At 33.3% G+C, this 72,089-nt stretch overlaps 2 protein-coding genes and 1 long non-coding RNA gene across 3 annotated transcripts; 2 read left to right on the top strand and 1 right to left on the bottom strand.

The window, feature by feature from the left end:
• Positions 1–13,021: 13,021 nt before the first annotated feature.
• On the bottom strand, positions 13,022–15,792 carry LOC109805183 (transcription factor MYB36). The gene is made up of 3 exons (XM_020367183.3): positions 15,312–15,792; positions 14,666–14,795; positions 13,022–14,402 (listed from the first exon to the last, which is right to left on the bottom strand). Exons 1-3 carry the CDS (start codon positions 15,445–15,447, stop codon positions 13,586–13,588), a joined length of 1,083 nt encoding a protein of 360 aa, XP_020222772.1. The 5' UTR covers positions 15,448–15,792; the 3' UTR covers positions 13,022–13,585.
• A 12,849-nt stretch (positions 15,793–28,641) lies between these two features.
• Positions 28,642–30,464, top strand: LOC145952141 (uncharacterized). Its single transcript, XM_083064371.1, has 5 exons — positions 28,642–28,764; positions 29,011–29,471; positions 29,670–29,740; positions 29,852–29,934; positions 30,033–30,464. Exons 1-5 carry the CDS (start codon positions 28,642–28,644, stop codon positions 30,462–30,464), a joined length of 1,170 nt encoding a protein of 389 aa, XP_082920497.1.
• Positions 30,465–59,827: 29,363 nt separating this feature from the next.
• Positions 59,828–61,075, top strand: LOC145951760 (uncharacterized). Its single transcript, XR_014429677.1, has 2 exons — positions 59,828–60,556; positions 60,669–61,075. It is a non-coding gene; the product is annotated as an uncharacterized LOC145951760 (long non-coding RNA).
• The last annotated feature ends 11,014 nt before the right edge of the window (positions 61,076–72,089 follow it).

The following is a 72,089-nucleotide window of genomic DNA, read 5'->3' as shown; positions in this document are numbered from 1 at the left end:
AAAAAGAAACAATTAGAAAAATCATTTTATGTTAGTAAATAATTTGCTTAAAAATAGAAGAAAAAAAATTATCTAAGACCATAAAAAGAAAAACAAAATATTTGTATTTAAAAAAAATTTACAATAAAAAATATAAAAAAGATAATAAAATATTTGTTCAAATAAAAATTAAATAATAATATTGTATGTTAATAAAATAATGATTTTAATATATATATATATATATATATATATATTTTATAAGGAAAAGAGATTTATTAAAAAGGAGTACAAGGGGTCACTAGTAGAAAAAATACTTTTAAAATCGGTCATTTTTTACTTTTAAAATCGATTCTCTGACCGATTTTAAAAGAGCCGATTTTAAAAAGTGAGACTTTTAACATCGGTCGTTGACCTATTTTAAAAGTGAGACTTTTAAAATCGATCAACAGTGACCGATGTTAAAAGTAAGATGACCGATGTTAAAAGTCTTACTTTTAACATCGGTCACATATGAGCCGATTTTAAAAGTTAGACTCCAAACCCATAGGACACCACCTTTTTTGCCTCGTAGTTACGATTAGGCAATGTGTTACCCTCTGGAAGCATTTCTTTCAGTAGCTCTAACAATTCTGTGAAGCTTTTATCACTCCATCCATTTCTTGCCTTCAAATTGAACAATCTTAATATCGCTGAAAGTCTTGTGAATTTTGTACAGTTTGGATACAACGGCTTCTCCAAATCGTTGCACATAGTTTCATACATATGTGCACACTTGAATGATTCTGGACCCACATCACGAAGTATCTCCTCTAACCGATCATCCATATCTATCTCTTGTGTAAATGTTTGAGTTTGAGTTTCGACTGATACACTTTGAATGTCAACATTTTCACCATGCCATATCCAACGTGTATAATTCTTAAGAAATCCATCACACAAAAGATGTTCTCTTATAACGTCAAGTTCTAGGAGAGTTGCATTACAACAAATAACACAAGGACAAAAAAACCTTCCATCATATCATCATTAGCATTTCGTATTACATATTCAATAAAATATTCTACTCCAGTCTCATACTCATCACTTATATGTGATGCATGTATCCAACTTTTATCCATAACTTCTGTTTTTCATAAAAAAAAAACATAGACCATGAATGTTAATCTCGCTATTTTAATCATTTGTATTAAATTTCAAATAGGAAACTAAGGTTCACTCAATATGTGCATAAATATAATATCATGTTAATTTATAAAAATCAAATAAAGCACCTAATTTTTCTAAACACTAAATTACTAGGTAGACATTAATTATATCACAAATTATTAATAAAATACAAATATATAACACATACATACAAGGAGTCTAATTTTCTAAGTTGGGTACCTAATTTGTCTATATAAAGCAATGGTGAGTCAAAAAAGAAATTATAAAGGTGCCCACTTTGGAACGGGTCGTTCCTAAACTGGAACAGGTCGTTCCGGAATCCAAAAAATGCCTAAAACTTTAGTCTAGAACGGCCCTAGAATGGCCCGTTCTACTTGCAAAACGGGCTGTTTTATTTGCAGAATGGGTCGTTCCAGATTCAAAATTCGCCTAGCAACAACGAAATAAGAGACATGAGAAGAGAATATTACCTTGATATTGTATTATTCCAAGAAAATGAGAAGCTGCACACTTTAGATGAGAGCCCGAGAGAGTAAAGAGAAGAATATATGAACTTGAAGCCAAAGATTAGAGAATGGAGCTAGGGGGAGAATGGGAGCGTAGATTGTAGATTAAGTCTCTGCTGCTACTTTTAAAATCGGCTCTTCAATAGCAGATTTTAAAAGTGCTACTTTTAAAATCGGCTATTTAAGAACTGATTTTAAAAACTACATACAAAATTGATTCTTAAATAGCCGATTTTAAAAGTACCGATTTTAAAAGTAGCACTTTTAAAATTGGCTCTTCAAGAGCCGATTTTAAAAGTAGCATCAGAGACTTTTAAAATCGGTCATAAGGTAGCCAATTTTAAAAGTAATGCCATTATTTACAAAATTTCCACCGCGTCGCTTTTAAAATTGGCTACCTTATGACCGATTTTAAAATTTCAATTTTAAAAGTCATTTTTGTACCTTATGACCCATATACAAATACAATAGGCCAAAGAATACTTGTAGCAACTAAAAAACATGGTGCCTATTTTACAGCTACAATAACAGAAGATACGACATCTAATAAACAATTACTAAGTGATTTACCACAAATATATATGAGAAAATTTAAATTTAAAAAAATTCAGAGGGGGCCATCCCTAGCTACATGAGTAACTCCATCCCTATTTGAGCTACTATTAATTGGTATAATTTTGTTTTATAAAAATAGATTGAATGTTATTTAATATATCTTTTTTCATGTAAGTTCATTTTATTATGTATAGGGATGGCAAAAATACTCGCACCCGCGAGTATCTGTGGGTAAAATCCGTTACGGATAATAAATGGATAGGCTAATTGGGTACTCATGGATAATGGGGACGAATAATTTTTTACCCGTTTATAAACGGGGTGGGGGCGGGTATGATGATATCCATACCCTCGGGTACCCGTTTAATAATATTTCTTAAATATCCTAATTATCCTTGTACCACATAATCCTAAAACTACACTCTCTCATCTTATTTTCTTTCCATAGCCGCACAACCCACACATTAGTCATCACAATAAGATTTATGTATTTTAAGTTGTTTACTTTCGTCTGGAATTATGAGATTGAATTATTGTAGCTTTCTGACATGAGACTTTCACTTGTGAGATTGATGTATTTTAAGTTATTGATTATCTTGCATTTTTATTATTATTTCAACAAAATTAACGTTAAATACAAGTTCAAAATTAATATTGAATTTTTATTTTTAATATTTCAATGACATTAAATATAAACTTAAAATTATTTCTAATATAATTTTTTAATTTCTTAAAAAAATTATAAATATCCATGGATATACGTGGGTATTTAAGAAATTCATGGATACCCGCTTAATGGATACCCGCACGGATATGGGATGAGTATGGGACTAATTTTCATCCCGCAGGGCGAGGACGAGTTTACTATTACCCACCCCCATGAGGCCCCATTGCCATCCCTAATTATGTAATCTATTTTGAGTTTAAAAGTAATCATGTAAATATATCTAATTATTGAGTCAAGACCAATAAACAAGTGTGTTAAGTTTTTTTTATGTAAGATCTAATTGATTTAATATATATAATGAGTGTATATTAAGTTACGATTTCGAGATCTAAAAGGACAAGATCTCATCTAAGTTTTATAGTTGTCATTTTTACTCCATCTAAAAAAACAGTTGTGGTAGAGAAAAGCCCTAGTAGGAAAGATATTTTTTATCTACACAAGTAAATACATCATCAACATTATAATAATAAATATTCACTACAAAGATGTATGTTAATAATAAATAATTTATAGTAATCGAAAAACATTAATATATTTTTGTTTAAATTCTAATATTGTTTTGGCATATAATTCTATCCCTCGAAACACAAAACACATTGAATTCATGGCCATGACCTATGAATTCATACCCTTTTCTTTATAATATTACACAGTTAATTATTCACATAGATACAAAAATGTGAATGATTTCTACCTTTCGCCATCGTGGAGATTAAAAAAACTCCATGAGGTATCCATATTATACAATATTAATTATAGTCGTTATGAAGGTGGGGAGGAATGAATCATAGTTGGAAGGTATTGCATATTTTATTTGGAAATGGTACCTCTTTGACATACTCATAAGAGTGGGCCAAGGTCGGTGTCTTGTTGTTGGAAAAGAAACAGTGATCAACATTAGAAATTGCCAGCAGTCATTCTAAAATAACTTAAGAAATGCATTTGGCCAATGAAACACGTTTGTCAGGTCTAAAGGCATACCCAAAATACAAGAATTTACATCCACCTAGCTAGTGTCATAATCAGATGCAAACATACATAGTCACCCCAAATTCAATAAATTAAGTTAACCATGTAATTGATTTTATTTTTTATCCTATTACAAATTTCTTATCATTCATTAGTTATCATTCGTTAAATTAAAGACTAATTTTACTCACATTACTATAATTATTACTAATATGACATGATTTCATATATAATAATAATTTAGTGAAGGATTTGCGAGGAGATAAAGGTTGATCGCAAAATGTTCCTATTTAGCGAGGAAATTTAGTGAGGGATATAAATCCAAGCTATTTCCTCGCTAATCCGCAAAATTCTTGTAGTGTTTGCAAGGGATTAGCGAAAAAAAATTTCCCTCCCTAATTTGCGAAGGATTTGCGAGGAATTTGCGAGGGCTATACTTATAACTCATTAGCGAGGAATTTGTGACAAGAAAACTCCCTCGCTAGATGAAAAATTTATTTTTTTTATTTTAGCTCATAATTTGGAGAGGGATTTGCAAGGCATTTGCGAGGGATTAAGTTTGTCGCTAAAGAAGCACTAACTTTAGCGAAGGATTTGCGAGGAGACAAAGGTTGGTCGCAAAATAGTAAGGGAATTTAGCTAGGGATATAAATCCAAGCTATTTGCTCGCTAATTACCGAAGGATTAGAGAGGAATTATATCCCTCGCTAAATTCCCTAGCTAATCCGCGAAATTCTTGTAGTGATTGAATTAGAGACTAATTTTATTTTAAGTTGTATATTAATATATTGAATTAGAGACTAATCTCATTTTAAGTTCTATGATTGTTGCAAATCTGACAAAATTTTACATATAATAAAATTATTAAAAGACACAGTTTTCACTAAATAAATTAGTTTGATTTTAAGCCGTCAATAATAGTTCTTTGCATAGTGATTTGGATTTCTTAAAGGGCAGTGTTAATGTGAACTTGCTCTGGGCAGAAGTGGTGTATGAAGTTGAGTCTACAATAAAATTTTAAGCCGTATCAGATGTTTTTTTTAATTACATTGTGAATGATGAATATATCACTACGTTTAAGATTTATTGAAAACTTAAATTCATATTATTTTAAATTTTTTAATGTTGCAACGCATATATTTCTTTTTATTACATTTTAAAAAAAAATGCTTTGTTAGTATTATTATTAAAAGAAAATTCATTTAAATACTTCTTTTTGCAGATGTAACAACAACAAAAAAAAAATAGTTAAGATTATTCTTTATAAGTTATACAGGCATTAGGAAAACAATTAAATGTCCTTAAAGCACTCAATGTCATAAAGCTTGATTTTATTCAAATTCCAAAACTTCTTTAATGAGTTTTAATTCATCAAATAAAATTCCACCATCTAGATAATAAAAATTATCATGTTTTAGATTAGTTTCAACTTTTGCAACATAATTTCAAGTCCTTAAAAGATAATGATCCAAGTTTTTCAATACTATACAAAAATTAAATATCAATTTCAATTTATTTTTTTTCCCTTTTAGATGGCCAAAAGATCTTCTAGGCAACATGTTCAAATTCAAACAATTAAATAAGTACACAAAAAAAATTAAATTATAATTTATGAATCAAACAAAAAGTCTTTGATGAGTATTCTCTTTGTTCTCTATTATAAGAAGAAATAAATACCCATTTTTTTATTTTTAAATATAAGTAAATTTTAACTATTTTTGTCTCATTTAATGATACTCTTCCTAAAATATCCCTTATTTCATACATAACTTTTCAGTTGTACTACTTCTTTTAAAATTTATAATAAGGGCAATTTAAGAAGAATATTAAAGTATTAGTAAAATTTAATATAGATAACTAATTTTCTTAATATGCATAATTTTTTTTTAATTTTTTTTTATAATAGAGAACAGAGGGATTAAATGATAATGAGATAAAATAATAGTATCTTGTTACTTATTTTTAAACATTAAACTCTCAATTTATTATAATAATAAAAACTAATAATAACAGACGTTACAAAGAAATTTGTGGCAACTAACAAATGAAAGTTTACAAATTGATTGAGATTCTAGAGTAAGATGAAAGAGGTTATTATTAAAAAAAAAAAAAGAATCAAGGGGATTTAGAGATAAAAAGGTTTAAGGTGATCTTAGTTATTAACAACGGCAGAGATTTATATTAAGAGAAAATAATTTTTTTAATAATATTATATATATATATATATATATATATATATATCACACTTTCTTCTTTATATTTAATCTTACTGATTTATTTTGCTAAAATTATAGGTAAAATTTCCTAAAATCTTAAATAGTTTTTTTCGTTGAGAAATTAAAACATCAACTACTAATTGATTAATTGTTAGAAACTAACTTATTATTATAATATTTTTATATACTTTAATGTTATGTAAAAAAATTATGTTTATATTTATATAGACTAAAAAAAATTACTACCCCTATGAAAAAAAAAAAAAAAAAAAAAGGACTCCTGAAAGGTCGTCCATCTTGACCTGCTCAAGGCCACCACTGGGTCTCTTAAAGAAAATAAAAAAGATCATCCTCAACTTACAAAATAAAATAAAATAAAATAAAAGAGCATAAGAGAACTCGTCGTGTGGCTGTTGTCATCACTGAGCAAATTAATTTATTATTTTGGGTCTTAATTATCATTATATTTTCATGCGCAAGCAAATAAGTCACAAATCACAATGGTCAAGTTTTGACGTCTTTGGTTTTATGTTGTAGGATTGTTCTCTCCCGTTTGTTCTGCCTTTGGGATATTCCCTTTTACTTTACAGAACACATTATTCATACATCAACACCTAACTTTTTCTTAATACTATATATGGATTAAGTTTTGAGTTTTTTGTTTTGCTCCTTCTGGCGGCTTTCAATTTCTGCTGCTACTATAGTAACATGGTTTATCACTATTAACCATTCACATTAAATTATTGATGTCTATAGTGAACTTGCATGTGCACGCGTGTTAATAAGAAGAAACCCCTTTTCATTTTAGCTTTTCTTATGCATGCATGACTCATGATCCAGTTCAAGAAATTTTTTCCTTATTTCAATTGTCGTTAATTGCAAATGGTTCTTCATGTGCACTTATTTTCTGGATTAAGAGTGTCTTTATATTTGCCAAGTGATAAAAGTAGGTTATATATATATGGGTCCCGAATATATTATATTATATACATATTTGGTGCAATTATATAGTAAGAGTGGAATCATGCTATAGCAGCCAAAGTTTGAACCTGTTGAAAAAAAAAAAAAAAAGATATGCATATGTATTCAGTGTCAAATAATGTCAAGTGTCAACCAACCCTAACAAATATTGACCATAGCTTACCAGAATATCCACATAGTCAACTAAAATTCATTTATAATATTATAACAACTGTAATCAATCATACACACATATATATGTGTGTAGTCGACAACATATTATCTTATAATAACAATGACTAAGTTGATCTTTTGAACATGCAAGTCAAAAATGGGAGGTCTATATACTACACATTTGTAGGTTTGGAAACTCGAATGTGATAATGTAAACCTAAATAATCTATCTAATTCGTTTGGTTTTTCTCTGTTTTTCACACTTAATCTTGAAGTTGAAAACTAGATCACGTGAAAATCATCAGAAGTATGACGAGTTTTAAGTATATATATTTAGGGTAAAAGATATTTTAGGTTTATCAATTTTTAGTTAAAATTGATTAGTTTTAGTTCCTAGAAAGTAAAAACAATTATTTTTGTCTTGTAGTTGATGAATGTCTTAATTCACTCTACTATCTTAAGATCCATAAAAGGGACAAAATGTACTAATTTTAAGAACAAGTATATGATGACAATATAAAAAAATTTATAATTTCTCATTTAATCACTAATTAGTATGAATGGTAAGTTGATTGATTTTTATAATTACATTAAAAGTTATAGATGTTATGGTTTTTTATTAGTCGATAAAATTTCATTTACATTGTCGATGTTAGTATTAAACCGTTATATAAAAGTATTTATAATATAACTAAAACTACCATTTTTTTTAATATGGGAGAGATTAAGATCACTTTTGGTGGAAATGTGAATTAGAATACACTTTTTTTAATAATAATATTAAATAAAGTATCTATTATCGAAAGTGATGATTAATCTCTGAAGTCATAAGTACATACAAGATATGTATTATTCCTTTTAATATAATTTATTTCATATATAAAATCAGGATTCAAACACTGAACTTTTTGATTAAAAAATATAAGTTATTATTACTTGTGTCAACTAATATTAATACTTAAAATACACTTTATCCATATCCTTATATAATTCTCTTTTTTTCTTTTGTGAAATATATAAATCTCTTGTTTTGTGTAGATGAAACAAACTTCTTTAAATAAATAAATAAACAAGTTTATGATGATTTCGTAGATCATGACAAAAATAATGTCGTGAAATATGTAATAACAAATCATCAGCTTACATATAAGTCGTAACACATTGGATCCCATTCTAAATAAAAAAAAATTATAGAGTTTGAAGACCGTAAGAGGACTTTGGCCCATTAATTTTAAATAATTTAGGCAAATAACTATCATAGATTGACATACATATTGGGTGGAACTGAGATTTAATCAAACTTGTCGTTAGGATGCATGCCAACTTCATTGACCAAAACTGACAACCACATAGTAGAAGTTCAAAATGATATTGGAATATAATATATAGTTGATGAACATTTTTCATAATGGTTATGGCTGTTAGTTTTGACCATAATGTTAAAGGTTAAAGATGTGGCAATTAACATCAATACTTTAAGCAATGCAAAGCTGTCTTTCGTTAATTTTTGATATTGATGTAAACCAACCGTTGGAAGATAAATGTCCGCATAACTAATTTGGATTAATCTGAGTAACGAGAGATTTTAGTAGTTTAAGTAAGTAATTATGATTTAAATCTCAACTTTTACATATACAAAACTCTAATTAATTAAGAGGGATATCCACCTATTTAGTATAATTTCTAAAAGAGATTACTTCTCATATTGAAAATATTCATTAATAATTTTAAAAAATTACTAAAAAAATCATGTTTGAAGTAAATTTCATTCTTCAAATATTTAATACAATAACATATCTAAAACTTGAATTCAAAATAACTGATTAAGTAACTCGGTAATCTTTTTCTCCCTAATATTGATATTTAAAATGGTACAAATGATTATAACTACTTTGTTAACGTTCTGAATGATTACTATATAGACATGTAAATTTGGATTTAGTGGGGAAAAATATACGAGCCACAAAATTGAATCATAATATACGTACATTTTTTTTATTATCGAAGCATAGTAATAAATAAACTACGAGTTACGTTTACCTTATTTGAAATGCTTATAATGTGTGTTTCTCGAAATTAGGGCCTATGTTTCTGTTTGGTCATGAAAAGATATATATTCAAAGCCATTTGAAAATGAGATGATATTTGGAAAATGTGATTATATTTTTTAATTAGAAAAAACATTTTAATATAATTATTCTCATTTTTTAATAAATAAGAGATTAAATATGTATAAAATAATAATAATGGAAAATTCATATTTCTCTAACAAAGTATTATATATATATATATATATATATATTCCTGCAGACAAGAAGTTTATAATTATTTTTGTTATACAAAAACAACAATAACCATACTTTTTTTCTTATATTCATTGATTACATATATATATTTATTATATCCACACTTACTATTCACACTTTACTTAAGTATAAAATTAATAAAAAAAATATTAATTTAAAAATTACTTCAAGATGAATTAAAAAATTATTCTCAAATATGTATATACATTTTAATTATATTTAAAAAGTAAAGGATATGTTATTTTAACATGTAAGTTTTTATACCTGTTTCTTATATCTATCTCATTTAAAAGTTAGACTAATTTTTGTTTCCCTCTTTTCTTTTCCTCTTTAATTTTTCAAAATGAATGATGTAAAGATGGTAAATAAGTTTTAAAATGAATGTCAATATGATAATTAAAATATATATATAGAGAGAGAAAAAGATGAGGGAAAATATATATCCATCTTACATTTGGTGAATTGGGTTCGAGAGAAAAAAAAAATGAATACAATAAAAAAATTAAGAAAAAAAAGTATAATAAAATTTTGATAAAAGAAAATATGGGTATAACTTTATAATAAATTAAAAGTTATTGAGAAAAATTCAAATTCTATGTAAATTAGATAGATAAGATTAAAATAAAGTATACAAAGTAAGAGATATTATTGATAATTGGGTGATTTATTTAGCCTCAAGTGTGTGAATCAACAATTATCTTTATTTTCCCTTATTACTAGTTTTGTAATTCTTGTTAATTCTTTAGGAATTTTGGATCAATTCTCTTGAATGGACCCCTTTTTTGTAGGAAAATAAAGCTGAAGAGGTTTGAAAAATCCAACACTTGAGGATCATATTTGAGCAAAAGAGTGACTCTTTCGAAATCTTGCTGAACAAGACTGAAGGAAGGAAAACATTAAGCCACAAACCCATTTTCTAGCTCAATGAGCCTACTTTAGCTCAAAGACACTAGACCACAAAAGCTTTCTCTCCTTAAGCGATACCTAGGTGCTAAGCAAGAGACCTATAAGAGACCCTTGAAAATAACATAGACATTTTCTCACTCAGTGAGACATTGTGGTCATTAAGCGAAAATTAGTAAATACCTAGACATTTGAGACAAAGAGAATGTTCTCTATTAGGACAATATTGGGGTTTTGAGAAGGCCCCATGAAAGCTCCATTTTACCACTTCCATCATTTCGTCACCATTTTGTGTGGTTCCAATGGCTATTTGTAGCTAAACTCCTACTCATTGGAATTGGATATAACTAGTTGAACTTGATGTTAACTTTGCTTCATTACTTTATAATTTTGTTTCATTCATTAGTGTTTTCACTCTTCTCTTAAAGCTCTTTGATGCAATATATCTTGAGTTGATTTATTGCTTTGGTTATTGTTGGAAAATGTTTATTTAGCTATGTATGAGTTAAAACATACATTGAGAGTCATGTTAAGAAATGAATGAGTCTCAATGGGCATTTGTGAACTACCCTTGTTTAAAGCTTGTAATTCAATCAAGTCAGCCAAAAGATTGAAGATTTGAATGAAATACATGGTTTCATGTTCTTAAAGGATTAGAGCTTGAAGATTTTCTGTGGTAATATTAATGTTGAGAAGAAACATCAAGGAAAACCTTTTATGAACTAATACATGATGTTAATCTAGTGAAATCCAATCCCAATGGTTCTCTTCATTTGATTCTACGTATTTATTCTCTCACATATTTGATAAAAATTTCAAAAGACAAACTAAATTCCTTTGCTTATTTTATTGCTTTAGAGTACGTTTATGCAAAAATCAACATCAAACAATTACAATTTCATTTTTTTGAGTTCTTGTATAGTATATTAAGTTACAATTGTCATATATTACACAAGTTTCTTTGCGAGACAAGCTTAATTTGAATTTAATACATGTAATTTGGTTAACGTCCCAACCCATTAACAATCACCTTGTAACTTACAAATTGATTTTGTAAATTTGAAACTTAAACTCATAAAATGATATTAAAGTCTATCATAAATTTATTAAATCAGATACTTATTATATTATTTATGTACCAAACTTGTTAGTATTGGATAGGAAGAGTGTAAAAAAAAAAAAAAAAAAAAGCCTATTTCTACCTTAACTAGAGATATAACGATATATAATAGATAAGTATGAATATTTTTTTTACCTTACAGAAGTTGAGTTAAAATATTCTACGAAAAATTATTAAGTAGGTTTGTACTTGGACCACCGATCATTTTACACAGGATGACGTTATTAAATGCTTGCTTAGAATAAGAAAGCTGGACCATGACTTTTCGTTGTTTTGACAAAACCCCCGTTTCTAAAAGTTTCAACTAATTAATATATAGGGCCTAGATACAAGCTTTATCCCTACCTAGCTAGAGTGAAAGGGAAAAGAAGTAGCACATCAAGTAAAACAAAGGGAAATCTTAAATCAACTTTAAAGTCCGCTTTCCAATAATCAATGTTTCAGTTTCATATTATATATATTTTATATGATGTATGCATGTTAGGTTACTGTTGAAGAGGAACTTATATCTATTATAAGTATTACTGTGATCCTGACGAGTGATGATAGATAGATTCACTAAGCATTGGATGCACAAAACTCATCTATACTGGAGTATTGCTCATAAACGGAATGGAATTATTTGGTCAGCAACGTGTAGTTAACTATTTTTTTGTCCAAAACTTCCACTATGTGAATCTTATATATGTTGGCCCTCTGATTTATCTGAGTCAAGTTGAGTAGAAGAATCATTTTAGGTAGCAAATTAAATTCTCTAAATTTTTTACAAATTTGCATTCATAGGAACCCAAACTTGAAATTTCTTATTAAGATACAACACCTAGCCAGAACCAACTGATTTATATGTAAAGAGTTTATTTAAATTCAAACTAGAAACATTTTTAAAAAAAATTATTAAAAATAAAAAGTTCTTATTAATGTTTTTAAATTAATTTGTATTCAAACAGACAACTGTAATAAGTTATCAAAACATGATGAAACAACTAACTATTGTCTTCAATCCAGAAATCATATTTCAAAAGAATATTAGCAGCTAAAGTCACGTAATTCAAAAATCATTTTTTTTCTTATTGATAATTATGAAACTATATGAGAGGCCCTAGCTAGAGTAGCTTCTTAGGGAGTAAGCAAAATGCACCCTATTTAAACATGTCATTTTATGCAATTAATGTTCAGTTCCATCTACAAGACAACACGCTTGGATCACCATAAATACTAGATATATTTTATGTATATTTTGGGCATGTAGGAGTGACTCCACAGTCCACAGTCCACACCACAGATGACAATTGGCAATATAATTCTGAAGAGAAATTAATTCCGTGTCCCTCTCCTTTTTAGGAAATTAATTATTCGTCAACTTTAGACAATTTTTTTTAGCAAATAAAAGAGAAATAAGAGAGAAATGTGAAATAAATGAAAAATGTACTGTAATGTGGAAAAATAAAAATGAAAACCAAATTATAAAAATAGAAATACACACACACCAACCACATTCATTGCTGAACGCAGACTATATGATATGGCACTGTACCTAGTAACCTTTCCTGCTATAAGATTGCATAGAATTTGACCGGTCTTCTATGTATACAGTATACACATGATAAATCATAAATCTGTGAAGGATAACACATATCAGTTAGAACACGAAAGGTATTAAATGATAGCCAAATTAATACACAGGATAATAGTCAGAGAAACTACACTGCTACGGATCAACATTCAACACTAGCTATTATGAGACAAAGACTAATTAATTAAGCAGAAATATAGCTACACATAGCTAGTTAAATATATACACATATATCTAACTAGTTTTATTTTCTATAATAATCAATTACAACCCCTTGTAACAATTTTTTTTTTCGTAATCATGTTGACAGAATATCTCAAAGTTGATATCAACGATTAATCTGCATTTGTGAAATGTGACTTCTGTCGGCACAAATAACTAGTAGCAGCGGTTAATAATAATAAAAATAACAATGTACAAAATCATGTCATTGCTCCCCGGGGTAGCTAAACTCTTCCAAACCTTGACAATTTGAAGCAAGAGAATTATGATGATAAATGGAAGTGCTAGTTTCACCCCAATTTGTGGTAGATTCTATTATCTTATTATGGTCGATCATGCCCTCTCCGTACAAGAACTCCAACCCTTGTGGAAAATTTGAAGAAGGCACTAGTTCTTCAATTGATGGAGTGAAATTACTACCATGTCCTTGCAACAAGGTGTTAACTCCAGAACCCTGTGCACTAAAGTATTGACATTGATCACCACTTTGTGCAAATTGAACCTCATTATTGCTAATGTTAACAGTGGTGGTAGTGCAAACAGAAGAAGAAGAAGAACCAACATGGAGTTGTTGATCTTGAAAACTTTGTTGCCCATCTGAGAGTTCAAGATTCAAGCCATCAAGGGCAGGATGGTAATAATCACCTGAAAATCTGCCTCCGAGTTTGATGAGGAGTTTTCTGATAGAATCTTGGTCGTTGAAACATGGACCATGGTCTGTATATGGCAAGGGTAATGGTAATGTTAAGGGTAGTGGCAGCACAGGCATATTAATATTCTGGGGCCAACATTGTTGTGTAGTACTATTATTTTCATGAACCAAGGATAAGGATGAAGAATCACCATCAGTACTACTCCGTCTATTAACATCACTTTCTTGCTTGATAATACTGTTGTAGTTGCCTCTATTACGTGGCTCTCTTCGGTGCTTCCCCAGAAGCTTCTTTTTAAGCCTCGTGTTCCAGTAGTTCTTTATGTCATTATCTGTTCTTCCTGGTAATTGAGCTGCAATCACCGACCACCTGCGATCACAACATGTGTTGTTCATTAACTAGCGTGTTTAGAAATCCTTTGAGAAATAAGAAATTAACCACTTCTGAAGGATGTGAAAGTTATATAACATGTATGGTTTAAAATACACTATGATTTATTTCTTATAATAAGAAGAAGAGAGAGTAAATATCTCCTTGGTAAATGTGAAAACTTATGTTTGAGCTATGTATTGTAACTAGAAAATTTAGCTAGCTAGAGTGCACTTAAAACATATAGATGAGTGTGTACAAACCTGCTTCCAATGCTGACGTAAAGGCTGCAAATAATGTTGTCTTCTTCTTCAGAAAAACCACCGTGCTTGAGATTAGGGCGAAGATAGTTTAGCCACCTAAGGCGGCAACTCTTGCCACATCGCTTCAAGCCTGATTCACAAAATCAATATAACTGTAAGACACCACAAGAAAAAAGGGCTTCAATCAAAATTAGTATTTCATGTTGATCATAATGGTTGTTAAATCAAAGACAATTACCGGAACCAAATGCTATTTTTGACATAAAAATAGTACTATATATAATAATACCCTTGATACTGTATTTTAAGTTTTATCAAAAGGGAAAATTTGAAGTCCAGCTGCAGAATTTTGAAGTCTAAACGAGTTTCTTTAAGTGTTGATACTTATAGTCTATATAGTCTGTTTAGATATAAGTTAGAAGTGTTTTTAACGGTATTTTCGGGGAAGATAAAAAGTTTCTCTACTATTAAAATCGCTTCTCATAGCGGGTTTGGAAAATCGTTATAACTTTTAGCTTATACAAGCTACATCAGAAACGTGAAACCAAACACGTTATCAGTGAATAAAATGAAGAGATAATAAGTGTGAATGAAACAATTTATAAATAGGGTTAGAATAATGAAAGTAGTGTGTGAATATATATACCAATCTTTTGAGGCAAAGCAATCCAGTTACCACCGGTGCCATGTTTTTCTATGTAAGATTTGAGCTTAGCATCTTCTTCTGGAGACCATGGTCCTTTCTTCACGTTTGCTTTGTCGCAGCAAGGAGCCCTGCCCATGTTGCCTTGGTCTTGTGCTTTGAGCTTTTTGATTGATTGGGGTAACCTCCACTCTTTAATTACAACCCCGGCCAAGTCAGAATTATAAGAGAGAGAGAGAAAGAGAGAGAATGAGAATTATTAATATAAAAACTTTGAGGGGATAAACATGATTCCAAGAGCATCCATTGTACTATTTTTATATAGGGTGTGTGGCAGAAAAGAAAGGTATGTGTATTTATTTGTATAGAAAATTCCTGAAATTTAGTATTGCCAGAATAGGAGAATAAGGTTTGTTCTTCTTGTCTTTCTTAGACCGGAATCAATTTATGTTGTATATACTATGGGCTACCATTTTTAATTTCCCTTCCAACTTTTTGAACTCCACTCCCTTGTGACCTTCACTGCCTCACTGTCCAGCCATATATACATGCATCTGACATGGATCAGTCTCTTGTTACACTCTTTCTTTAATTATTCTTTTCCTACAAAATTAATTATAGATGCAATGCAATTATTTGTATACCTCTTTTATATATGAATATTTTCTTTTTGGTACATAAAAGTTTAAATGGAGATAAAATATGATTTCATGTAAGATTAGAATCGATCACTAAATTCTTTAAGGATTTTTTTAGGATTACATATTGTCTACTCTATCTTTAACATAAATTTGCATGAAAAGATATAAGGAATTCAGATTTGATCTCAAGTTTTAATTAGTAAGAGTAAAGAGACTTATGTTATTCTCACTTGAATATATGTATATATAAGTATATATATTATTAATTTGCTCACCCACTTAAACCTTGATATTGCAAATTAATAGCTCTATTTTTAGTTATAGTGTAAAATATCTCTGAAAATGTAATATATGTAGGATTTTATATTTTGTGTGTTGTTTGAGTCATGAATGTTGCACATTATTTAATTGTGATGTAGCTTTTTGTCAATGCTTTGAAATTTGCCTGAGAAGGTTGTCTTATTAATGTAGTGTTAATATGTTCCAACTTCTAAGTTGACTGGCCTTTTGATCACTTTAGGGCAAAGATAGTCTGAAATACACGCGAAGGGCGTAACGTAGTCCTCACAGCCTTAACTGATAGACCGTTCACAAATCCAAGTTTAGACTTCTTTTCAAACCAGGGTTTTTAAAAATGTATGATAGAGAAAAATGCTTCTAATTAAGGACAATCTTTTTAATAAGCTTTAATGCAGACTAATGAAGAGAAAAAAACTGAGAGTAGTGAGAAAGATGATGTGTAAAAGTAGAAGACTTTAAGAAATTCATAATTACACCAAGAAGGAAGACAAAGATAACAGTGGCCTTTTTCTTTATAAATAATTTTATCTATTAACGATAGTGGCCTTTGAAACAATTAATTTTATGAGATTTATTTAGGCCAGATTTAAAAAAAAATGACACGTTTCTTAATTTTTTTTTCCCTAATGTATACGTATTTCAATAAATTTTAGGTTTAAATATAATTTTTATTCTCTTAAATTTAGAATAATTTTTTAATCACTTAAATATAATTTTTTTTAATTATCTTTATTTATTTTAGAAAAACTTATTTTATTATCTCAGATCATCTGTAATTAACATTACTAAAATAAAATATTAAGTCAATTGTATAGTAACAATTGTGTTTAATATAATGATTTTACTAATAAAATCTTAGTGTAAGTACATTTTAAATGATAGACTAGGAAACTGTTTTTCAAATTTAGGGGATAAAACAGACTTATCTAAAATTTGAAGGTCTAAAAATATTAATATTTGAAGTTTATTATCAGATTTATGTGCATTAGTTTACATAAACATGTAATTGATGTGAAATATTCTCTATCAACTTTGTTAATGACTAATATTTATTAGAAATCTAGCTAATTGAATAGTGACCACACCTCTAATCTCCTCTCATTCATAATCTTTTCACCTGCACGCAAGACTTAGATTGAGACACCTTATTTGAGTTGTGTTTTAGTCTGATTAATGACTTATTAACACAAAATTTATGTTTATAAATTGTAAAAAAAAAAAAAAAAAAAAAAGAGTAATTATATAAAGATAATTTTATTTTATGGGGTCAGTAACTTGCCAACCAAACATCAGCTAAGCAAGGAAATTTTATAACCAGATGATGTTGATATCTAATTGTGCTTAATCTAAAATTGAAAGGTTAACAAAGTTTCTAGAAGCTAAAGAAACATGGCAATAGCAAGCATTGAATTTATGTGGAAAACTTGTTGGGTTTTTTTCTACCATAGATTTTTGGTTGGTGAACAAATGACTAAAAAGATAGAATAAGAGTGCCGTGAGAACCGAGGCAGTAGGCTGACTATAGTGGGGGCAAACACAACCCCTGTTTCTATTACTTGCTTCCCATGCATGTTCGAGCCATTACACATAGATAAAAATAAAATAAAGATTAATTGAGATAAATAAAATAAAAAATTAACTAAGATTGGATTATAGTTTGTGATTAATAATCAGAAGATTTTGAACAATTTTTGAGTTGTTAATAATGATAAAAATAAGATATAATATAAAAGTTATAAGGATAAAATTGTCCAAAATTATATACAACAAAAGGAGATATCCCTTTTATTATTAGCATAGATTATAAAATAAAAATATCAAAAACATTTTTTCTAACATTGTCTATCACTAAATCAAGAGAAAATTTTATTAAATAATCAAAATATAAAATTGTTTACTATTACGACATTTGTAATTTATAATAAATTTTTATTAATAATAAAGAATATTAATAAGAATGTAGCTGAAACTCTTCATATAAAATAAAAGCAAGTCTCTATTCTTTGATACAAATGATTGATATATTTCTTGGGTTGCATTTGAGGGAATCAATTGGAAAAATAATTAATAATAGAGGACAGCTCATTTTTTATTAGTTCGAAAAAACGAGGGAATGGTCGTTTTATATTTTATTTTTTTATATATAAGTCGTAGTATTTAAGTAGGACAGATGGAATTTTAGAAGTATATTTTAGTGTTACCTTTTTCTTTTTACTGAAATATTTTAGTGTTACTTATGATAGTAAGTTAGTAACTAAGATATACATCACTCAAAAGTACAATATTAAAAAGAGAATTAACAGACCATAGCATAGAATTGAACATTAAGGTAGCACTAAAAACGTTAAATTTATCGATGAAATAGCATCATTATGTCGCTAATTGCATTGCTAAATTAATTAAAGACATGTAACGACCCGCCGTGGTCGTCACACTATGAAACAATACTTACACACTACTGGAATATTTATATATATATATATACTAAAATAGTATAATAAAATATTTACAACACAAGTTGCTAATCAAACAACTAACAACAATCAATTATATACAACAAAGTATGCTACTATAAGGTATCCTAAAAAAAATATCCATCTCCAGGCACCTCCTGTGACCTCTAGCAGCTATCTCCCAGCCTATCTCTGCCCTGCTCCCATACAACGTATGATCATCGCAGTCCAAACCACATGGAAACATGCAAGAGTAAGCTAGAGACAATAAACAACTCATAAATATCAAATATGTAACATAACAACTATATAATCATCTTCACATCCGACACAGAAGACAAACAACACATATATTACACATCTTTCAACAACACGTTTAAAACAGCTTACAACATAACAACATTATCATCATCCTTAATAGGGTTAACATACAACACAATCACATCTTAACAACATAACAACATAGATACAACTATTATCAACAACAAATCAACTCATCAACAACTTATGCGTCGTCACGCATTTCAACTCGGAGATCTCCAATAACTGAGGATGAGCAGTCTAGGTGGCATAAACCCTACCGAATCCAGTGTTTGACCTATCTCAACCAGGTCAGGTATAGAACAGCATTAGGAACTCTGAAGAGAACCAGGTATAGATAACAATAGGCGATAGCTCAGGTGTGCCACTTAGACTCGGAGGTCTAGCTGTCAGGACAGAAGGGTTTGAATATGAGCCTACCATGACCTTGGCTAGCATCAGCAATCCACATATGGAGTTAGCCCACCCACTGTCCTCCAAGTACCACGCACCCTCCAGTGCCTAGTCAAAGACTACATCTCTAACTAGATACCTTACTCAAATTGGTCATTCAACCATGACATGGATCGACTATTTCCATGTCGCCCACACAGTACTAAGGGATTCAACTTTAAAACAACTTTCAACTTATCTCCTTAGTACTATGTATCTCAACATAGGACATACATCTTCACCATATGTCCCCAAATTTTTAATTTTATAACAATAGACACCATAACAACTTTACAACAATAAACATCTAGCCGCTTATAATCGTTATAGCTCGGTCTGGCCCTTATACTGTGGTCGCTTTGTACATGTGTGCCTTGACCTTGCCCACACACAGGATCAACTAAGTCATAGAGGAGAACAACACAACGTGCACTCCAAGGGACAACTTCTCAATAAGGATTTTTCAACAAATTGGGCTCTCAGAGCACCACAACTATCTCAATCCACACAATGAGATGAACAACTTCGAAAACATCTCCCCTAGTCCTAGTGATCAACAACTCATCATCACAGCTTAATCAGCTTAACAACTTAAACAACATACAACTTTTCAACTCATCATCTCAATCAACATTCAACTTGAACAACATAGTTTATCAGCACAACAACTCATCAACATTATTTAACAACACATCTAAACAACTCAACAACTCATTTCAACTTTAAACAACTCAATATTAGCTCAACTCTTAATTTACAACTCAATCATCATAAGGTAATCTCTTTTCAACACATGGCACAACATACAACTTTATAGCAACATACAACTCTATACTCAACATCATCTCTTCATTTCACTTTCTACTCATCATAATGCAATTATACAACTTCTTATTCAATTATATAACTATGCAACTTTAATAATTTTAACAACATGCAAACAACTTAATTAAACAACTATAGTCATTACAATATCAACTTAATGCAACTTAACATCTTTATAAACAACTTCAGCAATATACAACATATTTAAAATTCATCTATCATGTCAACTTACATAATATAAACAGCATAAATCAACTTAAGCACCCAACAACTCAACTATTTCAACAAAAGAACACCATGCATAAAGCTTCCCTAACTCTCATGAAATTAAACAACCTACATTCTAGCTTCCCTCACCTGAAGATTGACTCAGAATAGCCAAGAACTGAGAAGAAGCGGAATTCCCTTTCCGAAGCTCAATCCGGTACTTCAATCCACCCAAAGCAAGCTTCCTAATCCAGAGCTCTTCTCTCTAAAACTTCTCTCTAAAAACTCCATTTTCCTCAACTGCCCACAACCTCTATTTATAAAAATCTGAATTGGCCAGAACGGCCCGTTCCAAATTCAGAACGGCCCGTTTTGGGCTCCTTCATCATGTGTAAAATTCACATGCAGAACGGCCGGTTCTGAAATCGGAACGGCCCGTTCTGAAATCGGAACGACCCGTTCTGAAATCGGAACGACCCGTTCTGGCACGTCTAGAACAGGCCGTTCTAAAACCGGAACGACCCGTTCTGGAGTTGAATTTAACTCACAATGACCACTTTGGAACAGGTCCAAGATTCATAGGCCTATTTAGTAATTTGGAATGGCCCGTTCCAGTTTGGGAACGACCCATTCTGAACTACTAAATCACTCTTGTTTTAATAGTTTGGAACGATACGTTCCAATCTGGGAACGCTCCGTTCCAGTCTACTAACTACGTTTCATTTATTACAAGATGGTATTTTTTGTCACTGGTTTTAAATTTCCTAGTAACGTGGATATATTACATATGATAAAATTAGAAAGAAAATATATGTTATTAAAGAAAAATAAGTGTACATGTAAAAATGATTGTTAGTGTAAAAGAGAAGAAATACACTAACAAAGATCAATTCTTAGTAGACTTTCAATGAAGGAAGGAGTTGCGTGAATGAACTAAAGACGCGGCAAAATAAAAGGATTATAATTTTAAGAAGTGTTTAAGTTTCAAAGAATATTAAACTTATAATTTGTTTTTAGAATTAAAGATATTATAAAAGTGATAATAAAAATTAAAGCTAAATCAACAAAAATAATGATGGTTAGGTACAAAAATGTATACCCAATTATATTGGTAACAAAAAGTTATGATGGAGAGCACAACAATGCTTAACATAATGATGAAATAGAAAATTGATAAAAAAAAAAAAACTAAATTGTGTATTGGTTCACCAAAATTTGAGCGGTTGGATTAGTTCATAAAAATTGAATTGATTCAAAAAAAAATTAGACCAATTCATAAAAAATGGGACCAATTCACAAAATAAGTTAAGTTAAAAAAATTCAAATTACATAATCAATTTATGAAAATCAAACTAATTCATAAAAATTGAAATAATTAAAGAAATTAGACCATACTGGATTAAATTAGACTAAATCAAACCAACCTAGATCGAACTAATTAGAATAGGTCAAATTAGACCAAATCAAAACAAATTGAATCAAACTAGAATAAACGTCATCATATTACACTACACTAGACTAAGCCATACCAATTCATGAAAATCATGTCTTATCAGTTCATGAAAATCGAGTTAGGTTGATTCATGAAAATTGGATTAAAACATATCATGAAATTATTATTATTATTATTATTATTACTATTATTATTATTATTATTATTATTATTATTATTATTAAAATAATAAAACTAATTATTAAAATGATTAATATTTTTATTTTTACTCTTATTAGTTATTATTATTATGAAGATTATTATTATTAAAATAATTATTTTTATTATTATTCAGGCTAAAGGAAGCATAGGTATTGGCATAATTGTGTGTTTGTATTTTTATTATTTTTAATTAAATATATTATATTTTTTTAAAAGGACTCTTATTTTATTAATGTTAGTGAAAGAGAGGTACTATATGTCTTTATTATTTAAGAAATTTAAAAATAATAATGTAATGTGTAATTAGTTGAAGATTTATAGGTGCAACATTGTATATTTTTTTTTGCTAATTATTGTTGATTTTATCAATGATTATCTTGTGGTGGTTTTGTGGTTAATTGTTGAGAAACTCTAAAAATTAAGGAATTCTCTTGAGGTTTAGGAGGTTTAGGGGTTTCTCTGGACAAAGATTTGGTTGACCCTTGGGATAAGGTATATAATGTTTCTTTTAAGACTTAAATTTCATTAGTTCATTTTCTTGAGAAACATAGAGAGATAGTTTAGAGAGATGGACTCAAGAAACAAAAGTGACTATGCTTCCTTCTGATTCCACAACCAATCGCTAATCCTTCTTCGGAGTTGGGTAAAAGCCTTTAGTATTGAGATTCAAGCTTGAAGGAAGCTTCAAATCAAATTTTCAAGGTGTTGGTGCAAAATTTCCCTGAAAGAGCTTGCTTTCTTCTTCCTTCTTTCCCGTTTCACTTTGGTTCTGAGGTAAAGGAAGATGAAACCTAGTTTTTGTTGATTGTTGAGTGTGGTGCCTGAAAGGGTTGTTGAATGATTACAATTATGTTGTAAAATTGCATGATTTTGAAGTTGGTTGTTAAGCTTTGAGCTCTTGATTTTTCAAAGAGGAGAACTTGGTGATTTTGAGAATATGATGTTGCATGTTGTAATTCTAATTGGATATGAATTGCTTGAAGTGCCAATATATGTATTGTGGTGTTGCATGCTTGGTTTCGTTTGAGTTTTAAGTGGATTGAGTAGTTTTGTTATTCTGCTATATGCAAAAATCACCATCGCATCAGACACATCTTCATGGTGTCAGGCAAGACTCAAATCAAGGGTTCTCTACTCTGATCACGCAGGGCACAAGATTGGTAACATCGGGCATGAGAAGATAAAAACATATATGACTTGGTCACATCAAATGTGGTTTGAATGGTAACGAGCATGATGAGAAAGGAATGTTTCTGACTTGGTGATGTCGAACCCTAGTGAAGAGGGCACTAGGTGTGATCTAGACATAGGCTCTTTGCCTAACCAACACTGGACACCAATTTAGTGATGTTGGGCATGGGTAAGGCAGATACTCTCTGTTTGAAATGAGGTCGATGTGGAGTTTGGTTATGCCAGGTGTTAGAGCAACATAGGTTCTCTATCTCATCTACGTCAGGCGCAAGTTGAGTGGGGTCGAGCATGAACGAGCATGAAAGCTCTCTATCTCAATGAAGTCGAGTATAAAAAAGATGGCATTGGGCATGGGTTTCCTTGTGAAAATGTGTTGCTTTCTTGAGAAAATGGTGAACATGTATAGACTAGTTGAATCTATTACCTATTGCATGTTGATATATTCTGTTAGTTTTTTATGCATTGATCCAGGATAATGTATGTTGATGATTAAAATGTTGATAGTTGAATATTGGTGAATGTTATTGGTTCTATATACATTGATTTGAGACAATGTATACAGATGATTCATTGTTGAGCTATTGAGGTGATGATGTTGAGAATGTTTGAGGGATTAAGGCATCAAGGTATGTTGAGTTGATTGACTTGAGATTAGAGGAGAGAGTGTTTTTGAAATTTGGATATCCCATTGTGAGGATATTAATGTGGTGCTCTACAAGCTCAGTTGTTAAAAAACCCTTATTGAATAGTTGACTCTTGAAATAAATAATTGAATCTCCTCTAAGACCTTAGTTGATGCAATATATGAACTAGGTCGAGGAATATCAACTATAAATGACCACAGTATAAGGCCTGGTCGAGCTATATTGATTACAAGTAACCAATATTGATTTGTATATGGGAAAGGTCAAGATATATATGTATAAAGTGACCAACCAAGTAAGGTACAAGATTGAGGACCAAAAAATCCCTAATGTGGAATTGTTGTTGAATGACATTGTTGTGGTGAAAGTTCATATGTTGTGATGAGGTGTAGTTTCTACCTTTTTCAAGTTGTTTGAATGTCATGTTGAGATGTTATAGTTGTGTTGCTATATTGTTAAGGTTGTAAGTTGTAAGGTGTTGTGTTGTATGGTTTACATGATGATATGGTAGTATAATTGTCTTTATTTCTATACTTGATACATGATTATTCTTTGAATACTAGTTTACGATTGCAAGTTTTCTTGTGGTTAGGCCGCGAAGGTCATACTTAGTATGAGAGCATGATAATTATAAGCTACAAAAGGAGTTCATGTTGAGGCCATAGGGTGATGGTAGTTTTGATATGTTGAGCTACCCCAATGTAGTTAGTTATTAGTGGTGTTGGTTGATTGCAACTTAAGATTTTTATTTTCAATACTAAATTATTATACATATGTATATACTTGTGTAATGTTATATTTTCTTTCAATTGTTGAAATTTACATGTATATATAGTATTGTATATATATTTATCTTAAGCATTAAGTGTTTTTTCTGTTGCTTGTAATTTAATCGTTAAGTGTAAAAATCATGACAAATCATTAAAATATGACATAAGAAGAAGAAAATAAAAATTAAACAAAAAATATTAGGAGAAGAAGATAGTGGGAGAGAATGGTTTGAAAGCAATAAAATAAAATAGTCCAAAACGTTTTGTACTCGAAAAAATAATAGATTACATTTAATGACATATAACAGATTGTTTATTTATAAAATAGTTAGAATCTCAAGAAGAGTTCCTTCTTTTACTCGAAAGTTGTCATAGTTGATCAATGACATGATTGATTATCTAATGATAAAACATATTTATTATTAGTATATAACAATAATTGATTGTCAACGTCATACATTATGTTAATTATTATTTATACTTCATATTAACAATTTACATTAGTAATTCATATAATATATCGATTTGAGTTTAGTCTCGTGTATAGAAAAAAAGTAGTTGAAAGGATATATCTAACTAAAAATGACCAACACCAACAAAATCCTTCGATAAAAATTAATCATTAATAAAGTTAGTGATTACTTAAAATATGAATATTTGTTAAAATTAGTTAAAATTTTCATAGAAAAAAATGTATTTTACTGTATATTCTCATGTTCTCGTAGGACCTTGCGCATTATATAAATTTTGCATTATGTAAAAAAGAAAAAAAGCATAAGGTTTCTTTTAGATTTTCTCCGAAAAAGATACATATGAAACCAATGAAACCAAAGTTCTCACCTTATGATAGTTTTTAGGTACACTGCCCCCACAAAATGAAAAATCCTTTGGTCAAAAGTCTCAGATAAAGGTGTGAGAGAAATTAAAAACTTGACGTATTTAATGGGCAGAGAAGATAGGATTCCTTTGACGGTCCTTATCATCTTTGCTTAATTGACCACATGTACTTTACAATGCTGACTTTGATTATGTTGCTAAGTGCAGTGTAATTAGAGATTTGGTGGAGCAAAATTTGATTGAATGAAGAAATTAAAGTGCAAACATATTAGTAGAAAATTTAATGAGCTTAATTTTTATGTAATATAGTTATAAAATTTTAAAACCCACTAGTTATAATATTTTTTAAAAAAAATTTACAACGATATTTTTTTTTTAATTTGATGATAATGTATATAAATTAATTTTAAATGACTTTGGATAAAAATGTGGGTTAAAGTTGAATTATGCATGGTCACCCTGATCTTGTAGGTTCTACTTTTAGCAGCTGAAGGATTGAAAAGTTACCACACAACTGCATTTTACTTCAATAACTTATTTAAAAGAAAGAAAAATAAAAAAAGAATTCAATAACTTATTTAAAAGAAAGAAAGAAAAAAGAAAGTAGATTGGTGCTACCGAATTAAGCCTTGTTTTTTGTTGAAAGTAGGGCATGGACAGGCAACGCTTGTATTTAACTATTTATAGCACCGAAAAAAGATGCCTGACCTGGCTATTCATTTGTTATTTTAATATTTTTTTCTCTAGTTAAATTATTTAAGTTTAAATATGATTTTAGGTTTTTATAAAATGAATATGTTTTAATTTTGGTCTTTCTTAAAAAAATTCTTTGTTTTTATTTTTTAAAAATTTAAAAATTATTATTTTAGTTTTTACTATTACATGTCCATTTTAACTATTTATATGTTATTAGAAAATTATGTTACTATTTTAATATTTAATTTTTTAATAAATTCTTAAAATAAGTTTTATAAATATACATATTAAAATGGTCATTACTCATTAGGGACCAAAAATAATAGTTTTAAATTTTAAAGAGATAAAAAAAATAAAGAAAATATTTTATAGGAATCAAAACTCAAATTTACTTATTTTACAAAAATCAAAAATAATATTCACAAATTTTAGAAGAATAAAAAAAATATTTTCCAAAAACCAAAATCAAAATTTCATTCTACATGTACTAAAAAAATATATTTAAATGTATTATTTATAAAATAATCAAAAGTGTTAGATTATTTTATTCTTTCAAAAAAGAAAAAACAAAATATAATTTATATTATTAAAAATATCTATTTGTATAAATTTTTAAAACAAATCACCTCTCTTATAATAACATTATTAATTAAAATGAGAGAAAAAGAAAAAGTAAAAGTTAATTTATAATCTGTTAGACATATATATGTCTATTATATTCGTTTTCTGAATTACATATAATATTCTGTCTCTTTTTTTTTTTAATTTTAATTTTAAAAATAATAATTTCTTACTTCGTTCTTTAAAATTGTTCACTGAAATTGATATATCTTTAAAATCACATCAACATGATATTTAAAATATAATTTGAGAGTTAAAATAGAGAAAGAAATCAACTTTCATTCAATTGTTGACATTCATATTAATAATTTTCTCTCTCTTAATAGTATATAAATAATGTTATCTTATATAAAAATTTATATATGAGTCACTTAAATAAATGTGAGACCCATTCTTATTATCCTTATCTTCCTCTCTACTCACTTCACTTTCTTCTTCTTCCCCATTCACCATCTCTTTGCCTTGCTTTTCATTTCTCTGAACCATGGTGGCTTTAGGTGCTGAACTAGAGTCAGGTGGTGCTAGCTAAAGGTGAGCTGACTTCCTTCTCTCATGTGCATTTCCTCAAGCTCGATCTTCTTCTCCGTTTGTCATCCATTTTCTCTCATTCAAGCTTTTTCTTCTTCTCGGAGCTCAAAATCGTCTCACCGAGGTAAGAGAAGCTAGGTTTTTGGCCGATTCTGTTGGAAATGAGTTCTTAAACTCATTGTGTGGCAGATTTCTTGAAAATTGATGGCTGTGTGTGATGAAAATTCATTTTCGGGGTTTTCGAGGTTTTGATGAAATTTTGGGATTTTTTATGATTTGTGGTTGCATGCTGAAAATGAGGTGTTTTTCTTGTTGTATGACGAAAATGTGGAGTTTTGGGCCGATTGCATGTGTATGAATTGCTGATTTTTGTAGTTGTTGGTGAAAATTTTTGAACTTGGTGAGACACTGCTGGGTAACACGCCAGGCACAGTTCTTGGCACCAGGCGCGTGACCATCAGAGGGCTCCATTAGTCGAGCCCGCCAGGCGCAAGTGGTGTAGGCCATAAGGCTGAGCTGTTGTAGGCCGTAAGGCTGAGCTGTTGTAGGCCGTAAGACTGAGCTGTTATAAGAGATCTCCGAGCTGATATGCGTGACGACACATTGTGTGTTTATTGCTGTTCTGATGAATGATGTGAGTTGTATATGTGATGAGTTGTATGCTGATGATTGCTGAACTATATGATGTGCTGATAGCTATAGCTGTTCATATTTCTTATATATATTTTTATATGTTAATTCTTTTCACTAGCTTACCCTTTGTTGTTTCCATGTGGTTTAGACTGTAATGATCATACTGTGTATGGGAGCAGAACAGGGATAGGTTGGTGTGCTTGAGGCAGGTCTGCAGCTGGCAGATGGAGTTACTATTTGTTGTTTTTGGCCACTAGTTTGGCTAATTTGGATGTATTTTGTACATTGAGCCCCAGGCTATACATATTGTATATATATTTTATTTTATATATGTATGCTCTCGTCTGTGTGGTGCTGTGTTGAGATGTGTGTGACGGTCAGGCGGGTCGTTATACTTTAGTGGTATCAGAGCAGTTCAAGTCTAGTGGACACTCTGTGGGGGTGGTTCCTTTAGGCTTTTGTTGTGCTGAGCTCTGTGTTGTGTTGCTTTGCTGTGCTGATTTCTTTGTTGATTATTGTGTTGTTGTTTGTAGTTTGGTTTAGTTATTGTATACTGAAGGTGCTATTACTTTTGTAGACAATGACTAGAACCAATGAGCAGATAACCCGTGCCATGGTGATAATGGCTATGGCTATGCAGCAACAAAATGCTTATTTTGTTAGGATGGATGCTGATAGAATTGTAGCTGGTGCAGCAAGGCCTGTGGGGTCATAGGAAAGCCGAGATCTAGCTGAGTTCCAGAAATATCATCCTCCACAGTTCTAGGGAGATGTAGACCTAGAGGTAGTTGACCACTAGATCTGTGAGCTGGAGAAGATCTTTACTGTGTTAGGATGTTCTCAAGAGAGGAGGCTGGCATATGTTGTCTACATGCTAGTTGGAGAGGCTGAGCATTGGTGGAGGGGCACTCACCATATGCTGACTGCTAGAGGTGTTGTCGTGGACTAGGAGTGCTTCAGGAGGGTGTTTCTAGAGAAGTACTTCCCGAAGAGCGTGAGGCACGCTAAGGAGGCCGAGTTCATGCGGTTGCACCAGGGAGGAATGTTTGTATCTGACTATGCGATGAGATTCGAGCACCTGACTCGTTTCTACTTGCAAGCTATTTCTGAGGTCTGGAAATGCAGAAAATTTGCTGAGGGATTGAAACAAGAATTGAAGAGGGTGGTGGTGCCTATGGCCATCATGGAGTTTTCGACCTTGGTGGAGAAGGCGAAGGTTGTGGAGCGGTTGGAAGGTGGCAACCGTGTGACTAAAACTGCTAAGGGACCAGCTGGGTCTAAGAGAGGAGGAAATCAGAGGAAGCCATATGATAGGCCCCAACTACAGCAAGGGGGTCCTGTCATTAGGCAACTTGTTGATGCTGCCAGAGGAGGGAGACATGGTGGAGGTGCCACTCTCAAATGCTACAGGTATGTTGGACCCTATTTTGTCAATGATTGTCCACACACGGAGAGTCAGTATTTCAGGTGCCATCAGATAGGTCATGAGTCGACAAACTATCCCGCCAGAAATAGATCGGAGACGGGTGCTCAGAGAGGTGATGCCCAGAGAGGCGATGCCCAGAGAGGCGATGCTTAGAGGGGTGATAGACCTATTACTGCTGGCAGAGTAATCGCTTTGACTGGGGCTGAAGCTTCTACTTCCTCAGATCTTGTGAAGGGGAAATGTAAAGCTGCTGGTAAGGATGTGATGTTTCTGTTTGACTCTAGAGCTTCTCATTCCTTTATTTCATATGCATGTGCTGCTATGCTGGGTGTGCTAGTGTGTGACTTGAGGTTGAGACTGCTAGTGTCAACGCCCGCTTCTACTTCGATAGTTGCTTCTAAGCTGTGTGCTGGTTATCCAATTGTTGTGAATGAGAAAAGGTATAAGGTGAACTTGATCTGTTTGCCTTTGGTGGACATTAACATAATCTTAGGGATGGATTGGTTGTCTGCCAATCGCATCCTTATAGATTGTGCCAATAGCAGGTTGATCTTTCTCAAGTGGAAGAAGAGCTGTTGATTTCAACTAGCCAAGCTAAGTCATTATTGAGGGATGGAGCAGAGTGTTGTATTCTGCTTGCTGCCATGAGTGTGGAGACCGAGAGGGTCATTGCTGAGATAGATGTGGTGAGAGATTTTGCTGAGGTGTTCCCGAATAAGGTGCTTGGGTTGCCTCCTACTGGGGAGATAGAGTTCAGCATTGACTTAGTTCCAGGTGCGAGGCCAGTGTCAGTGGCTCCCTATAGGATGGCCCCAGCTGAGCTGGTTGAACTGAAAGGTCAGTTGGAGGACCTGTTGAAAAAGCAGTTGGTGCGACTGAGTGTATCGTCGTGGGGTGCTCCCGTGTTGTTGGTGAAGAAGAAGGATGAAGATAGTCGACTGTGTGGATTACCGACAGTTGAACAAGTTGACCATTAAGAACAAATATCCACTTCCCCGGATGGATGACTTAATGGATCAATTGAGGGGAGCATTGATTTTCTCGAAGATTGACTTGAGGTCAAGATATCACCAAATCAAGGTGAAGGAGGGTGACATACCTAAGACCGCTTTCAGGACTAGGTATGGTCATTATGAATATTTTGTGATGCCGTTTGGTGTGACCAACGCCCCGGCAATGTTCATGGATTACATGAACAGGATCTTCCGGCCCTTCTTGGATAAATTTGTGGTGGTGTTTATTGATGACATTCTGATTTATTCAAGGATCCCAGAGGAGCATGGAGAGCACTTGAGGTTGGTGCTAGAGATTTTGAGGGCGAAGCAGTTGTATGCCAAGCTTTCAAAATGTGAGTTCTGGTTGGAAGAAGTGAAGTTCATGGGACATGTAATTTTAGTTGAGGGGATTGCTATTGATCCGGCTAAGGTGGAGTCGGTGTTGTAGTGGGAGCGTCCAAGAACTGTCACTGATATCCATAGTTTTGTGGGTCTAGCAAGTTACTATCGAAGGTTCATTGAGGGATTCTCCAAGATAGTAGCGCCTCTAACCCAATTGACAAGGAAGAAATAGCCGTTCATTTGGATAGATGCCTGTGAGCAGAGTTTTGATGAGCTGAAGAGGAGGTTGACTACTTCTCCTGTGCTGGTGTTGCCCGACTCTGGTGAGCTGTTTGATGTGTATTGTGATGCTTCTCACCAGGGTTTGGGGTGTGTGCTGATGCAGAACCAGAGAGTAGTGGCATATGCTTCAAGGCAACTGAAGAATCATGAGAGGAATTATCCTACTCATGACTTGGAGTTAGCAGTAATTGTGTTTGCCTTGAAGATATGGAGGCATTATTTATATGGTGCTCGGTTCAGCGTCTTTAGTGATCACAAGAGTTTGAAGTACTTGTTTGATCAGAAGGAGCTGAACATGAGGTAGAGGCGATGGATGGAGTTTCTGAAGGATTATGATTTTCAGTTGATCTATCATCATGGGAAGGCCAATGTTGTGGCAAATGCGTTCTGTAGGAAATTCATTCACATGTCTAGTATGATGGTGAAAGAGATGGAGCTGGTAGACGAGTTCAAAGATTTGAACCTCTGTGTGGAGCTAGCTCAAGATCACATTAATTATGGGATGATTACCATAACTAGTGAGTTCTTGAGGCAGGTTGGATTGAAACAGTTGCAAGATGTGGAGTTAGTGAAACTTCTTGGTTTGCTGGGTACCGAGATGGCTGTTGGTTTTGAGCTGGGCGGAGATGGAATCTTGAGGTTTAAGGGCAGAATTTGCCTACCTCATGATGCTGAGCTGAAGAAAGCTGTGATGGAGGAAGGCCATAAGAGTAGACTTAGCATACATCCTGGTATGACTAAGATATACCAAGACCTCAAGAAGACTTTCTGGTGGTCTGGTATGAAGAGAGAGATAGCTGAATATGTGGCGGCCTGTCTGACCTGTCAAAAGGCGAAGGTGGAGCATCAGAAGCTGAGTGGGTTGATGTAACAGATAGAGATTCCGGAATGACAATGGAATAGTATCACTATGGGTTTCATTGTGGGGTTGCCTAGGTCGGCTAAGAATAGTGATGCTATTTGGGTGATTGTTGATCGGTTGACCAAGTGTACACATTTCTTACCTGTCAACATCAAGTGGTCCTTGGAGAAGCTGACACAGTTGTATGTGAGGGAAATAGTACGGTTGCACGGGGTACCTTTGTTGAGATTTCCGTTGAAACACTTTTGTTATAATTTTAAATCAGTTTAATTCTATCAACGGTCTCAAACACGGCAAGTATACCGGTCGTTCAAGTAGTAAAAATATCGTATCCACAGGGATTAGAAGGTAAAATAAGCATTTATTGACTATTCGTGACTAAAGAATGATTCCAATTTCATAGTTTGTCATGCGAATTCAAGGTTATGACTATTGGAATGTTAAACTACAAAAATAATTGATTGTGAGTGGAAAAGGTTAGGGATGGTATAATGGTTTTGTGAGGTTGTGGGGGTTAGATTTCACCAAACGTTAAACTAATGAATCCTTAATCTCTTGTTACATACATTGCTTAGTCAACCCATAAGTTTACTCAAACCTAATCCCTTAGAGAAAGAGCCTAGGTGCGAATATTGAATATCAATCCCTTGAGTACCCAATACCTACACCCGCATTACAGATTAGGGTTTAAGACTACTAATGGGTCAAACTCTATCCCTAGATACAATCTCCACTAGGCATATGTTCCAGAACTAGTTTCAATGGTATTTCCCAATACTCAATGGAACCTTAAATCATGCAAAGGGTGATCAATCCAAAGCAAGCATTAAGCATAGAAACGTACACAACAAAGAATGAAACAACATGTATATATATCATTAAAAACGTAAGGATTACAATAGAGTACGTTGGTTACATCTAACCCCACAAAAATGGGTAGAACCACTCAACAATGAGGGTAAATACAAAATAGAGATGGAGGGAGAAGTGAAGAACCGAAGGAAAGATTCACACACGAACGATCCCAAGCCCTGGGAATCCCTTCCACAGCTCTTGGAGGCGCCCCTGCGTGAATGAGGGAGAAACCCTCGAAAATGGCTTCAAATACGAGCTTGGGGAGATCAGATTAGGGTTTCGCGCCCGGTGCATAATTCTTCGCGCCCGGCGCAGGTCCTTCCAGAGAAGTCAAGCACTCTCTGTCTCAAAACAAGCCCGACACAATTCCTTTTGCGCCTGGCACAGTATAACTTGCAGAGATGAGATACTCTGTTTCGGTCACGCCCGGCGCGGGTCATCTTGCGCCCGGCGCAATCACTCTTCTCTGCTCCTTAGCTTCTTTAGTTTCCAATCCTATGGGTCTTCAATCCTCAAGTCTCTAGCTCAATACCTGCACAAAAATGAGGTGTATTAAGGTATTATTAGCTAAATTTGGGTTAGTTATATCTGCACACAAAATAAACCAAAAAGAGAACAATTATATTGCAATGGTTCAGAGGATGAGTGGAATTGTTCAATAAGTCTCATCCAAAAAGAGGTAAAATTGAGACTTAACAACTCCCCCAAACTTAGAACCTTGCTTGTCCTCAAGCAACAGGTAATTAATCTAGCAGATAACAACCAATGCAAGTGTGTCAAGTTCTACATCCCAGTTCACTTGTATTTTCCTTTCGCAAACATGAACCTCAGATGAATTTCCAATCACAATTATTGCAATAGAACATGACAAGGTGCAAACAAAGGTTTCAAAAGAGATCAAAGAGCTGAGAAGAGTAATGACTATCTGTGTATGCATCCTCACTAGGAAAATGTTTCTCTCTATGCACACTAGTGTATCAGGGTGAGTGTTTCTCTCTAGTCTACTACTCACGACACATGATTCAACTTTGCTCTTCGTTTCCAAATGAAACCAATGGTAAAACAAATGCAGGCACTTATCACAAGGTCTTTATTAGGGCAATCTGGGTAAAGCAGTAGCAAACTTATGGGTTTTCAAGGATTCAGGTTGCTAACAACTCCCCCAAACTTAGAACCTTGCTTGTCCTCAAGCAAAAGGTAATTAATCTAGCAGATAACAAACAATGCAAGTGAGTCAATTTCTACATCCTAGTTCACTTGTATCTTCTTTTCGCAAGCATGAACCTCAGATGAATTTCCAATCACAATTATTGCAATAGAACATGACAAGGTGCAAACAAAGGTTTCAAAAGAGATCAAAGAGCTGAGAAGAGTAATGACTATCTGTGTATGCATCCTCACTAGGAAAATGTTTCTCTCTATGCACACTAGTGTATCAGGGTGAGTGTTTCTCTCTAGTCTACTACTCACGCCACATGATTCAACTTTGCTCTTCGTTTCCAAATGAAACCAATGGTAAAACAAATGCAGGCACTTATCACAAGGTCTTTATTAGGGCAATCTGGGTAAAGCAGTAGCAAACTTATGGGTTTTCAAGGATTCAGGTTGCTATGGCTTAAGAGAGCAATTGAGATTTCTACAATGATATCCCTCTCCATACCCCAATACAACAATTCAGCACATGCCCTTGATCGGATCCAGCCATTAGCCTATATGTGATGCCTATTTACATTTTTGCATCATAATATTTTTTTTTGAATAGCTGACCACATACTTTCTTTTTCCCAAAATTCCCATTCTTCAACTCCCCCAAACTTGTTTGACGTCCTCAATTTGCTCTCTTAACCAAAGCAAGGGTTATGGTTAATTTTTCACAACTTGGGATAAGTGGAAGGTGTGGTGTTTAGGCTTAGAAAGGTATGGGTCAAGTGAAAAGGGAATATGGATTTTTGGCTTAGATGATTAACAAAATAAAAGAAATATGAATGCCTTGATCATAAGTGCACAACATAAGCAAACCACCAGGGGAACTCAAGCAAAGTCTATCATGCAACTTAAGCGTAGTTCACTCATCAGTATTTGGCTTAAACCTCACCCGGCTATGCATCAACAAATTATCAAACTCACCTCAGTTCTATGATCAACATTGAAACCCGTATGCAACTGGTCATGAACTAAAGATCTAACGTGACTTGAAAATGTCTAAGGTACACGCACCACAAATATCAAGCAAACCACAATCCAGAGTCGACCACAAGCAAAACAAGTATCAACAAGATTCAAAACCATGCTAAAGCAGAATATTCACAAAAAGAACCAACAGTAATCACCAAAAAGAAACTAGATATAAAAACAGTTAAAATACTGAAAATAAAAGACAGAAAAATAAATTGCAATAAACAAAGGTAAACTAAGGTAGGCTCCATCTGCTTCCATCTATGGGGTCTGGTCATCATCAGCAGCAGCTGCTCCACCATTATCAGCTTCGTTAGCAACAGTAGCTCCACTCCCCCAAACTTAGGAGCCTGGTCCCCAGGCCAACCAGTATATGCCTGAAAGTCCTGGTAACCAGAAGTGGTTGCGGAGTGTAATTATGAAAGAATATGGTGAGCACAAAATTTATACACAGTGATGACCAAGCAAATATAGGCAAAATGAAGAATATCCTTAGACCAAAATTAAGCACAACATGCATGCACACAGAAATGGACTATGACAATGCAACATAAAGCACACAAACAGAACATAAAGAAACATGATTGAAATAGATAAATATTGGCTGTCAGGAAGGTTGCGCCGGGCGCAGAACAGATGCGTCGGGCTTCGTATCAGTAAGGATCATCGAGGTTTCAAAATCTGATATCGAGCCGGGAGTGACTTAAGCCCGCCCGGCGTGGTGGGTTCTAGGGACCAAAAATTGAGTACTGAGCCGGGCGCAAAAGAGTTACGCCCGGCGTGTAGCCACTTACATGATCAATTTGCCTAAGTTTTCTTAAAGAGAAGGCCTTATCTCCACCCAGAAACAAAATTACCTCATCCTCATACTCCCAACAAGTTGTACCCTATATTTACCCACTCAAACATGATTCTAACAATTAACACATAACAAAGAACAACATATACCACAAAACAACATATAACACAAAACACAACACATAATGCAAAACAACACATATAACACAGAACAACATGCAACACAAAATCTAAAACACAGTTCAGATCTCTGGGTTGCCTCCCAGGAAGCGCTTGTTTACTGTCCCGAGCCTGACGGTGACCAACTTGAAGTGCTCTAATTCTCCTTCTCCTCCTGTTACTCTTGTTCCCTTTTTCCCCGTGTGCAACCTCATGATTGCTCAACAACGACTCAGAAGGATTGGTCAATCTAATTTGAATAGTACCTTGCATACAAGAGAAAGCTGAAGACTAGAGTACACAGGTTAGCTCCAACAATTCATTGCTAACATAAAAATAACAAAAACAATAAAGGATTAAATCACAAATAGCTACAAATACTAAATTTCCTTGCTAATCCCCGGCAACGGCGCCAAAAACTTGTTGAGATTTCCGTTGAAACACTTTTGTTATAATTGTAAATCAGTTTAATTCTATCAACGGTCTCAAACACGGCAAGTATACCGGTCGTTCAAGTAGTAAAAATATCGTATCCACAGGGATTAGAAGGTAAAATAAGCATTTATTGACTATTCGTGACTAAAGAATGATTCCAATTTCATAGTTTGTCATGCGAATTCAAGGTTATGACTATTGGAATGTTAAACTACAAAAATAATTGATTTTGAGTGGAAAAGGTTAGGGATGGTATAATGGTTTTGTGAGGTTGTGGGGGTTAGATTTCACCAAACGTTAAACTAATGAATCCTTAATCTCTTGTTACATACATTGCTTAGTCAACCCATAAGTTTACTCAAACCTAATCCCTTAGAGAAAGAGCCTAGGTGCGGATATTGAATATCAATCCCTTGAGTACCCAATACCTACACCCGCATTACAGATTAGGGTTTAAGACTACTAATGGGTCAAACTCTATCCCTAGATACAATCTCCACTAGGCATATGTTCCAGAACTAGTTTCAATGGTATTTCCCAATACTCAATGGAACCTTAAATCATGCAAAGGGTGATCAATCCAAAGCAAGCATTAAGCATAGAAACGTACACAACAAAGAATGAAACAACATGTATATATATCATTAAAAACGTAAGGATTACAATAGAGTACGTTGGTTACATCTAACCCCACAAAAATGGGTAGAACCACTCAACAATGAGGGTAAATACAAAATAGAGATGGAGGGAGAAGTGAAGAACCGAAGGAAAGATTCACACACGAACGATCCCAAGCCCTGGGAATCCCTTTCGCAGCTCATGGAGGCACCCCTGCGTGAATGAGGGAGAAACCCTCGAAAATGGCTTCAAATACGAGCTTGGGGAGATCAGATTAGGGTTTTGCGCCCGACGCATAATTCTTCGCGCCCGACGCATAATTCTTCGCGCCCGGCGCAGGTCCTTCCAGAGAAGTAAAGCACTCTCTGTCTCAAAACAAGCCCGGCACAATTCCTTTTGCGCCCGGCGCAGTATAACTTGCATAGATGAGATACTCTGTTTCGGTCACGCCCGGCGCGGGTCATCTTGCGCCCGGCGCAGTCACTCTTCTCTGCTCCTTAGCTTCTTTAGTTTCCAATCCTATGGGTCTTCAATCCTCAAGTCTCTAGCTTAATACCTGCACAAAAATGAGGTGTATTAAGGTATTGTTAGCTAAATTTGGGTTAGTTATATCTGCACACAAAATGAACCAAAAAGAGAACAATTATATTGCAATGGTTCAGAGGATGAGTGGAATTGTTCAATAAGTCTCATCCAAAAAGAGGTAAAATTGAGACTTAACAACCTTCCAGTATTATTTCAGACAGAGATCCGAGGTTCACTTCTAGATTTTGGCAGAGTCTACATCAAGCCTTAGGCACGAAGCTGAAGCTGAGTTCTGCTTATCATCCGTAGATGGATGGTCAGTCAAAGAGGACAATCCAGTCCTTGGAGGATTTGCTGAGGGCTTGTGTGTTAGACCACTTGGGAAGCTGGGAGAAAGTCCTACAGTTGGTGGAGTTCACGTACAATAATAGCTTTCATGCTAGTATTAGGATGGCACCGTTTAAAGCCTTGTATGACAGGAGGTGTAGGACTCCTCTATGTTGGTATCAGGATGGTGAGTCAGTGGTTGTGGGACCGGAGTTAATCCTACAGACTATTGAGAAGGTGAAGCTGATTCAGGAGAGGATGAAGACTGCTTAGAGTATGTAGAAATCATATGCTGATAAAAGGCGAAAGCCTTTGGAGTTTGCTGAAGGGGAGCATGTGTTTCTGAAGGTGACCCCAACCTCTGGTGTGGGAAGAGCGCTGAAGGCAAGGAAGTTGACACCGAGGTTTGTTGGTTGTTATCAGATCATATAGCGTGTGGGTCTGGTTGCTTATCGGTTGGCTTTACCACCGTCTCTTTCAAACCTACACGATGTATTTCATGTATCCCAACAGAGGAAGTATGTCCATGACCCTGGTCATGTGGTTGAGTTCGATGATGTGCGGGTTAAGGAGAATCTGACTTTTGAGAAGTCGCTGGTAGCTGTGGTTGATCACAAGCTGAAGGAGCTGAGGGGCAAGTCCATTGTCCTGGTGAAGGTGTTGTGGGATACAACTACTGGTAAGACTACTTGGGAGGTTGAGCAGCAATACAGGGAGCAGTATCCGTTTCTTTTCCCAAGCAAGTCTATTTTCGAGGACGAAAATTCCTGTTGTTGGGGAGGTTGTGAGACCCGTTCTTATTATCCTTCTCTTCCTCTCTACTCACTTCACTCTCTTCTTCTTCCCCATTCACCCTCTCTTTGCCTTGCTTTTCATTTCTCTGAACCTTGGTGGCTTTAGGTGCTGAACTAGAGTCAGGTGGTGCTAGCTGAGGGTGAGCTGACTTCCTTCTCTCGTGTGCATTTCCTCAAGCTCGATCTTCTTCTCCGTTCTTCATCCGTTTTCTCTCATTCAAGCTTTTTCTTATTCCCAGAGCTCGGAATCGTCTCACCGAGGTAAGGGAAGCTAGGTTTTTGGCCGATTATGTTGGAAATGAGTTCTTAAACTCATTGTGTGGCTGATTTCTTGAAGATTGATGGCTGTGTGTGATGAAAATTCATTTTCGGGGTTTTCAGGGTTTTGATGAAATTTTGGAGTTTTTGATGATTTGTGGTTGCATGCTGAAAATGATGTGTTTGTCTTGTTGTATGACAAAAATGTGGAGTTTTGGGCCGATTGCATGTGTATGAATTTCTGATTTTTGCAGGTGTTGGTGAAAATTTTCGAACATGGTGAGTTGCTGCTGGATAACACACCAGGCGCAGTTCTTGGCGCTGGGCACGTGACCATTAGAGGGCTCCATTGGTCGAGCCCGCCGGGCACAAGTGGTGTGCGCCAGGTAAGCTTGAGAATAGGAGCCTCTGGATGGCTCACGCCGGGCGTGGTTTGGATCGTGTTGGGCGCGATATTAGTAGGAAACTTAGCTTTTTGGTTTCTAGTGTGGCGCCAGGCGTGACTACGTCTCACCGGGCGTGGAGACTCCTTGGGAGTCTCTACCAGAGGTGGCGCCAGGCACAATCGGTATTGCGCCAGGCGTGAGACCTTGGGGAAGTCTTTTCCTTCCCTATGCTGAGCGCGGGTTTAGCACGCCGGACGTGTGAGACCTTTTGGGGTCTTTGCCTCCTAGCACGCCAGACGTAATTGGAATTGCGCCGGGCGCGTTTGAGCCCTGATGCTCTCTGGTTGTGCCACGCCGGGCGTGACCATGAGTGCGCCGGGCACGGATGTGATCTTTGTTCATATGCTGATAATGGTTGATATATGCTAAGCGAGCTGTTAATTGATGACTGTTGAGCTGATTTATAATGTTGCTATGCTGTGAGTTGTTTAAGTTGTGCTGTATAATGTTGAGTTGTATTATATGTTGTTATTGTTGTGCTGTGTTGTGCTGCATGCTGATATAAACTGTTGTAGGTCGTAAGGCTGAGCTGTTATAGGCCATAAGGCTGAGCTATTGTAGGAGATCTCCGAGCTGATATGCGTGACGACGCATTGTGTGTTTACTGCTGTTCTGATGAATGATGTGATCGCTGTATATTTTATTTTATATATGTATGCTCTCGTCTGTGTGGTGCTGTGTTGAGCTGTGTGTGACAGGCAGACGGGTCGTTACAATAAAGAAATAAAAAAGTTAATACTCACTTAAAAATTAAAGAGAAGATATGTGTCATTTAGAAAAATCTCAAAAAAGATTAGTACAATTATCTATAATTTATATATTTATATATAATTTATTATAACTTTTAATTATATATAATAAATGTTTAACATTTAAAATTCACGAGATAAAAATATTAGTCATCTAATACATCATGATCAAAGAAAAATGATTGTAGGAATGGAACGAGTCTAAAGTTCAAATCCTACCTTCATCACTTTTACGAAGTCAATTTTGGTGTTGATTAGAGTTTTTTTTTTTTAAATGTAATTTTCAAAATAAATCACGGTTGACAAAAGATAAAGCTGAAATAGTTTTTCAATCAATTTCAAAACATTTTTATGTTCATTTAAAAAAAATAGATTTTTAAATTTTTTAAAAGAAAATTTTCACTTAATTAGTAATGACCATTTTTGTCATCATATAACTAGCACTAACATTATTATCATCGTTATCATTAATAACACTACCATGAACATCATTGTTGTTGTTACTGTCATTATTTCTTATTATTCTTTCTATTTTTTTCATAGTCGTTTTGACATTATTTTTTTGTTCTTTTTTCATTGTCACTTTTTTAAAATTAATTACTTATTAATTTTTTTCATTTTTATCTTTAATAATTAATGTGTGTTTATTGAATAATGTGTTTATTTATTTTCAATGTACTTATTTCTTCTCCAACTACCTAAAGAGTATAACAGGAAAATAAGTACTCCCTCCGTATTTTTTCATAGTCATTTAAGATTTTTGTACGAGACTTAAGGAAATGATCGATATTTTAATTTTCAAAAATATTTATTATTTACTTTCCTATTATACTCTTTATTTTTTTTCTTTTTATTTTTTTTGCATTCAAGTCTTGAGACTGTTGATTTGTGTACACTTATTGTTGTTATGCGTTTTTTGAGAAGTCCATGAATTAATGAATTAATTATTATAATACACATGTGAACTATAATCTACTCCATTTAATCACACTTTAAGTAAATTGTGTCTTTGGGTATCTTAATTCCTGAATGAATAATGTGGAAAGAAAAAAATTTAATGGATGAATAATATTGTTGGAAATATATTACCCTCATAACTAATGCAACATTAATTTCACATAGGTGGTTGTAGAAGAAATAGGCAGTACATTAGAAATAAATAGACACATTGTTTAGTAAACATATATTAATTATCAAGGGTAAAAATGAGAAAAAAAATTAATAAGTCATTGATTTTATAAAAGTGACAATGAAAAAAAATAAATAAAAATACTGCTAAAACGACTATGAAAAAAAATGGAGGGAGTAATAAATGTTTTGAAAAACTAAAATATCAATCATTTTCTTAATTCTTGTACATAAACCTTAAACGTCAAACAAAAAAAAATGGAGGGAGTACCTCTACTTGTAATAATGTCATCATCATTATCATTATTGTTGTCAACATCACCAATGACAATGTCACCACTACCATTACCATTAATTTTATTACTTGCATCGTTATATTATTATTATCATTGTTGTCACCTATTAATACCACTATCACTAACATCTACTTAGATATGCAACACATCCTTAAAACTAATTTAATTGGGATAATAAATTTTAAAGTGTGATTATTTAAAGAAAAAAAAAACAAAACATAATAAAAATAAATAAAAACTACTCAAACGTGTTTAAAGATTTAAATTGCAATTTAGAGACAAAATACAAGTATGGGATAAAATTTTGGATGGTGAAACTAACATTAGGATATAGTTTGGAAATTATACATGTGTAGGTCAAAATGTGCGAGAATAAATAAATTAGAGACATAATTTACAAATTTTGAAAGTTCAGAAAAAATATATAATTAAACTTTTTTCATTTTTAGGGACCAATTGCATCGATCATTACAATCTTAGAAATTAAATAGATTGATAATTTATAATTTTAGGAACCATTTTCTGTTTTGTTTATTTTAAGACCAATTTAATTGTCTATTGTAATTTTGAGAATTAAATTATTTTACGACTTTAGATATTTTTTCTTCACTCTATTAACTTTAGAGATTAATTTGACATATCAACTTTACAATTTTAGAACTAAATAATATTTCACTTATTAAAAAAATGTCAAAGACAATATTAAAATTCATCTTTTATTTTTTTCACCCTTTTCACTACAAGAAATGTTACATATAGTGACATACAAAAAGTGTCATTATAGGTACAATATATGTAGGTATATGTCTATTTGACATATAGTTATACATAATTTTAGTGTTGATTTTGAATGAAATTTAACAACATATTTTATGTGTCACTATAGCATATACCCATACTTTTTAATAATATATCAACATATATTGTAGTTATTGTGTGAGTAAAAATAATTTTTAGTGACATGTATAATGTCATTACAGGGTACTATATGACAATTTTCTTGTAATGTTTATATAATATTAATCACAAACATATGAATTAACTGACGTTAAATTATTTTCATACAATCAAAAATTTTGAATTCATAATATATATATATATATATATATATATAGTTGGACTAAATATCGAAAAATACTTTTATCACGAGTCTTATCCAACTTCAACAAAATATAATTGTAACCTACAAAAAGTACATATAATATTAATAATCGTTTGGCTTCAACGATTCGGATAGTACACAATGAAATGCATGAGTCAATCAGGATAATGAAATAAGTTAATAAATTCAAACTCGTACAATCAACAAATTATTTTGTTGAACGTGAGGAAAGAGGTTGGTTAAACTATAGAGCTATGTCTATATTGTTCTAGATTTGTGCTTATCTTTATTCAACATTAATAATCATTTGACACATAAAGCAAAATTCCGGTAAAAAAAATGTGTTAAGAAAAAATTAGAATAAGGGAGTGAGGGGAAGATCCTAAAGTTTCAAAAATCAAAAGTGGTTGGTGAAGCATAGAAGCTACTAGTAGTAAGCAAGTTGTGCAATGGTAATTAAATAATTAGTGTAAGGACCAAAGTATTTTCTTACTTCTTAGTAGGAACAGTCAACCTATTATAATTTGATTTTGACTGATGTGTTTGAATAAGAAAATATACTTATGCAATAATACACTAAATTTTTTTTTTTTTTTTTGTCTTCAATTAAACAAGGGTAAGAAGTGAAGGAAGAGAAGCGTGAGATAATTAGATTCATAACATGATAAAGAAAAATAAAGTATTATAAAAAATTATAAGATTTTATTGTAAAAATAATATAATCACTTGAGATTCTTATTTAGGAGCATCTTTGGGCCTTGTTCTTTTTTTTAATATAAATATAATTGATTAATTTCCTCCATTAATTTGAAAAATTAATCATAACGTCTTTATATGTAAAATTTCATTAAAATAGTAAATTGATTTTATATTTTAGAATATAGGTCATTTGGAGAACTATAATCACAAAATGATTAAAATGAGAATTAATTAAAAATACAATTTAAAAGTAAGAGTGATAATGTGAAGAATTTTTACACCATTATTCAATCATAACTTATGTATGTTAAATTAATTTATTTTATAATAATTATTTAACTATAATACTGCCTGAAAGATAAAATCATAATTAAATTAATAATATAAAAACTAAATAATTATTTTAGTTCTCAATTTTTTCATTGATTTCAAATTTGTCTCTATATTTACAATAGTTTCTTTTAAATTTTTAAACATATTATTCTATTTAATTTGGATGTGGTGAATTCGGAAAGATAGAATTAGAGACGAGAGAAATGGAAATGAGTTAAAGTTTTTATATTGTCGGAAACATTGGATGGATTACAAATTAAAGAAAAATAATGTTATGGGATTTGTATTAATGGAACCTACCAAAGAAATTTCCTTTATCAAGAGACATGAAATTGGCTATAAATGGTTGTACTCTAAAGGAAAAGCATCTATAATTTTTTTTTTAAGTTTTTAGATATGAAATAGTTTGTTATAACATAACAAAATTATAAATAAAAAATTTAAAATAAATGAAGGGGTAAAATATATAATTATTTTAAAAAAAATATTTTTTTTTTCTTCTACTCATCCAAATAAGTAGAGATTTTTTTTCCTTACACTTAATTCATTTATATTTATATATGTTTATCCAAATAGCAACTAACTAATTAGAAGAAGAAAAAAAAATATAGCACGTCTTTTTACGTTATTTTCTTTATAATTTTATCCATCATATTTTGTTTTCTCCAATTTCATTCTTAATCTTCAAGCAAAAGATTGAGGAGGGACTAATTAGCGTAATTATTTTTTTGATGTTTAATGATTTATATATATATATATATATATATATATATATATATATATATATATATATATATATATATATATATATATATATATATATATATAGTTTAAGGACCTTACAAAGAACTTTTTAAGTAAAATAATTAAGGTTTTGTTGTGCTTTTTACTCTATAATTTATTAATGGGCCGGGTGATTTTAATCTTTGTAATTTCAATTGCTCAAACCAAAATTTTACATTAATGAAATTCACGTATATAAGTTTTGCTAATGTGGCATGTTTAGGATAATGTGGAACTATTTTGTTGCTCAAAAATGAAGTTTGAAAAAAAAAATGGTAAATAATTAATATATTAATATAATATTATAAAATTGTATTATTTTATTTTTATTTTTCTTTTGATACTTTAATGACTGATATAAGATAGTATATTGTTGATGTAATAGTTGTTTATAATTTTAATAAAAATTTAAAATTGAATAACTTTTTAATAGTATATTTTACATTTTTTGTGTGTTTTATATCTAATAAATTAAAATGTTTTTTAATAATAACTTGAAAACTAATATTAATCTTTTTTAATTTTGTATTTCACTAAAAAAATTTATGATATCAATAATAATATCTTATTTCAGTCACTAAAATTTTTACTTTTAACATTATATAATTTCTTACTTTGAAATTAAATAAATGAATGCAGAAAGTCGATGGTAGCTAGAATTATAATAATATTTATAAAAAAAAATCAAGTACATTTAATATAAAATAATTAAGTTACAATTAACATATACAGACATATATAGTATTACAAAATATAAGTTATCATTTGTTTAGTTTCATAATATAATATTATTTATTTAGTGTATTTTTTTCTTCTTCTCACATTTAAGTTATATATAATAATTTTTTCACATATATTTTTAATAATTTAAATGTTTTAGTTGTTATCATGAATGGTGTCAAAACATTTAGTGAGTTTAAAACTCATAAACATGTTTTTTTTTCTTTCAAAATTCATGAACTAAAGTTCAAGGAAAATATATCACTAATAACATTTTTCTCTAAAAAAGAAATTGTTAACCCAAATGATTTCATACTTATATTCTTTAATTAAATACTATAATTTAATTTCTAGTTAAATTATTCACTTTACTAAAATAAAATAAATTTTACAATTCTACAATGGCCTTGCTTGCATATGGAGTATGGACCCTGTGATAAAATAGATATGTGGGGAAACATATATAATCAAAGTAAATTAATGCTACAGAAGCACAGAATTCAACTTGAATTAATTTAGTAGAATGGACACTGAGTCTATTCCACGCATCCAATAAGGACAGAGTCATTAAGTATTCTGGTGAGAGCTTAATACTAGTAATTAAGTGACAGCAGATTAATTTGGAATATATATACAACACCACTTCCTCTTTATTCATATATATTGGAGAATATTAAACCTTGTAGGTGCTGAAAATGAAGAAAAAGTTTACTGCACCCTCGCATTTCAAAGGGTTTTGGTTGGTACCTTTTATATGTGGACCAATAATTTAAAGACATTTCATTTAAGTGTGCCATGTCAAGTTAAATTTGAAATTATAAAATTTTGTTATTAAGTCCTTTTTATTTTAAGCTGAAGTCCAAGTGGTCTACCATGTACTATGAATCTTTACCATTAGATGCATCTAATCTAATAGCTTATTATATACACTAAATTTTCAAATTTTTTTATTAAAATAATTTTAAAAAAAATAATTTACCCAAAAAAATTCTATTTACGCAACTTCTACACTTTGGTTTTCAGGTTCAGAACGGGCCATTCCAGATGAAAAAACAATACATGAAGAATAGACATAAACAGTCCGTTCCAAATCCAGAACGTCCCGTTCCAAATCCAGAACGGCCTGTTCCAGATTCAGAAATAAGACATGTCCAGTTAAACCAGAACGGGTCGTTCTGAAATCAGAACGACTCGTTCCAGATTCAGAAATAAGACATGTCCAGTTAAACCAGAACGGACCGTTCTGAAATCGGAACGACCGGTTCCAGATTCAGAAATAAGACATTTCTAGTTAAAACCCTAGGCCCACCATACCCATTGGCCTCACTAAGCTCTAAAGCAATTAAAAGCCCAAAGGCCCATGAAGCCCAAAATTAGGCTCAATAAGCTTAAAACCCAAAAAGTCTTATACTAAGAAGAACCCTAGGCCACCAAACCCATTGGGCTCACTAAGCTCTGAAGCAATCAAAAGCCCAATGGCCCATAAAGCCCAAAATTAGGCCCAATAAGCTTAAAACCCAAAAAAATCTTATACTAAGGTCCATAATACAAGACCAAACAAGATAAACTCCTATATTACCAAATATACTACCCATTAGGCTCACTACGCTCTGAAGCAATCAAAAGCCCAAAGGCCCATGAAGCCCAAAATTAGGCCCAATAAGTTTAAAACCCAAAAAGTCTTATACTAAGGAGAACCCTAAGCCCACCAAACCCATTGGGCTCACTAAGCTCTGAAGCAATCAAAAGCCCAAAGGCTCACGAAGCCCAAAATTAGGCCCAATAAACTTAAAACCCAAAAAGTCTTATAATAAGGCCCATAATACAAGACCAAACAATATAAAATCCTATACTACCAAATATATGAGAAAGGTGGTCATCCATGTAAAGTCCAAGTAAAGAGAATCCTAGGCCCACCAAACCAATTAGACTCATTAAGCTCTGAAGCAATCAAAAGGTCAAAGGCCCATGAAGCCCAAATTTAGGCCCAATAAGCTTAAAACTCAAAAAGTCTTATACTAAGGCCCATAATACAAGACCAAACAATATAAACTCCTATATTACCAAATATATTATCCATTGGGCTCACTAAGCTCTGAAGCAATAAAAAATCCAAAGGCCCATGAAGCCCAAAATTAGGCCCAATAAGCTTAAAACCCAAAAAGTCTTATACTAAGGCCCATAATACAAGACCAAACAATATAAACTCTTATATTATCAAATATACTACCCATTGGGCTCACTAAGTTTTGAAGCAATCAAAAGCCCAAAGGCCCATGAAGCCCAAAATTAGGCGCAATAAACTTAAAACCCAAAAAGTCTTATAGTAAAGACAATCCTAGGCCCACCAAACCCATTGGGCTCACTAAGCTTTGAAGCAATCAAAAGCCCAAAGGCCCATGAAGCCCAAAATTAGGCTCAATAAGCTTAAAACCCAAAAAGTCTTATACTAAGGCCCATAATACAAGACCAAACAATATAAACTCCTATACTACCAAATATATGAGAATGGTGGCCATCCATGTAAAGTCCAAGTAAAGAGAACCCTAGGCCCACCAAACCCATTAGGCTCACTAATCTCTGAAGCAATCAAAAGCCCAAAGGCCCATGAAGCCCAAAATTAGGCGCAATAAGCTTAAAACCCAAAAGGTCTTATACTAAGGAGAACCCTAGGCCCACCAAACCCATTGGGCTCACTAAGCTCTGAAGCAATCAAAAGCCCAAAGGCCCATGAAGCCCAAACTTAGGCCCAATAAGCTTAAAACCCAAAAAGTCTTATACTAAGGCCCATAATACAAGACCAAACAATATAAACTCCTATACTACCAAATATATGAGAATGGTGGCCATCCATGTAAAGTCCAAGTAAAGAGAACCATAGGCCAATCAAACCCATTAGGCTCACTAATCTCTGAAGCAATCAAAAGCCCAAAGGCCCATGAAGCCCAAAATTAGGCGCAATAAGCTTAAAACCCAAAAGGTCTTATACTAAGGAGAACCCTAGGCCCACCAAACCCATTGGGCTCACTAAGATCTGAAGCAATCAAAAGCCCAAAGGCCCATGAAGCCCAAACTTAGGCCCAATAAACTTAAAACCCAAAAAGTCTTATACTAAGCCCCATAATACAAGACCAAACAATATAAACTCCTATACTACCAAATATATCAGAATGGTGGCCATCCATGTAAAGTCCAAGTAGAGAGAACCCTAGGCCCACCAAACCCATTAGGCTCACTAATCTCTGAAGCAATCAAAAGCCCAAAGGCCCATGAAGCCCAAAATTAGGCGCAATAAGCTTAAAACCCAAAAGGTTTTATACTAAGGAGAACCCTAGGCCCACCAAATCCATTGGGTTCACTAAGCTCTGAAGCAATCAAAAGCCCAAAGGCCCATGAAGCCCAAACTTAGGCCCAATAAGCTTAAAACCCAAAAAGTCTTATACTAAGGCCCATAATACAAGACCAAACAATATAAACTCCTATACTACCAAATATATGAGAATGGTGGCCATCCATGTAAAGTCCAAGTAAAAAGAACCCTAGGCCCACCAAACCCATTGGGCTTACTAAGCTCTAAAGCAATCAAAAGCCCAAAGGCCCATGAAGCCCAAAATTAGGCGCAATAAGCTTAAAACCCAAAAAGTCTTATACTAAGGAGAACCCTAGGCCCACCAAACCCATTGGGCTCACTAAGCTCTGAAGTAATCAAAAGCCCAAAGGCCCATGAAGCCCAAAATTAGGCCCAATAAGCTTAAAACCCAAAAAGTCTTATACTAAGGCCCATAATACAAGACCAAACAATATAAACTCCTATACTACCAAATATATGAGAAAGGTGGTCATCCATGTAAAGCCCAATTAAAGAGAACCTTAGGCCCACCAAACCCATTGGGCTCACTAAGCTCTGAAGTAATCAAAAGCCCAAAGACCCATGAAGCCCAAAACTAGGCCCAATAAACTTAAAAACCCAAAAAGTCTTATACTAAGGCCCATAATACAATACCAACCACAATATAAACTCCTATACTACCAAATATATGAGAAAGGGTGTCAAGATGTATCTACTTATCTAGATGTATCTGCTTGTCAATGCTTCATCAATTAAGAAATACACAATTAAATGTGTTTAGGGTTTAAGATTTAGTATTTATGTTGATTTGTGATAATAGTCGTAACACAGATAGAAAATAGATAGAATTGGTCATGTACCATTGCATGTATTCTTGTATGTGAAATAATGGACCTTGCATTGGATGACCCATCTATGTGTGCTCACGTTTATTTCCATATGTTGACCTATCTGTCCAGAACGGCCCGTTCCGAAATCAAAACGGTCCGTTCTGGTTTAACTGGTGATGTGTTTTTTTGAATCTGGAACGGGTCGTTTTGAAATCGGAACGGGCCGTTCTGATTTCGGAACGGGCCGTTCTGATTCATTCGTCATGTGTTATTTTTTCGTCCGGAACGGCCCGTTCTGATCTATTTTTCATGTGTTATTATTTCATCGGGAACGAGCCGTTCTTGTTTCAGAACGGCCCGTTCCGCTAGTCAATAGTTGTTTCATCAATGCATTGGAACATGTGATTTTTGGTAATTTTTTTTTAAAATAATTATTTCAATAAAAAATTCAGAAACTTTAATCTTGTGTGATAGGGTATATGATATACTATTTGTATAAGTGGTCCATCCAAAAATTTACCAAACATTGAGGACTATTTTACCATTTCTAAAAATTTGTTATTCATTTAAGTGACTTGGCTTACTTGACCATTATAATTATGCCACATAAGAAAGGTTCCAAAACCCTCCAAAATGCAAAGGTACGGGAGAGTCTCTCGAAAATGAAAGGTTCATGATAACTACTTACTGACACGTGTTTCATGAATTAATCCATAAATTTCATGAATTAATCCATAAATGATTAACTTAGTCAGTAATTTTGAATTTGAATATAAAACTGTGTTAGATATTAGATGAAGAATTTTGTTATTTATAATAGTTTTATTCAATTCAAACAAAAAAAATCCATGTTATTTTAAAGAAAATATAGAATAACTTGACTTTTCATACGAATTTTGTTCCAAAATTCATGATAGACACCTAATTCTTAATTGTATGGTAGAGATCAGGCATGGGAAGTGACAATAACATATGCAATGGAAGCATTGAACAGTGAATAATCAAACATTTATCCTACGTACGTGGCAGTCATTATATTGTTAACATTTTATTTTAATTTTCTTTCTAGCTAGATGAATGATGGTGGGAAGAGAGGAACATGTTTGAGGAAATATTACTAAAATCAATTTTCTCATCAAATATAATAGTTATTATAATGGAAAAATCCTTATATACTAACATTAATCACTACAAAATATATTATATATAGTGATATACAAACATATTATATATAGTGATAAAACAAGATACAATATTCATAGGCATATATTTATTTGACATATAATTATATATAATTTTAGTATTAATTTTAAATAAAATTTAATAACATATTTTATGTATCACTATAACATATGTATATCTGCACTTTTTAACAATATACCAACATATATTATATTTATTACATAAATAAAAATAATCTTTAGTAACACCTATTATATTATTATAAGATGTGTATTATTATATAGTAATTTTCTTGTAGTAAATTTAAATATATATCTTAGTCATGCTTCATAATTAATTTATTAAAATCAATTCTATTCACCTTTAGAAAAGTTAGGCCTACAATTGATTGGGTCAACGAATCCAATAATTGAGTAGAGTAAAGTGCTGCTATAGTGATAAATGTTAACTAAGCTTTTATTTTTTATTTTTTTTTTCTGAATAGTATAGCAAAACAAAAATTAAGAAAGATATATGTTGCAATACTTTGGCGGAAAGAATAACAAAAAAGATTGAGATCAACACTTGAACTTGCAAAGCTTTCTCTAATGTCAGAAGGTTGCAATTAGTTTTCATTCTTTATTTGGCTGAGGTTGTTATTAAGCAGGTGGAATAGATCTAAAGATCATTTTTGAAACTAAATGATTAATGCTACACACATTAATAAAACCACGAGTCTTTTTTATTTATATATTTATTTATTTATTTATTAATTATTATTATTATTATACGTAAAGATTAATATGTAAATAAACATTATAAAATATGTTTTTAGTTCTCTAAATGTATAAATAATGTTTTATTCTGTTTTTTTTTTTAATTTTAAAAGTTTTAGCTCTTTTAAATATATAAAACATCAATTTTAATCTCTCAAACATATATAATGTAACATTATTAGTGTCACATGCAACAAAAATTACATGTGACAAATGATAATATATTAAACCATTAATTAGCCATATTGGCATTTTAACTTAACAAAATTTGTTGGGGGACTTAAAAGATCATTCTCAAAAAGAGATGTGAAAAAAATTACAATTAAAGACCAAAATCAAACATTTCCATATTTTAAGGATAAAAAATATATTTAACTTTAATAAGTAATATTTATTAAAAAATATTTATTAAGGAAGTCTAATTCAATTGATTGAGTAGAATATGAGTTGTAATAAATTTCCTTGGTACTATGTTTGATTCCATAAATGAAAAAATAAAAAGAATTTATCTTATTTCCCCCCTCTCATGATTAGTGCAATAATTATATATTTTGTGGCATCATCATATGACAGTAGAGATTGAAAAGGTATAAGATCATGTTTGTAGCAGATTAATTTTTTCACTTCCAACAGTTTGCAAAATAAGCTATATGTTTAGAACAACACTTTAAATTTACATTTTTTTTTTGAAAAATAAGTTGTTGTTAAGAATCTAAAAATTTGAATTGAAGCTTATGATTATTTTTCAATAATTTTTTTTCCTTTAAACTAATTCACTACATATAAAAAAAATTATTCCAAAAAATTAAACATCTTAAAATCATTTTTTAACAAATATATCTAAACAAAATTTCATTCTAATCATGATCAGTTATAATTATAACTAATTATTTATACAATCAATTATTAAAATAATATAATTTTCATAACTTTTTCAAATACACTTCAAAGGACTTGCAACACAAACTACATAATGCCTGATCTAGCTCGTTCATTAATATTTACAAAAGTCAAGCTTAAGTTTTTTAAAAAGTTTGTTCAATTAAAAAACCCAAAAAAAAGGCCATAAAGAAAAGACTACTAAGGGATGGCCCAATTAGGATAAAATTGAGGCAGATGATAAACACACCTCCACTCTCGTATAAACACACCCCCTTTTTAAAAAAAATATATATAAAATGTCTAAATTACCCTTAAAAAAAATAAAATTCCTAAATTTACACCCCCTTCCCCGCACCTCCGTTCTCCGCACCCCTTCCCCGCACCCCCCTTCCCCTCACCCCCCCTCTTTTCTTTGCTTTGTTCAATAGAGTCTTACCAAACAAGACTGACTTCTGACCAACCCGCGAAGGGTTGTGAAGTTGGACCAGGTATGAAGAATGAATCTATATCTGTGTACGGTACGGAAGTTGCTGGTCGGCGGCCGCTCAACTGTTCGAGCGCAATACAGTGGTGGTTGGTTCCGATTCGACAAGGGTAGAATGCCTGGTCGAAGGTCCAGTACAGTAGGTAGCAGGCGTGTTCGTTTTGGCTCCCGAGCGAGAACGATAAATAGGCACTGCACCATTCTTGCTGCTATGTACGTGAACCTTGACTTGAGATTCATCCAATGGAACCCACACTCAAAGGAGGACCACAAGCTCGGGGCTCGACGAAACAGAAAATATCAGCATTAAGAAAATTATTGGGGTTAGCAGCCTCATGCGACGGATTTTCTGGTCCTCGAGGTCGAGAGCGGCGTCGTGGTGGTGGTAGTGGTGGTGGTGCGGGGAAGGGGGTGCGGGGAACGGGGTGCGAAGAAGGAAGTGTAAATTTAAGAATTTCATTTTTTTAAGGGTAATTTAGACATTTTATATATTTTTTTTAAAAAGGGGGTGTGTTTATACGAGAGTGGAAGTGTGTTTATCATCTGCCTAAAATTGATATCATATGGAAGCAAAAAACTATTGGGCTTTAATGTATTGGGCTTTAATATATTTGGCCTGCACCCAGATTCAACAAAATGCACCGTTGTACAAATGAGCCGTGTCAACGCTCTTCTAGTTACGATTTACGAGTAACTATGTGTTTCGATCAACATTTTCATGCAACAATTCATATTTTCTTGCATCAAGATGTGAAAATTTGGATTAATTTACGCGAGTCTATAACGTATGTTCAAACACATTATAAATCTTTTTTGAAAAATAGAAACCACGATACAAATTGAATAATTTAAATTTACCATGTCCTCGCTCTTGTTTTTTTTTTTTTTTTTTTAAATGGGAAGATCTACAAGTAAAATTAAGTTTTCATTTATGCATCAAGTAAAGTTTTTCATTATTATTCAAATGCAATCAAGCTCTCAGCCAATTCTCGTTAAATATCTCCATCCATTGAATAAATACTTTTAATAATTAACAAATGTAGATTAGTGTTATTCACGTTAAAGTTTAGTAAAAATAAGCATGCGTAAATTCTTTAGACTAGCCATTATAGGTAGAAATCATGGTGTTGAATAAGTCTCGATTAACCTCTATATGTCATATAGTTGAATGTTATTAATTCACTTTTTAAAATGAAAATTTTGAATACGTGTTATGTAAAGATTGATCGAGACCAGAGATATGTAGTGATCTTAAATTAAGATGGTAAAATGGATCAATCTGATCCGTTTAGACTTGGTTTATCATTAGTCCATTAAAAATAAGTTGAGTTGGGTTGGCCTATTAGAAGAAAATAAGCCACAAACTCTAGCTTGTCCTACATAAGGGCAAGCTGGCAGATTAGCTCGTCAGCTTGCAAAAAAAAAAGTTTGTATATCTATTTTGAATTACTTTTTTAACATATTTTTTTCTCAATATCTAAAGAATTTACATAAATCAATGTATCTAAATAATAAAAAAATCTTGATCCACAACTGATTTGATTTTATTTGTTTTATAACAAAATAAATATGTAATTAACTAATTATAATAATATTCATAACTCTTATAACAAATTTATTACATAACAAATCTCAAATTACATATAATAAAATAAATTAAATACATAATAAATTTATTGTAATTACAAATTATACACAAAATAAATATGAAGTAACTTAATTAAATTTACGGTAAACATAATAAATAAACAAAAAAATAGTTAACCTAAGTCTGTCATTTGGCCCGACAGGCTAACAAGCTAGGTGAGGTGGGCAAGTGGGCTGATGAGCCAAAATACCTAGTTTGACCCACCAATTTTTTACGTGCTAGTAGGTCAATTTGCAAGCTGTAATTTGTTTTGCCACCCCTATCTTAAACTAGTTAATAATTTATTTATTATAAGTATGAGTGAAGATTCTTTATCTCCCTTAGTTGCTTAAAAAAGGCCATAATGATAGGAATTTGTTACAAATTGAATCATGTAGTGTATGTTTTGATGTAAGTTGAGAAAGCTTAAAAGTACTTTTAAGCTCAAAGTAATAAAAAAAAGGAGGAATATGAGTTTATGATATCCCTTGTATGTAATTAGATCTTCATTCTCTCTTATTATCAACCATTAGATGACACCCTAGCAACTTGATCATTTCTCTTCCTTTTTTCTTTGTTTTGTATTTTTAATGAAACTAAGGGTGACATTATTGGACCATCAAGTTTAGGGTTTTGTAACAAAATGGGATTGGATGTTACTACTTCTTGAACAACATGACCACCTTCTTCAACTCACATTGTGATTAAAGATGACAAGTAGGTGAATTGATGTCATGAGCTAAGGTGTGAAAATTATGTGGATTTGATTCAATCCAAAAATTTTATCGACTATAAACTTTTGAGTGAACTTAGCTCATTAGGCTTATATTTTTGAAACCCAACCTAACATATCAAGCTCAGCTAAATTGGCCCAATTTTTTTCAAGCTTATAATAATTCTAGAGTTCAATCCAACCTTTTTAATAAGCTATTTGAGTTTGCTCATTGAGTTAAACCTATTTTACCATTTTTAATTATGCTGCATCTTGTGATTTTGATTTCATCAAATACCCTTTTAACATTAAAATGTCCTCAAAATTATAGACAATGAGAAAAAATTTAATAATAAAAATCTCATGAATGACTCATCATTTTTCATTATATTTCACCCTCACTTTTACAAATAAAAAAATGATTGAATATTTTTTTTTTCTTATCTTTTTTTTTATTTTATTTTTTTTATAAATTTTGTCCATCACCACCCATATAAAATCCGCTATAACTTTCATTATCATCGATTAGTTTTGAATACTTTATCATTAATTTTAAGATTTTAGAACTAAACTTTATAATTTCATGTAAAATCTTTATTTCATCTTTTGAAATCACTTGGTAGTCTGTCAACGATGCCAAAAATCATAATAGAGAAAATTTTAATCTTTATTTCATGTGAAATATTTATTTTATCTTTTAAAATCACTTGGTATTCTTTTAAGTACTTAATATTGAGATTAACAAAACCATTTATTTATTAAAACATTGCAATGATTAAAACATCTTTTTTGACCTTTAATAATAAAGCAGACTTTGTGAGCATCAACAACACATGAAGTCAAGCAATTCAATCATAATCCCACGTGTATTTCACGTGGGGCTCTTGAACTGAAGAGCTAGTTACGACATTCATTCATAGACTCAAGTCACGTGGGAATACATTGTTAGTTTCTTTCTCTTTTACAGAAAACAATATAGGAGCCAATATTTAAAGGTGTCGACTAACATGGACTTGTTGAATTTGTTCATGATGTAAATTTTAACACACAAATAAATACATATTTATCCCTTAACCCTTTTATGAGAAGATTTATCCCCTAATCTTAACTAAATAAATCTATAATAAGAATATACCTTCAATTTTTATTATAAGACAATTTTAAAAAATGATAATTCTTTTTATAAGATATTTTATAATTTTTTTTTTGTAAAGTATTAATTTTTTTGTTATCTTAATTGTGAGTATATGTTTTTATTAAATAATAAAAAAATTGAAATAATAAATATTCTTTCTCACATCTTGAATTCCCCAATTATAATTTATTAATACATAAAATTTGATAAAAAAATAATATTTATACTCTCATAATAGATAAAATTAATATATTATAATTTATAATAATATAAAAAGACGATACATTCTTTTGATGTCCACTTTTAGAAAATCACCTATATTCTTATTTTATATTATAATTTTTAATCTACTAATATATATACTAAAGATGAAATAGGAAAAGATATGTATGAAAAAAATTGTTCATCCATATTTTTTAGTAAAAAAAAACTGCTCATCCATTTAAAAACAATTATCCACCTTTCATTTTTCTATGAAGACAAAGAGTGCCTCTTTTCTTAATATTTATTTTTATAAAATCAATAAAATGAACTGAAATAACAACTTATATTAGGGTATATAATTATATTATAACTATTTTATATTAAAGATATGAGGGAGTAATAATTTGAGAATGTAAGGGCCAGAATGCTTTGGGCTACTATACATGAACATGACAAGGTAGAGTGCAATTAGGGCTTGGAAGGAAAGATCTGCATCATGTTTAGTTGGTGATGGGTCAGTTATGGAGAAGGACACATGAAGGGCCTTTTTATCATTAATGATTTCAAGTTGAAGTTTAGCTAGATCCATTGAACCAAAACAACAGAACAAAAGAAATTAAAAGTATTTATTACAAATTTTAAATATAAAATACTTATTACAAATTATAATTATGATTATAATACAACTTATTTATTTTAAAATTTAATTTTATGTACAAATATTAAGAATTTAAAATTACTAAAAAATTAACATAATAAATTAAATATTACATGTGTAAATAATCAATTAAATATGACCACTAATTTAAGCTCATTTCTTTTAAATTAAGTTTGTGATTAAAATTTCAATGACACAAGTTAGTAACTTTTATTTTGGGTCAATATTGTAATTTTTAAAATAAAAAGTTTAGATTTGGACAAAGTATGACCTCATACAAGATCGGAATCAATCACCAATCTCTTTGACGATTTTCAATAAGATTATGGATCACTTACTCCATCTCCAGCCAATTGCCTTCTATTAAAAACAATCATATTCAAATTGAGTAGAGTTTATTACTTTTTTTTTTGTGAGAGAAGACTTAATTATCTATAAACAGTTGCAAATTAATATTATTTTCACTTAAATCTTGATAATTTTAATGATTGAATACACAATTCTTTTTGGATCTCTCTCTTGTTCCATTGCTATTTTTGTGGAATTGTACAACTAAAAAAAAAAAAATCAACTTCACCAATTTCTATTGGATTCCTCATTTTCTTCTCAAATTTTTGTCTCTTTCACCATGTGTAGTTGGACTTCATGGTTTCGAAACAAGGAATCTCACTACCTTATGTATAATTTAAACTCTTATTGCTAATTAAGTCCATTTATTTAAAGCAAGTTCATTATATATTTTTGATTTAAATGGTATGGGTGTAAAAATGTGAATGTAAAATCCTACATTGGATAAAGATAAGCATGAACTTATTTGGATACAATTTAAAAAGAATTTTAAAAGGTCCACTACTGAAAATAAGTAGTATTTTCTAATAGAAAATCTCTTAAAAGTCCTTATGGGCTTGTATCCAAACATGCACTATATTGAGTAACATATAAGTGAAATAACTCAAAAACCTAATGTCTTAATGATTTTTTTTTATTATTAAGATGTGTTGAATGCAATTATGTGGTTAGGGAACAAGAAACCCTAACACCTTGTGTATAATTTGAACTCTTATTGCTAATTAAGTTCATTTCTTTAAAGTTGCTTCATTTTTTCAAGTTTAGTGGTGTTGATGTACAAATTTGAATAATCTCACATTGGATAGAAATGGTTATGTTGAGTAAATATAAGTAAGAATGACCTATACATTAAGGTTTTTAGAATAAGATGTTGTGTCGAGTTCCCTTGTGTGGTTTGCTCATGATCCACTAATGAAGTTCTCCTTGATGTTAACGCTTTTCATATTCCAACCAAATGGTATTAGAGTCGAAGGTTTGACTAGGTGACTGACTTAAATAAGTATTAGGCAATGGAAGGTGATGAATGCAAGTATGAGATCCATTTTGCCAAAAATATTTATATATACAAGTGTAAATGAGAACTTCCACATTAGATAGAGATGGGTAAGTTAAGTAACAAAAATCTATTAACACCTAATGCCTTAGGGTGTGTATGTTGAGTAATATATAAGTGAGAAAGATCCATAAACTAAATGCCTTAAGGTTTTTGGTTAAGATATAGTATCAAGTTCACCTGTGTATATGAGTGTGCAAAAAGTCCAAACCGATTTGAAATGATCCAAAACTGATATGATCCAAATTATAAAATCCGATCCATTTTGAGAAAAAATCGAACTGATTTATTTTGCAAAAAAGGTTTGGTTGATCAAATCCATTTTTACAAAGTGAATCAATTTGGTTCATTTCATTTTTTGAAATAACCGATCCATATGTCAATAAAAAATAGATAACTAAATTATACCAAATCTATCCAATTTAAAAAAAAATTAAACCATTTTTTTAAGAAATAAAATCGATTCACTTTATAAAAAATGGATTGGTTAATTGATCCACTTAATAAAAATGGATTAGTTTGAATCATTTCAAGATTTTCAAAAAATTCGATCCATGAACAACTCTACTTATGTGATTTGCTCATGATCCATTAGTAAAGTTTGCCTCATATATATTAACCCCCTTGTATTCTTAACAAATGGCTACATGACATATCACTTATGTAGTTAATTTCTGATTTCTCCATTAGTAAAGTTCCCCTCACATTAACCCCCTTGTATTCCTAACAAATGACTACATGACATATCACTTATGTAGTTAATTTCTGATTTCTCTTAGTAGATGAAAAATTAGAATACATATTGAATTTGGAACAAAACAACATAATTGTAGATACTCTTGTAATAAAGATAAACAATTATAAGAACTTAAAATTTTTTTAACATAGTAATTGCATCCCTATAATTGGTACTTTTAAAGAATTAGAGTTTCACACTATTTTTAAAGCACTTTTTTATGTTGATTAAAACATGTCTTTTATGTTGGTTTCCACAATCAACATATATACAAGTGGTTAAGAAAGTTTTAAATTTTTATGTTGGTCAAAGAGCCGACATAGAAAGTGTGTTTTTTTTATGTTAATTATAATGATAATTGATGTAAAAAGTGTTTTCTCTCATTTATTTTTTTCTCTCCACCTTGCCATGTCAAGCAAGTACACAATTAGATCCTCCTCTCTATTGTCGTGTTGGCTAGGCACGCAACTAGGTAATCTCCCTCCAACATTGTTGAAGATCTCAATCTAAACAATTTCAAAGCCAAGAAAGTTGCATATCTCCCTTTGTCGTTAAAGAAGAGATGAAAACAAACAAATGTTAACGCTAAAGAAGCACTTGACATTAGAAAGTTGGTTCTCGTGTTTATTAAGTTGCAATTCAAATGAAGGTTATGAAAGAAGTTACAAGAAAAAATGCAGTTAATATCAATAGAAAATGAAAGGAAAAAAGATGAAATAAAAAGAAAAAATTCTTAACTAGACATGCACAAGAATGAGGAAGAGGAGGACAATGACGACAAAGATAAGTTGGGGACAAACACTACTACAATTTGAATAATCTAAGTTGCTCAATCTAAGATGATTTATTAAAAAAATGATGTAGAATAAGATGCAGTGACATTTTTATAAATAAAATGAACATAATCTATGACGGTTTAGACAATAACCATAGTAGAATATCCAACACGAACATATCTACAATAGTTTATTGTAAAACTGACTTAGATGATAAGTGATCTATGACATTTTTTTTGTGTAAAACTGACTTAGATGGAAACCCAAAATTAATGCGCACACGTTCTCTCTAAGTTCATGCGGGCCTTTCAGTCTCCCACCCACAACCCTCATGTTCTCTCTCAATTCTCTCCACATTCTTGCAAGCTCTCAATGTCTCGTGCAACTGCCGTGTTCTCTCTCAATTCTCACCACATTCTCGCACCCAACCTCTTAGCAATGACCTTTTGAGAAATCTCAACCTCTTGTGAAGAGAACTCTCAACCTCTCGCATGAAACTCTGAGAAGCTAGTGTTTCGTGTGGGTTTGGCAAATGTCTCGCACAGTGTGACTTCTCACAGAAGCGACGATGGCCGGAGGTGTTTTGAACAGGATGGGGCCGAAGAAATGAGGGAGGCCGGAGGTGTTTCCCATTGCAATCGTGAGGGAACAGAAAGGTACTGATGTTGTTTAGGTTAACTGGTTGTCTCATTTAGAGATAGATTGGGCATTGGGACTTATATATTTATACTTAAAGGTTCTTTATTCATGGCTCGTTTTTTTTTACAGGAGCACAATAACTCATGAAAAATTTGAAGAGCTTTGTAAAGACATTTGGAAAAAATCGCATCACGTGTGAAAGAGGTGCTTGATCATTCTGGCCCATTGGAACAAATATATGCAGTGGAGTTGATTGGAGGTGCCACCAGAGTGCCAAATTATAGGTTTGAATAATCTTTTTACCTTTGACAATTCTTTTGGAAGTGTGCACTTAGGGAAGATTGGGATTAGATTTTTTTGTGTTGTATGACAGTTATGCATGTATTCATAAATAGGATGTGTGATAGGCTTCGGACTGGAGCTGATTTGAAGAAGGTAACTCGTTGGTAGGGAAGAGGCTAATGTCATTGTTTTGTATGTGTACTTTAGTTTAATTCTAGAATCCTTTCAATAAAACCTTTTAGTTTGTGTCCAAACTCTTAAATTTAACACAACATGCTAAAATAAAGACATTAAATTGGTAAATCAAGGTCACCTGAAAATTTTTGTGCACCCAAGTAACTAAAGGCTTGAGCATTCTGATTAGACTCTTTATTTTAAGCGGTTCAAATACTTGCACCATTGTTCCTCTATATTTGCATGCACACAATCCAAAGCAATAAGGTTGAACAAGGAATGCCACCAAACAACTGTTATAAACAAAGATTTCATTACTTGGATGCCAAATTGTGTTTTGTTCAGTTTATTTTGATCAAACAATATTATTTTTTCATAGTTTTTTGAGATTTTTTGAAGAAACTTTTTCCCCTGAAATAATCTTTACAAACACACTAAATTAGTTCGATGCAGATCTTGTTCTTGATTAATATTGTTTGACTAGTATGCCTATGAAGTACGAGCATATAGCATAAGATGCATTAGCTGGAATCTTAGTTAAGGTACTAGCTGTCAAGTGTAGTTAACCTGCTCCTGGTATTGTTTTCCAGTTCTGTAAACTTGTGTCACCTAATAAAACAATTCACAACGCTCAACATACCCCTCTGGCGAAAAAGAAAGGATTGTACCAAAAAATATTTTTAAAAAAAATCCATAATATGGTAATAAAAGGATCACATCTACAACAATCATTATCTATTACTACAAAATTTGATTACTACACAACAACTTGAACTAAAGCCTACGATATCAATGACGACCTTGTAACCTATACTAATCCAGCATTATGGTATTTAAGGTTGGGGGTTCCATCCCCCTACGCCTCATTCATCACCTAGATCCCAAAATACAAGAAAAAAATATTCAAGATTAACATCAGAATTCAGATAAGTCATGGCTGAAACCAGTAAGACAAGCACTGATAATATGAACAAGTGCTTAAAATTAAGAACTCCTACATCTATTCTCCTCACATTATTAACATATGGCATAAAATCTGCAAATTTTACTTCAGTATCATTTGTAGATGAAATTTTTCCAAGTTTTGTCCAGTTGGAAAGGATAATAGGAGCAACAATTAGAACTTTGATCTGTTCAAATTTTTCTTCTATGCACTTTAATTTATTTAAAATATTTAAGTCCTCTATTATCTGATGTTCATATATGTGAACTGTTACAAAACTTCAGAAAGTGGGCTGATAACAATGATAAAATGTTACATGTACTCTTTTTAGCGTATATAATATAATAATACTTCCCCCAAAAATATATTAAATAATAGTATAGGGGAAAAAATGGAAACATTAGAAGTAACCATCAAATCTAATAACGTTTCAGTGTCAAGTCTTTCTCTTAAGATTAGAATTCTACTAAGAACCAGGTGCTAACGCTAGATAATATCATGTGTAATTATGTTTATTTTCTATATACATTGTATTGTAGAGGAAGAGAAAGTCTGGCCAAAAAAATTGAGAGAACAAATTAATTTAATGTAGTAATTTATGACAGAAGACATAGCGTGCAACACATCTTTTTAACCACAAAACTGCATTTTAATGCAAGTTGCAAGTATTGCTAAAAGTACATTTAAGTATCTAACTAATAGTAATTATAATTTTTTTCTTCCTAGAAAGATTAGAATCCCAACAAGGGACAGTAGTAATGATAAAAACAACCAATCCTACCATATCCCACCGACACATCTCAAAACCAAATATAAGACTCAAGTTAAATGGATGTTTAACATAACATAAAATACGAGCCTAGAAGCAAGCCATGATGCCATTTATATACGTGAATTAATAGAACGTCAAGTGTTTAACATCTCAATCATACAATTTTGGATGTTGTAAGTACATAATTTTTATTAGTATCAATATTTATTTAATTAATTAATTATGATTCATTTATAATTACTTTTTTATTTTTTATAATATTCAGTTATCTAAATCAAAAAATTGAAGAGCATGGCTATGATGACTTGTATGAATTTTTGAAACCCCAATCCACACAAAAATGGGAGAATATATATGAAAGAGGAGGTTATAAATCATACCAATGATAGGATAAAGAACTCCTAGAAGTAAATTTACTTGGCTCTTTACATTGACCAGTAAGTGCATGTTTTTTATTGCATTTAATTTATGTAATTTACATATGTATTGTTTAACTAATTTTGGCTCAATGTACAAATCATTGGCAACTGTTGGTTCTTGTCCTATGAGCTAAGTAATATTGTTGTATAGTTTTGTTCTTTGCATCATAAGACCGCTATGCATGTAAAAAATTTAGTCAAAAGGTAAACTTTAATTTGTAACAAGTATTTTAATTTTATGCTCTTTATTATAAAATTTTAATTATGTAACTTACGTTCATTTATATTCTTTAGAGTTATGGCTGTATATAATGTCATGAGTGGTAGATCTACTGCACTATCAAAGAACTTAGAATGGATTTACCCTATGGTAAGTAAGTGGTTTGTAATTAAAGTTAATGTGCCTAACAAATGTCTTTTATTACCTTAATTAAAAAAACTACTTATACTACTCAATTTGGTATCCATTTTAGAGTTATAAACAACAATGACATTATGAATGTGAATTCTATGTCATGAATTGGATGTCAGAAATAATTGAAAGGGGAGTAACAAATGGTTGGAGTGAGGTACATTTAAAAATATTGTTAATTTCTTTTAATGTTTATTATGATGTAATTAATATATGATGTATATATTTTACACCTTTTTGAAGATGTCACACCATTGGAGGAAACCAAATTGGAAGACATTCGAATTCATTGGGAAAAATTTCTTTTTAGAAAAATTTAGAAATAGATCATGTTGAAAGGTCTAGTATTACATGTAAAATTTAGAAATAGGTGAATGTGGCTTCAGCATTCGACTGCCAAGTGCATATCTAATATAGTGTGACCTAATTTTTTTGAGCTTCTCTTCTCCTTGTAAGTAAAAACTTTTCTTTATGGATCCTAGATTGGCCTCTCTTGGTTTCTGAGTATATGGCTTCTTTAGTATTATATATTATATAATGATAATGATGTAACTAAGCCATTCCTATAATGATAAGGATCCTAGATTGGCCTCTCTTGGTTCGTACTGGATTTTGATGTGGCTTCTCTTACATTAGATAATTGAATCGGTTTTATTGAATTAGTTTGTACAGGTTATTTATAATTGAGTCATTTTTATTTTAAAAATTAACCTGGTTAAAAAAAATACAATCTACAATGGTTTTACGTAAAAATTGACTTAGATGTGCGTGTTTAACTAAGTTAATTTTTAATAAAAATCAACTTAGATAAATGCATATATCTAAGACGGTTTTATGAAAACTGACTTAGACGTTGTGTACATCTAAGACGGTTTTTATTAAAAACCGACTTAAAAACTGACATCTGAGATGATTTTTATTAAAAATCAACTTTGATGAACATATATATCAAAGTCGATTTATACGTAACCGATATAGATATGTTCATTCATTTATAGAGATTTTATCTGAGTCAGTTGTAGAACTGATGTTAATATGACAAAATAATTGACTTAAAATATAATCCTTCTAGTAGTGAAAGAGGTGGGAAAAGAGAACTTATTAGAGTGGAAAAACCAGTAACGGAGTATAAATAAAAATGAAGAAGTAAAAGTGCAAATGCACTTGGAAGTATTTTTAATCACTTTTTATATCAATTATTTTTTTTAACTGATATAAAAAATTCTTTCTATCTTGATTATTTCACTAATTCAATATTGAAAGTACTTTCAATGTTGAATGAAATATCAATTAACACAGCAAATTTAATTAACATAAAAAATATCACTTTATTTATAAAATTATCTCCACATTTTTTTATTATTTAAAAATCCACATATAATCTTGTCATATAATTACTAGTCTCTTAGATAAAAACAAAAAAAAAATTGTTCAGGCAAGAAATCCACCTTTAATTACAATAATGAATTCGATCTTCGATCATAATTTTAAAACTTGAATTATAATGAAATTAAAGTTTTCCTGTGGTGAAAGTTAGGAGGAATACACGAGTTCTTAATACTTTATGCACATAAAAAAAAAAAACCCATTCATTGCAACTATATATGCTCTAAAATTACATTCTATATCATAAACGTTGGTTCAAATAGAGATGAATTTACTAGTTCGTACTTATATAAATATCAATATCTGAAAATCATACTCTTAAATTCTCTATATTTCTTTTCTAATGTATTACATTCTCTACAATTAAATCAGTGATATATTACCAAATTTGCATTAGCCTAATATAATACATTGTCAACATTTTTTTTTAACTATTACATCAATTAGAGAATCTCACTCTGAAACAAAAACGCACGTTCTTCTAAGATTTCAACTACAAGAAATAACATTTTAAGAAGTCATATACTCACACACATCTTTGCATCTTCCATGGCCATCGAATTTATTTCATGGATTATCCCATCCATCATTTGTCCTTTCAATCCTTCATATCAAACCGTTTAATTAATAATAGCACAACACATGGTATATAAAACACATCGAAATGAATGATTGGAAGCTGATAATTTCAAGTAATACAAAACTTGCGGTCGCTTCATGTTTCTTTGTCTGATTAAAATCGAATACGTACGTATTATGGCCAATATATGGACACTTGCACCTGCCTGTATTTTTTTTTTTCGTCTTAGGAGTATCCAGGGCCGATAGACGTGACTAATCTCCTTGTGACACTTTTACTACCCCAACACATACATTGTAATAATGTAATTAAATTAAGAAAAATAAACTTTCAAAGTTGGTAAAAGGATTCACATAAAAACCTTTAGAAACATTCTTCGATATCCAAAATATTTTGAAAATGAAACTTGAAAAATAAAACATAAGAGATTTTAAAATGTTTTCAAAATAATATGTACAACTCCATTTACAAATAAATTTTGTACTATTCGTACCGCTATGCCGAGCTTGAGCTTGACTTCACAGCGCAGGACGACCTCGAACACGCGCTAAGCTACGTCAGCTCGACATCCAAATAGATCATAACAGATCTAGGGCCCAAGGCCCAGTAAAACCCTAATCCGCACAAAGGTACGTGCATTACTTATACGAGACTCATACTCCCACAAACACTAACTTTAGCATCGGAGTCTCTTTTGCAGGTACCACCCCCATCTTGGAGCATCAAACATACCAGTGAAGGAGGCTCGCCGATCTTACCTAGCAGATCGTCCCCTACGACCGATCTCTGGTAAGAACATTTGGCGCCCACCGTGGGGCCAATCAAGACAGCTCTTATCGGCCACGCTTATTGTTTTCACTCGAAGCCATAGTAGACGAGCAACAGACGACGTCGATCACACGACAAACATGGACAACGAAGCAGCATTGAGAAGGCTGATCGAGCAGGTCAAACAAATGCGACAGTAACACACCGCCGATCTGCAAAACATGTGTGCCAAGCACGAAACTGACTTAGCAGCACTGCGTACCGCTAACGAAGCTGGCCTAGCGGCGTTGTGTGCCGAGAATGAGCGCATTCGCGCCCAGCTTCCTCGGCGGCCTTCTGATCAACCCCCTCAACTGAGTCACCAACACGAGAAAGAGGGGCACTCAGTTTCTCAACCGCCGACAGCACCTAGGGCACCGACTCCCAGGCCTGCCACACATCGGTCACACGCACCGACGAACAGGTCGGCCCATGAAGTTAGCATTGCTCCTACCTAGGCTCCTGGCAATCGAGCGAGCACCTGCCACCACCCTTTTGTGGATGGCTTTATGGAGACCCCCTTACCTTTCGGCTGGAAACCCCTCCACATCGACCGCTACGACGACACGACGGATCCAGACGAGCACATCGACTTGTATATCACGCAGTTAAACTTTTACACTAATGATGATGTTATTCTGTGTAGGGTTTTTTTGACCTTGCTTAAGGGGGCTGCGCTCAACTAGTATACCCAGTTACCTGCTGAGTTGATAGACAACTTCGACACCTTGGTAAGGCGATTCACGGTGCAGTATGCCACGAGTCGCCCTCACCACGTCACCTCCACCGCCTTGGCCAGCCTTCGACAAGGCGACGACGAGTCACTGAGGGCGTTCATGGAGCGCTTTGCCAGCATCTCGGTGAAGATTCAGAACCTGAACCCCGAGGTCGCCTTGCACGCCATGCTCATGGCGCTCAAGCCAGCCCTTTTGTGGACAGCCTGTGTCGCCGAGCTCCCGCCGACATGGATGAACTTCGTGCTCGAGCTGTAGGGTACATACAGATGGAAGAACACTCCACCTTTCGTGACCAGGTTCGCAGAAAATCACAAGCGAAGCCTGACAATGGTCACAAAGACAAGATGAAGGTTACCAATGACAGCCAGTTCAAGAAGACTGCCAAGGCAAATAAGGGGAGGAGATACGACTTCTACACTCCCCTGAATATGCCCCGAGTACACATCCTGGAGGAGGCCAGTAATAGCAACCTGCTCACCCTGCCACCACCAGGTCACACTCCCAACAGTACAGACAAATCCAAGCACTGTCGATACCACAAAAACCACGGTCACACCACTAAAGAGTGTCGCACACTCCGAGACCGTATCGAGGAAGTCATCCAGGCGGGTCACCTCGGTCAATACGTCCAATGACAGAAAGGTCACAGAGAGGGCTATAATGGACGAGGACGAGGCAGAGGTCGTGGTTCGGGAGCTCACGCGGACCAACCCTCTGGCTCTCAGCAAAATGTCGGTGGCGCAGTGCAAGCCGAGGTAAGCCAGGAAACAGGGTCAGCTCCCCTACGGGGAGTAATCAACACAATTGCAGGTGGCTTTGCAGGGGGAGGATCCAGCAACTCAGCCCAAAAAAGACACCTGCGTAGTATCAACAACGTCCACTCCGCTACCTCAGCCTCGCACCAAAGCTCACCGCCGATCACCTTCACTGACGATGACTACACTGGCGTCTGCCCCAACCAGGACGACCCAATGGTCATTTTCGTGGAGGTCGCCAATTGGGAGGTCCACAAGACGTTGATTGACCATGGAAGCTCGGCTGACGTCTTATATTGGCCGACGTTCCTCAGGTTAGATATCCCTCACTCCCTTATCCAACCTCACACAAAACCACTAGTTGGATTTGCAGGAGAGCGAGTACACACTCGAGGATATGTGGACCTGCTGACAACCTTCGGAACCTCTCCCGATGCAAGGAGGATTATGGTCCGATACCTCCTCGTGGAAGCCAACACGTCCTACAACAATTATTGGAAGGCCGATGTTGAACCAACTCGGAGTAGTGGTGTCTACCCCACATCTCACCATGAAGTTCCTAGGGAGTGATGGCAAGATCATCTCTGTCAGGGCAAACCAGAAGACAGCTCGGCAGTGCTACGCCGAAAGTCTGAAAGTCTCTTCGTCCGACGAGCGATGCCGAAGTGATCCCCCCATAGTGGCTCACATCGCCCACATGGACATCACTGACCTGGATCCGAGGTCGGACTCCCATGATGAACGGCCGAGCCCCATCGACGAGCTTGATGACCTCCAGATCGGAAAGCACCCTGGGCAATGCACGAAAATTAGCAGGCAGCTGAACCCAGAGTTACGGCAACAGCTCGAAGTCGAAATCTCCAAGAATGTAGACCTTTTTGCATGGTCGAGCGCCGACATGCCAGGTATAGATGCTAACTTCATCTGTCACAGGTTGGCAATTCACAAGGAAGCGAAGCCAGTCGCCTAGAGGAAGAGGAAGGTCAGTGGTGAAAGGCGGGAGACCATCATCACCGAGATGCAAAAGCTATTGAACACAGGTTTCATCCGTGAGGTCAGGTACACCACGTGGCTGACAAACGTGGTCCTGGTGAAGAAGAGCTTAGGGAAGTGGCGCATGTGCGTCGACTATACCGACTTGAACAAGGCATGCCCCAAGGACTCGTACCCCTTACCGAGCATAGACAAGTTGGTTGATGGAGCATCCGGGCACGCCCTCCTCAGTTTTCTTGACGTTTACTCCGGATAGAACCAGATTATGATGTACCCACCAGACGAGGTGCATACGTCATTCATCACCGACCACGCCAACTATTGCTACCGAGTGATGCCCTTCGGTCTAAAAAATGCGGGAGCCACCTACCAGCAGCTAATGGACAAGGTTTTCCACCAGCAGATCAGACGGAACATGGAGGTCTACGTCGATGACATGGTGGTCAAAACCACATCGGCTTGGGATCATGCTGCCGACCTGGTTGAGGTGTTCGGCCAGATCAGGAAGCACAACATGCGCCTCAACCCATAAAAGTGCGTCTTCGGTGTCCAGGGAGGTAAGTTCCTTGGATTCATGATCACTAACAGGGGATCGAAGCCAACCCGGAGAAGTGCAAAACTATCATCCAGATGCAAAGCCCTCAAACTGTAAAGGTGGTCCAACGCTTGGCGGGAATGTTGGTTTCCCTGTCCCGTTTTATCCCCAGGCTGGTGGAGAAAGCGGGGCCCATCTTCACCCAGCTGCGCAAACTGAAAAATTTTGAATGGAAGGACCGGTGCGAAGAGGCTTTCAAAAGCTTCAAAGCTTTCCTCACGACTCCACCAATTCTCTAGAGGTTGGATCATCAAGCCTACCTCCTCCTCTACCTGGTCCTGGCAGAAGGCGCGATCAGCGCAGTTATAGTACAAGAGCACCAGAAAGTATAGACGCCAATTTATTTCATCAGCCGAGTCCTCCAGGATGCCGAGAAATGATACCAGACGATTGAAAAGCTTGCGCTGGCACTCATCACCGCAGCTCGGCGTCTCCGACCTTGCTTTTAGAGTCACCAGTTTAGCATCCAGTATGAAAGTCGCGGAGCTCTGAAAGCTTAATGCTTGGCCGACTTCGTAGCCAAACTGACGCCAACCTCGGTCGATGAACCACAGGTATGGACTTTGCATGTTGATGGGTCTTCCAACTCTAAGGGTGGTGGTGCAGGTATCATCTTGGAAGGACCGAATCAAGTCACTTTGGAGCAATCCCTCAAGTTCAGCTTCAAGGTGACCAACAACCAGGCAGAATATGAGGCGCTTCTCGCAGGGCTAAGGCTAGCTCGCGACCTCGGGGCACGAAGAGTGAGTTGCAACAGCGACTCAAAACTCATGGTGGAACAGCTCAGCGGGGCGTACCAGGCCAAGGATGTTCTTCTATAGTGATATTTCCACATGGCATCATACCAGATCTCGTCCTTCGACGAGTTCACTATACAACATGTACCGCGAGAGCAAAATATCAGAGCCGACCTCCTATCAAAGCTCGCCAGTACCAAACATCCTGGACAACATAGGACCATTATCTAAGAAACCCTACATTCACCCAACTTGGACGACAAGGTCGTCAACACCAGCGATAGTGGGGAACAAGGGTGGATGATAGGTATTTGGAACTACTTGAAGGTAGGAGTTTTACCCGAGGACAAAGATGAAGCTCGGAAGATGAGAGTAAGGTCAGCTAAGTTCGTGGTTGTCGAAGACGAACTGTTCAAGCGTGGCATCTCCACCCCTTTGCTTAAATGCTTGACTGCACCTCAAGCCGCCTATGTCATCGAGGAGAACCACCGAGGTATATGTGGCATGCATTCCGGGGCACGCTCGATGGCGATCAGGGTACTCCGAGTTGGGTACTACTAGCCCACTTTGAAGTCGGACTGCCAAGCCTACGTGCAAAAGTGCAAAGAGTGACAGCAGTTCGGCAATGCGCATCGGCAGCCGCCTGAAGCTCTCTATTGGATGATGTCGCTATGGCCTTTCGCTCAGTGGGGAATGGACATCCTGGGACTGTTCCCCCCTGCAAAGGGTAAGCTCAAATTCCTCTTGGTGGCAATCGACTACTTCACCAAGTGGATCGAGGCATGCCCACTCGCCAAGATCACCACTGAAAACGTGTAGAAGTTTACTTGGAAGAGCATCGTATGCAGGTTCGGAATCCCCATTCCCTTGTTACTGATAACGGCCGACAATTCATTGCGCAGAGCTTCGAGAACTTCCTTCGGGAACTCAGAGTTAAGCACCTCCCGACCTCGGTGGAACATCCGCAAACTAATGGCCAAGCCAAAGCTGCAAACAAGGTGATACTCTAAGAGCTCAAGAAGCGGCTAGGGAATTCCAAGGGACAGTGGGATGACAAACTTCCCAGCATCCTCTGGGTGTACCATTGTACCCCCCAGTCAACAACGTAGGAAACGCCTTGCAGGCTGACTTATGGAGCTAACGCCATGATCCCAGTGGAAGTCAGGGTAACATCTCACCGACACCAGGCCTTCAATAGCGAGAAAAATGCTCAAGAAATAGCAGCCAACCTTGACTTGATTGACGAGCTCAAAGACGAAGCTCGGATTCATGAAGAAGCCTGCAAACTCCGAGCTTCCAGAAGATACAATACGCGAGTGCGTCCTCGCTCTTTCCAAGTTGGTGACCTGGTATGGCGACTATTAGGCAAAGCACGGAGAGACACATCAGATGGAAAGCTTGCACCCACCTGGGGTGGCCCATTCCGAGTTGCAGAAGACTTGGAGAACGGAGCATACCGACTAGAAGAACTCAGCGGAAAACCCATCCCGCGAACTTGGAATGCCACGCATCTCAAGTTTTATTTCAGTTAACCTTGTATGAATGAGCTGTGCACTCTTTTCCCGCCTCAGTCTTTTATTCCAAAAAACAGAAAAATGGGTTTTGGCTGAGAGGGTTTTTAACGAGGCACACATAACATCAATAAAATAACTCATTCCTTTTCCATTCATATTCTATTACTTTTACATCATTTTACCATAATATGCTTTATGCTGACCCGAGGCCGAATTCGAACCTTGGTACCGTTTATTTTACTCTAAGCCGAGGTCGAGTTCGAACCTTGGCACGATTTACTTTACTCCAACCCGAGGTTGAATCCAAACCTTGATAAAGCTTTATTTTACCCTAAGCCGAGGTCGAGTCCGAACCTCGATACAATTTATTCTACCCTAAGTCAAGGTCGAGTTCGAACCTAGGTACCAATCGCGTCACTCTAAACTAAGGTTGAGTCCGAACCT

This window comes from Cajanus cajan, chromosome 9 (genome assembly GCF_000230855.2).
Source record: "Cajanus cajan strain Asha chromosome 9, NIPB_CcT2T_4, whole genome shotgun sequence".
Lineage (NCBI taxonomy): Eukaryota > Viridiplantae > Streptophyta > Magnoliopsida > Fabales > Fabaceae > Cajanus > Cajanus cajan.
The sequence above is the reverse complement of the archived record's forward strand: the minus strand, read 5'-3'. Positions and strand labels throughout refer to the sequence as shown.

What these genes read in the sequence shown, in the direction of transcription:
- LOC145952141 (XM_083064371.1), top strand. Translation starts at nt 28,642, where the DNA reads ATGACTAGAACCAATGAGCAGATAACCCGTGCCATGGTGATAATGGCT. An exon ending in GGGGAAATGTAAAGCTGCTG is followed by an intron (nt 29,741 to 29,851) that starts GTAAGGATGTGA and finishes TGAGACTGCTAG; the next exon opens with TGTCAACGCCCGCTTCTACT. An exon ending in TGAATGAGAAAAGGTATAAG is followed by an intron (nt 29,935 to 30,032) that starts GTGAACTTGATC and finishes TGCCAATAGCAG; the next exon opens with GTTGATCTTTCTCAAGTGGA.
- LOC109805183 (XM_020367183.3), bottom strand. Translation starts at nt 15,447, where the DNA reads ATGGGCAGGGCTCCTTGCTGCGACAAAGCAAACGTGAAGAAAGGACCA. An exon ending in TGCTTTGCCTCAAAAGATTG is followed by an intron (nt 14,796 to 15,311) that starts GTATATATATTC and finishes TTTGTGAATCAG; the next exon opens with GCTTGAAGCGATGTGGCAAG. An exon ending in TACGTCAGCATTGGAAGCAG is followed by an intron (nt 14,403 to 14,665) that starts GTTTGTACACAC and finishes TTGTGATCGCAG; the next exon opens with GTGGTCGGTGATTGCAGCTC.